General features: G+C 39.9%; 11 protein-coding genes and 2 non-coding genes across 14 annotated transcripts in view; 4 read left to right on the forward strand and 9 right to left on the reverse strand.

Annotated features, from left to right (window-relative positions):
- The first annotated feature begins 502 nt into the window (after window positions 1-502).
- On the forward strand, window positions 503-4757 carry LOC102720936 (protein trichome birefringence-like 28). The gene is made up of 4 exons (XM_040528984.1): window positions 503-1056; window positions 1142-1513; window positions 1634-1789; window positions 4206-4757. The coding sequence occupies exons 1-4, from the start codon at window positions 554-556 to the stop codon at window positions 4582-4584; spliced, it is 1410 nt and encodes a 469-aa protein (XP_040384918.1). The 5' UTR covers window positions 503-553; the 3' UTR covers window positions 4585-4757.
- Window positions 4758-7347: 2590 nt separating this feature from the next.
- Window positions 7348-17615, forward strand: LOC102707624 (clathrin heavy chain 1-like). The gene is made up of 30 exons (XM_040529015.1): window positions 7348-7555; window positions 7676-7880; window positions 8804-8892; window positions 8992-9070; window positions 9174-9301; window positions 9575-9673; window positions 9758-9866; window positions 10116-10195; window positions 10283-10510; window positions 10588-10653; window positions 10793-10909; window positions 11352-11549; window positions 11672-11788; window positions 11883-11942; window positions 12051-12137; window positions 12241-12324; window positions 12408-12542; window positions 12618-12680; window positions 12757-12861; window positions 12955-13067; window positions 13151-13403; window positions 13492-13628; window positions 13739-14017; window positions 14128-15130; window positions 15218-15703; window positions 15815-15985; window positions 16072-16257; window positions 16627-16749; window positions 16828-16938; window positions 17021-17615. The coding sequence occupies exons 1-30, from the start codon at window positions 7511-7513 to the stop codon at window positions 17189-17191; spliced, it is 5127 nt and encodes a 1708-aa protein (XP_040384949.1). The 5' UTR covers window positions 7348-7510; the 3' UTR covers window positions 17192-17615.
- A 643-nt stretch (window positions 17616-18258) lies between these two features.
- Window positions 18259-18780, reverse strand: LOC102716739 (probable calcium-binding protein CML25/26). Its single transcript, XM_006663644.3, has one exon. The coding sequence runs from the start codon at window positions 18769-18771 to the stop codon at window positions 18328-18330; it is 444 nt and encodes a 147-aa protein (XP_006663707.1). The 5' UTR covers window positions 18772-18780; the 3' UTR covers window positions 18259-18327.
- Window positions 18781-23286: 4506 nt separating this feature from the next.
- On the reverse strand, window positions 23287-25558 carry LOC102717021 (mRNA turnover protein 4 homolog). The gene is made up of 8 exons (XM_006663645.2): window positions 25490-25558; window positions 24999-25167; window positions 24773-24863; window positions 24616-24674; window positions 24465-24525; window positions 24082-24172; window positions 23923-23999; window positions 23287-23658 (listed from the first exon to the last, which is right to left on the reverse strand). The coding sequence occupies exons 1-8, from the start codon at window positions 25515-25517 to the stop codon at window positions 23530-23532; spliced, it is 705 nt and encodes a 234-aa protein (XP_006663708.1). The 5' UTR covers window positions 25518-25558; the 3' UTR covers window positions 23287-23529.
- Window positions 25559-26919: 1361 nt separating this feature from the next.
- Window positions 26920-26993, forward strand: TRNAI-AAU. The gene has a single exon. It is a non-coding gene; the product is annotated as a tRNA-Ile (tRNA).
- Window positions 26994-28942: 1949 nt separating this feature from the next.
- Window positions 28943-32417, reverse strand: LOC102717571 (protein CHUP1, chloroplastic-like). Its single transcript, XM_006663647.3, has 8 exons — window positions 32098-32417; window positions 31964-32010; window positions 30301-31890; window positions 30028-30159; window positions 29765-29946; window positions 29510-29621; window positions 29278-29421; window positions 28943-29176 (listed from the first exon to the last, which is right to left on the reverse strand). Exons 1-8 carry the CDS (start codon window positions 32174-32176, stop codon window positions 29078-29080), a joined length of 2385 nt encoding a protein of 794 aa, XP_006663710.3. The 5' UTR covers window positions 32177-32417; the 3' UTR covers window positions 28943-29077.
- A 1433-nt stretch (window positions 32418-33850) lies between these two features.
- LOC102715340 (probable phytol kinase 2, chloroplastic) lies at window positions 33851-35981 on the reverse strand. Its single transcript, XM_006662584.3, has 6 exons — window positions 35741-35981; window positions 35474-35541; window positions 35247-35381; window positions 34925-35040; window positions 34667-34781; window positions 33851-34572 (listed from the first exon to the last, which is right to left on the reverse strand). Exons 1-6 carry the CDS (start codon window positions 35915-35917, stop codon window positions 34302-34304), a joined length of 882 nt encoding a protein of 293 aa, XP_006662647.2. The 5' UTR covers window positions 35918-35981; the 3' UTR covers window positions 33851-34301.
- A 5184-nt stretch (window positions 35982-41165) lies between these two features.
- LOC102707908 (transcription activator GLK2-like) lies at window positions 41166-43329 on the reverse strand. The gene is made up of 5 exons (XM_006663082.3): window positions 42824-43329; window positions 42506-42582; window positions 42340-42376; window positions 42059-42200; window positions 41166-41812 (listed from the first exon to the last, which is right to left on the reverse strand). The coding sequence occupies exons 1-5, from the start codon at window positions 43065-43067 to the stop codon at window positions 41392-41394; spliced, it is 921 nt and encodes a 306-aa protein (XP_006663145.2). The 5' UTR covers window positions 43068-43329; the 3' UTR covers window positions 41166-41391.
- Window positions 43330-46215: 2886 nt separating this feature from the next.
- LOC102715615 (SAM50-like protein SPAC17C9.06) lies at window positions 46216-50411 on the reverse strand. Its single transcript, XM_006662585.3, has 5 exons — window positions 49773-50411; window positions 48504-48986; window positions 47551-48060; window positions 46665-47462; window positions 46216-46541 (listed from the first exon to the last, which is right to left on the reverse strand). The coding sequence occupies exons 1-4, from the start codon at window positions 50265-50267 to the stop codon at window positions 47382-47384; spliced, it is 1569 nt and encodes a 522-aa protein (XP_006662648.2). The 5' UTR covers window positions 50268-50411; the 3' UTR covers window positions 46216-46541; window positions 46665-47381.
- Window positions 50412-51574: 1163 nt separating this feature from the next.
- LOC102715889 (protein MALE DISCOVERER 2-like) lies at window positions 51575-55079 on the reverse strand. 2 transcript variants are annotated; one of them, XM_006662587.3, is made up of 9 exons: window positions 54835-55079; window positions 54471-54621; window positions 54247-54388; window positions 54054-54153; window positions 53887-53964; window positions 53172-53449; window positions 52799-52989; window positions 52592-52724; window positions 51575-52424 (listed from the first exon to the last, which is right to left on the reverse strand). In XM_006662587.3, the coding sequence occupies exons 3-9, from the start codon at window positions 54338-54340 to the stop codon at window positions 51817-51819; spliced, it is 1482 nt and encodes a 493-aa protein (XP_006662650.1). In that variant the 5' UTR covers window positions 54341-54388; window positions 54471-54621; window positions 54835-55079; the 3' UTR covers window positions 51575-51816. The 2 variants fall into 2 exon arrangements, with proteins under 2 accessions (XP_006662650.1, XP_006662649.1); XM_006662586.3 differs by having other exon boundaries at window positions 54471-54629.
- A 1947-nt stretch (window positions 55080-57026) lies between these two features.
- Window positions 57027-57098, forward strand: TRNAP-CGG. Its single transcript has one exon. It is a non-coding gene; the product is annotated as a tRNA-Pro (tRNA).
- A 630-nt stretch (window positions 57099-57728) lies between these two features.
- Window positions 57729-63542, reverse strand: LOC102716353 (ubiquitin-activating enzyme E1 2). The gene is made up of 7 exons (XM_006662588.3): window positions 63395-63542; window positions 63000-63319; window positions 62115-62332; window positions 60348-61142; window positions 59385-60253; window positions 58749-59181; window positions 57729-58528 (listed from the first exon to the last, which is right to left on the reverse strand). The coding sequence occupies exons 2-7, from the start codon at window positions 63223-63225 to the stop codon at window positions 57932-57934; spliced, it is 3138 nt and encodes a 1045-aa protein (XP_006662651.2). The 5' UTR covers window positions 63226-63319; window positions 63395-63542; the 3' UTR covers window positions 57729-57931.
- A 1322-nt stretch (window positions 63543-64864) lies between these two features.
- LOC102716631 (ferritin-1, chloroplastic-like) overlaps window positions 64865-67055 on the reverse strand; it is a 2681-nt gene continuing 490 nt past the window's right edge. The window contains exons 2-8 of the mRNA XM_006662589.2: window positions 66756-66839; window positions 66603-66663; window positions 66389-66476; window positions 65744-65805; window positions 65539-65604; window positions 65362-65425; window positions 64865-65252 (exon numbers count right to left, since the gene is read on the reverse strand). Of these exons, the coding sequence (XP_006662652.1) occupies window positions 65209-65252; window positions 65362-65425; window positions 65539-65604; window positions 65744-65805; window positions 66389-66476; window positions 66603-66663; window positions 66756-66839 (469 nt within the window). The 3' untranslated portion in view covers window positions 64865-65208. The remainder of the gene's footprint in view (window positions 65253-65361; window positions 65426-65538; window positions 65605-65743; window positions 65806-66388; window positions 66477-66602; window positions 66664-66755; window positions 66840-67055) is intronic.

The raw sequence follows: 67055 nt of genomic DNA on the forward strand, positions 1-67055 counted from the left end.
ATATATAGATGATCTGCTGGAGTACAAAAGGATATAAAAGATGAAAGTGTTTTAGATGATCATCCAAATGAAAATATGGATGACCAAATTTAAATAAACTGTTGGAGATGTTCTTAGGTTGTCTCTCGTACCCATGTCAAGGCAACCTAACGTCTGCCCTAGTTTGAATTAAAAGAGGTTTCCTGATTTTTGTTTAAGAAGTTAACGCTAGTAAAAATTGACCAAACTCATTTAAATAGATTTACATTCATCATTATGTAAAAATAACTTGTATTTTTTATTTAAACGGACTTACATTGGTCGTCGTGTAAAAATAACTCGTATTTTTTATATACTAATGGACGAAGGACTGATCATTTACTGCGGCGGACTTCAGTATAGATCTGGAAAGAAAAGGTGGGTCGCTCCGTCTTCTTGGATGGTACCAACACCAACACGAACACGAACACGGACAGCCGACGGACGAACACCTTTCCTCCCTCCTCTTCAAATACTACTCGTCTCGTGGGAGTACCTGGACAGAGGAATCCCAACCAACAAGGAAGGCGTCGCCATGTCCAACTCAGACCAATCGCCCCCTTCCTCTTCCTCTTCCTCTTCCACCACCTCGCCTCCTCCCCCACCGCCCCCCGCCTCCTCCTTAGCCAAGCCGCCCCGCCAGCTCCCGCTCGGCCTCGACTCCCTCGCCTCCTCCGCGCGCTCCCTCCTCACCGCGCCGCGCCGCTCCCCGGTCACCACCCTCGTCGCCGCCTTCTTCCTCCTCGCCCTCTTCATGTATGGCGAGGATGTCCGCACCCTCGCCGAGCTCTCCATCGACGACTACCTCTACCCCGATGCCGAATTCTACAACGTCTCCGGCTTGCCCCCGCTCCTCCTCCCCCCGCCCACCTGCGAGCTCTCCCGCGGTCACTGGGTCTTCGACAACACCTCCGTCCCAGCCTACAGGGAGAAGGAATGCACCTTCCTCACCAAGCAGGTCACCTGCCTCGCCAATGGCCGCCCCGACGACTTATGGCAGTACTGGCGATGGCAGCCCAACAACTGCTCGCTCCCCGTGTAAGCAATTCGTTCGTCACCTTCCAGATCTGCATCGCTCGCTCGTTCGTTCTTGGTTGACTCTGAGCATTGCATATGGATGCAGGTTCGACGCGCGGCGGTTCATGGAGGCGATGCGGGGGAAGCGGCTGATGTTCGTGGGGGACTCGCTGAACAGGAACCAGTGGGAGTCGCTGGTGTGCCTGGTGCAGCCCATCCTTTCCGAGGGGAGGAAGAAGATCGTCAAGCGCGGCTCCTTCAGAATCTTCTACGCCAAGGAGTACCGCGCCACGCTCGAGTTCTACTGGGCGCCCTTCCTCGTCGAGTCCAACTCCGACAACCCCAATTTCCACAGCATCGACACCCGGATCATCCGCCCCGACCGGATCGAGGCCCACGCCAAGAACTGGAAGGGCGTCGATTACCTCATCTTCAACACCTACATCTGGTGGATGAACACCGCCGACATGAAAGTCAGGTCTCTCTCCTCCATCTGCCCACCAAATTCACGCATTGCTCTCACCTACTAGTTCAGCTGATTTTTACTCAAGCTGGAGTTTTTTTTTATGTTAAAATTTCTTCCTTTATTGTTTTGCAGGAGGCCAGATTCAAGGGATTGGTCGGAGCACGATGAGGTGCCAAGGATCGAGGTATATGGCCGGGTGTTCAAGACTTGGTCGGACTGGCTGGAACAGAATGTTGATCCCGCCAAGACTTCTGTGTTCTTCATGACAATTTCTCCTCTTCACAACAGGTCCGCATATCTTGATTTCTCTCTCTTTTTCTAATCTCCATGGTTCAAAAGCAATGGCGGTTCCTTATGAACATCAATTAGTTTGGTAACCCACTGAATCTTTAATGTTGTGGACCACTGTCGGTTCTCAATAGGACACCCTACCTAGCCCTGATAAAGTGGTTTGTTTGTTGAGTCCAAATTACGTTCTAGAGAACAAGCTTCCTCTTGTTCCAGCCTGCAGGGCACGATGTCATTTTCCACCAGAAAACGAGCTCAGTTGGACTCGTTTGTTAGGTTTGCCCGTGATACACTAGGAACAAACTGGCCTAACTTTCTGGGTTTTATAGTCAAACTTGTCGAATCCTTCATTTCCCATAGTTCACTATGGAGTAGTAAGTAGATCTTGGAATGATCCAACCTGGATGTGCATCAGGATGACAGAAAGTATGATATTGTGCTCTTGCTAGTTAGTACTATTGAAAATTAGATGTTCTACAATGCTAGTAGAACCAATCTACACCGTTTATTTTTTTTCTAATTCAATGGATCAGATCTATTTATACTACCATATCAACTACTGGTAGTAGAATATTTTTTCCTATTGATAGTAGATCTCTAAACTAACGGTTGAGATTCTTCTACCGACAATAACACTAGTACTATAATACTTCCAGTAGAAAGTACTATAGCCAAGGCCATAAAACATACCAATGTCTGAATCAGAATGAGTCGTGCTGTGAACTTACTGGATTAACATACTCCGTTCGTCACCTTTTTCATATACCATATTATTTCCAAATCTTAAAGAACAAGCAAACTAATTCTGAGTACTTCCGTTTGGAACCAGTGACCCACAAATATTATTTCTGGTGCTGTGTGATTCTCAAAGTCTCTCTCTCTCTCTCTCTCTCTCTCTCCTGGATTGTTACTTGTGAACCACAAGGTGCCACATCATTCCATCACAACATGCACAGGCCCCATGTGAAACAGCTCTTCTTTTGTTGTTGTACCAGATGTTCCTTTCCTTCCTATATATATGAGCCAGGTCCACCAGGAAATTTGTTGGTCTCTTATGGTATATAGTTGCCTCACATAGATATATAGCCTGGCAGTGAACCCTTTGGTGATTCATTTAGTGAGTTTTCACTGTCTCTTTAAACAAAAATACTCCTGTTCTTGTGGGTGTGGACAAGCAGTTTAAATTTCAAATGGAACATCTGGGACAGGTATAATATAGCCTAGAGGCTGTTTTCTCGGAATTGCATATACTATTGAATCTGGCCCATTTTGACAAGACAGTAATGTTTGAAAATGTTATGCACCCCATGAAACTGTTCAGCAATCTCACACAGCAAACTGCAATGGTGTGGATAACTAACATACCCACATATACAAACATACAAATCGACAACTCGCACTATAAAAAAAAATCAGTATTGGCTTTTGCTTGAAATAGAAGTTTCTACTGTTGACCTTTTTTTGGGGAAAAAAAAGGTTTCTACTATTAAGAATAATGACCTGCAAGGCTAATAATGCATTGTAAAAATGGGCCTTTTCTGCTTCTGAAATAAGTCTTTGTTTGACACATGTATTGGGTATTTATCATGACATTTTTGGAAAGTTGAGTTTGTGTTCTTTCCAATTAGGTTGGTAGTTGGCACATGGCAAACAATTTGGGGGAGTGCATACTTCCAACAAAACCCTGATGCTTTTACTAGGAGAATTTACAAAAAAAAAGAGAGATTAATTCATGTCAATATTTCCTGGACAAGGCAGAAAAAGTTGTTGTAGTAGTAGATTCTATGTAAAACTGTAATTCAGTAAAACACATGGAACTCTCATATATGCTCTTTGATGTTAAAATATGATGTCTGTAGTAGTAGTAAGATCAGTACTGGTGGCCATTGGTTCAACATTGATGTTGTCACCACCTTCTGTGAATTTAATATGGACATGCTCTGCAGTGACCGTCATAGTCACACTCTGTTCAGATCCACTACTAAGACATTTTAAGACCACCTTGTTGTTGAAGTTAGTGTCGGTGGCAAACGATAGTAATTTTTCATCTCTATCTGATATTTTGACCCCACATCCTTTCAAGCATGAGAGAAACCAGACATCATTTGGTGCTCTAGGCTTTGATTTTATTCCACATCATTTATACAGCTATATATTTGCAAATGATTTGACCATAATTGCTTGTAAACTATGTTGCTAATGTTGGGGCATTTACATTTTGATTCATGTGCCAGTTGAAATGAAGGACATATATTTTGTCAGCAAAGAACAAAGCTTTGTTTATCTTTGCATTGAACTAATCATATATGCTCTGGGATTGTGATTTATGGGTTAACATGATTGGTAGTTTGGTACATGTATTTCTTGATGCTTTTCTGAAACATTCATTCCCCTCTTGGTGATATCTTGAAAACAGCCCAGAGATGTGGGGGAATCCAAATGGGGTCAGATGCGTCAAGGAGACACTTCCAGTTCTCAACTACACCGAGCCGTTAGATCTCAACCACGACATGCGGATGTATGACCTGGTAGCAAATGTTGCTAAAAACATGAAGAGAGTTCCAGTGACACTGATCGACATCACGAGGATGTCAGATTACAGGAAGGACGCCCACACTGGGTTGTATACCTTCCGGCAGGGTAAACTGTTGACGCCAAAGCAGAAGGCGGAACCAAAGAAGTATTCCGACTGCATCCATTGGTGCCTTCCTGGGGTACCAGACGTCTGGAACCAGATACTCTACACCAGGATCCTCTCCAAATCATCGCCACATCCCTCTCTCCCTCCTCAATGAGAAGCAGGGGTATGATTTTTTTTGCCCCGCCATATATATAGGAAATGTACCATTACTATCCAATTTTGTTGCTAGTCTGATGAAAATCAAGGTAGAGAGAAAAAGGATGGAGTGGACTGTTTACTGGTGGCATTTAAAATGTTCAATTGAATTGTAAATTACTTTTGAGGTAACCAATTGAGCAAACAGCACTGTTGTAGACAGTTGTACTCTGGACTCTAAAATTAGCTGCCAAGACATACATACATATACAGGGGGCGCAGTGATTAATCTGAAATCATATTGTTATCTACTTGTGTTGTTGCTGATATTTTTGGTCCTTGAATATTTTTGGGCCATATGAATGTATACAGCTCACTTTTTTTGTTACCCGTATTAATCATTTTGTCGTCACCCGTATTAATCATTTTGTCGTCGGTCCAACAGAAAATCCTGAGAACAGTATAGAGACATGTCCTACCTCTGTAAGGACTGAGAAACAAAATTTCTGTGATCTAGCGTTTGTTTATTTCATTTCATAGGATTTCATGTGACTTCCACGGTTCAGATCAATGACTTCTCAGAACTGTCTGTCTTATTTATCCAAATGAATTTATTTAATTATAACCAGATGATAACATTTCTTTCTTTGGGGTCAGCTAGTGGTTAATTTACTATAACACATGTACTCATTATTCCCTATATTCCAGATTAATTATGATCCAGATGCATCTTAATTTATCTAGCTATATGTGGTTCCTCATAGCATGCATGCATCTCTTTCCAGATCATACCTTGCGTCACATGGGCTTCTTTCAAACAGCTCAGCATCTTCTACACGAGATCTAAGTGCAGTGCTGCTGCTAAGTAGCAGTAGTAGTAGTACATTAGTGCTAAGTGTTAACCAAGAAGAAGAGTCCAACCGATATGTTAGGTCCACGATCAAGTCTATACAATCGAATTCTAGCCAAGTTTCGTCCGATTTAAGTATTTTTTGCAGTAGAATACCCTTGAATGTTGATTTTTTTTTCCAAATTGGGACCCTAATGGTAGATGTAGTTACACATTATGGTAGATGTAGTTACACATTAGAACGTACCATGTATAACATAGTAATTAATTAGTCACAACATTTGTATGGGAACAACATAAACCCAAGTAATCTTTTTAATATGAAAGATAAACAATTAATAAGTGGCCAATGGCCATGGTGAAAAAATACATCTCATGTATTAAATGAGTTATTCAACTTTTATTTATCTATTGCATTGATTTCACTTGCCAATTGCCATATTAATGCAAATGAAATTTGTGTGAAGTGCATACAAAACACAAATTAACATTCCCAATTTTTTTTATGTTTGTCGCTAATATATTTCTCTCCGTACAAGACTTGATAGGTGGAAATAATACCATAGTAAAATTAGGACATGTTTAATTAGTTGGCAACTAACTTTGCCCAGACCTAAGCTTAGTCACATAAGGCATAATGCCATAGTGAATAGTTTTGATTTCTCCACAACTCTAACTTGCCTAATTCTTAATCGGTTGGTCTATATGTCATTCATTTTACTTTCTTATGTAACTTTGCCCAATATTAATTTATTATTTTATTTACCACAAAGTATGGCGAAACTGAATTTAGTTAAGTTAGTCAAGAATATGTGACAATGTTAACTTTTAACCAAACAAACCCTTAGAAATGCAACAATAATGTTAATGGAACTGCATACATAACTATTTTCTTTATCAAGTGATATGTCCAAATCTACTATGCAGCTAAGAGAGTAATTACATTTTATCGAGCAACACTTATGACAACATTGTTTTTGAATTTTGACGCTCTTATATGCCTATGTTCTTGAAACTCCGTTGATCTATCATGATCATTGATTTTCATAATCATATTAAGGTGGTGACAATTTGATGTGATTAATTCGGACCCCACTCAGTGTAGTTACTATGTTAAAGAGGTCAACTTAAGAAGTCACATATATTTTAACACCCATAGATGATATTCCAATGGTTTAGATTGTTACATTACCTGTGCAGAACACACGAGTCTGTTTTTTGTTTTTAGACTGTCAGATTTATCAAGAGTAAAGTACATGGCCCAGTCCTTAAACTTGTGGTGCAGTACCACTTAGGTCCATAAACTTAAAAAATGCATGTTTAGCTCTATAAACTCGTTTTAATGTCTAAAATCATAGACCTGGATGGTACATTAAAACAAGTTCATAGATCTGGATGGTACATTAAAACAAGTTCATGGAGCTAAACATACATTTTCTAAGTTTATAGACCTAAGTGGTACCGCGCCACAAGTTTAAGAACCGACCATATACTTTACTCATTTATCAAAACTTAGTGAGACATCCTGCACATTACAATTTTGCAATTCAACTAGACATATGATGCAACAGTGATGTACATGATGCCATCTAGTTAGCTTGTCATCTTTATGTTAGCAAGAATGTGTTTGTGTTGAATGAAAACAAATATTATGTAGAGTCATGAACGATGTGATTTTAAATAATAATATTTTAAATAATTTCTTTAAATTTATAATAGTTAATTTACTCCTTTGTATCATAAAATAGTTATCACAAATCATTCCGCTATTCAGCGATTATCCACTGCTATATGAATATAGGGACACACGTGACATAAATGTGGAGCGTAGGTGCTTTGTGAATAAGAAGGAAAATAAGTGGAAGGTGGAGGGGTAATAAGGAAAAGGGCAGGCAGAGTGAGTTGAGGTTGAGGCAAAGGCAGCAGCAAGACACCCACTAAAATCGGGCAGGAGGAGGAACCAACGCCTTCTTCTTCAGATCAGATCTCTCTCTCTCTCTCTCTCGCGACCGACCCATCCACCCGGTCGCCGCCGCCGCCGTCTCCCTCCCTTCCCTTCCCTTTGGATCTCACGCCGTTGCCGTCATCGGTCGCGATGGCGGCGGCCAACGCCCCCATCGCCATGCGCGAGGCCCTCACGGTACGTACCATCATCTCTCTTCCTCTTCTTCTTACCACACGAGATCCCTAACACAAACGAAGAAGAGAGAGAGGGAGGACCTAAACTAAACTAAGCAATGATGGATCTCTTGGGTTGCAGCTGAGCAGCCTGGGGATCGCGCCCCAGTTCGTCACCTTCACCCACGTCACCATGGAGTCCGACAAGTACATCTGCGTCCGCGAGACCTCGCCGCAGAACAGCGTCGTCATCATCGACATGGCCATGCCCAACCAGCCCCTCCGCAGGCCCATCACCGCCGACTCCGCCCTCATGAACCCCAACACCCGCATCCTCGCCCTCAAAGGTATCACTCAGATCTACCACCTGCGATCTACTCTTCTCTTTTTACTACTATGCCACCACTACTTGCTTAATTCAACTTTACATTGGGATCTCACTTTCTTTTTTCCGATCCTACCATACCTGCAAACTTAGTGCTCAATTTGTCACAGATGCCTATGCTAATAGTTCTGCACACATGTATAATTTCCAGTAATCACATTCTTAAGGACGAGCAAATTAGTTTTGTGATCTGCTATCTGAAAATTAACAATTCATTTCAATCGACAGTGCATTTTTTTTTTACAACTTCAACAATACTTGCTCTGTGCTAAACCAGCATCACACTATGTAATCGTGTATAGGAGTAGCTAGTTACTGTTTGTCAGTGAGATCAGAGTTTCCATGCCCTTGCTAGTGGCTAGGATTCTACTACCATTTCTATTGTTGCTGATATTTGCTAACCATAGCCACAACGTGGTCTCTCATAAGGCTGTAAGTTAAGCTTAGTTTGAACCTTGTGTTGGGCTTAGATGGAAAATCTCTTATATGCAGGCTCATTCTATGCTGTTCTTCCCATCAAATTTATGACTTGCAGATCATCTGGTCCTGCAGTTGATGTTTGTAATATATGGCCTGTCCAGGCAGTTGTTCACTCATTATAGTGTTTAATGCCATTGTGATGATTTGGTCACAATACGTGATTTTGCATGTCGACTGTTAGGTTGCTTCAAACTGGATACATAACCAGCAAGAAACTATTATAATTCTACAATCACTAGAGTTTGTCTGACGTTCACCATTTAACTAGTTTATACATTGACAGCATGGTGTCTGGCTAGCTTAATAGTTGATTATGTAGAAGTATATTGAAGTACAGAATGATGTATTGTTACTTTTTCAACTTTACCAGTTTAACCTTTTCTTTTATGTTGCTGGACTTTGCAGCTCAAATACCTGGAACAACACAGGACCACCTGCAAATCTTCAATATTGAGGCTAAAACAAAAATTAAGTCCCACCAGATGCCTGAGCAGGTAAAAGTTTCAAAGCTTTGCCAAAGTATGTGGGAGCATTTTTGTTTAAGTGGTATCCTATAATCTTACTTGACATATTTTTTCTATTTACAATCACAGGTTGTGTTTTGGAAATGGATCACCCCAAAGTTGTTGGGTTTGGTAACACAAACATCAGTCTATCATTGGTCGATTGAGGGTACTGTTCTGAACTTTTGTCCAATTATTATTTCCTGCTTTGCACTATTTGGATCATATCCATAAAAATCAATCAATTGTTTCATGTATTTGTTGTAATACAGGAGATTCTGAACCAACCAAGATGTTCGATAGGACAGCTAATTTGGCCAACAATCAGATTATCAACTATCGATGTGACCCATCTGAGAAGTGGCTTGTGCTTATTGGAATCGCACCTGGTGCTCCAGAGGTATGCTTGTTACTAAGTGCCACTATAACAGGCTGCAATGGTGTTTTTATAATTCAACATGGTGTACATATGAAAATCCATTGTGCTTCCCTTCTAATGCTTATTCTGCGCCTTTGTGGTTCTGGGCATTGTGTAAAAGAGTACACATGCATTTCCGCAAAGTTGTAAGAAATATGCTACACCAAACTACCAGAGCAGTTCTTAAAAGTTTATTATGTGATGCTTTGTTTTGTGCCAACCTAACATTGACATGCTATCCTTTTCACCTATCAGAGGCCGCAACTGGTGAAAGGAAATATGCAACTTTTTTCCGTGGAGCAGCAGCGCAGTCAAGCGCTTGAAGCCCATGCAGCATCCTTTGCAACATTTAAGGTACTGTCCAGTTATATTTGTGCTGGATATATTTTTTTGTTGTTCTAGCATTTGCCAATTTCTCCTCTTTTTTACCCTGCACAGGTTGTGGGCAATGAGAATCCTTCAACTCTCATCTGCTTTGCCTCAAAGACAACTAATGCTGGGCAAATCACTTCTAAGTTGCATGTTATTGAATTGGGTGCCCAACCAGGTTTGTGTTTGGAAGTTTCAAGATTTGTTTTTGTTGTTTCTATATTCAAGTTTCTAGCAACGTAAACTTGAAATAAACAGAACGCCTTTTATCAAAAATACATATTCTATTTAGTGTACCCAGTGCTCTTCTGCAAATTAGCAGAATATATATTCCACCCTATTTCTCTCCTTGTATGCCATTAGCAGCGAATATATATTCGTAGATAATTCATTCCTCTGTTCACTCCTTGTCAATAATTTATTTCAGGGAAACCAGGGTTTTCCAAGAAGCAAGCTGATCTCTTCTTCCCCCCAGATTTTCAGGATGATTTTCCTGTAGCCATGCAGGTGAATGTCTTGCACTCCAAAGGAAGTATACCCTGTTAGATATCACACATTGATCTAATTTTTATTTTTATCTTTTGTCGAGTACAGATATCTCAGAAGTATGGCCTTATCTATGTAATTACAAAGCTTGGCCTTTTGTTTGTATATGACTTGGAAACAGCTGCAGCAGTCTATAGAAATAGAATTAGCCCAGATCCTATATTCTTGACAGCAGAGTCTTCTACAACTGGTGGCTTTTATGCCATCAATAGGAGAGGACAGGTTTTACATGCCACAGTTAATGATGCAACCATCGTGCCTTTTGTCAGCAGTCAAGTATGATTTCCTGCTCTTAAATTAATTGGTTTATGCGTATACTATTATGCTTTCTTAGCACATTTTGTTTCATGCAGTTAAATAACCTTGAGTTAGCTGTAAATCTAGCCAAAAGAGCTAATCTTCCTGGGGCAGAGAACCTAGTAAGTTCCATTACCTCTATGCTTCTGTGGATAGTGTTGGTACAATTGCAATTTACTTGCTTGTTACCTATGCTTGTATTATCATTGGCATATATTTTCCTGCAAGATTTGATAGTGAGTTTAATATTTTGTTTTGCAGGTTGTGCAAAGGTTTCAGGAACTGTTTGCGCAAACGAAATACAAGGAAGCAGCTGAGTTGGCTGCAGAATCTCCCCAAGGTCTTCTTCGAACTCCTGAGACTGTTGCAAAATTTCAGGTGCATTTCCGCTCTTGATTACAGAGCTATCAATACTTATTTACCTCCTTTTTACAGCTATTTTTCACATTACGTATAGTTCGAGCTATTATGTGAATTGCTGGATTATGCAGCATTTTACCATGCAGGCACTAGAGTACAGATTCTTCTGACTCTTATAATAACAGTTTCAGCAATTTGACTACTGTGCTGATTTATTGATGAAATCATTGGTTTTGTAAATAAAAAACATGTTCCTTTTATTTTACTGCATAATGGAAACACCTATTAACTACTTACTATTACTTTCCAGAGGTTTAATTGTGTAAATGCTAAAATTATAGCAAACATATTACCATTATTATTTTCATTTACTTTCTTTTTGTTGGGGCTATACAACTAATCTTATGTATAGGCTCTTATGCTTGACTTAATGTTTTTTTTCCCTATGCCTTAAATGCAGAGTGTTCCTGTTCAAGCTGGGCAAACACCTCCGCTCTTGCAGTACTTTGGCACATTGCTAACTCGGGGGAAGCTCAATGCTTACGAGTCTCTTGAGCTATCTCGACTTGTTGTCAATCAGAACAAAAAGAATCTTTTGGAAAACTGGTTGGCTGAAGACAAGCTGGAGTGTAGCGAAGAACTAGGAGATCTTGTCAAGGTGAAATTGGTGTCATACTGTTGACTGCAAATATCCATTATGCCTTTATCGTTTTTCTTGCACTTTGTCCTGTTTGATTCCAAGGATTGTGCATTAACCGGTACCTGTACTCTTTGGTGTAGACTGTGGACAATGATCTTGCTCTGAAAATATTCATAAAGGCTAGGGCAACCCCTAAAGTAGTTGCTGCTTTTGCTGAAAGAAGGGAATTTGACAAGATCCTTATATATTCAAAGCAGGTATATTTCTTCAGTGTTGATGAATTATCATTTTCAGCTGTTAAGAGTTCTGCTTTGATGTATACTGGTGTCCTAATACATTTTCTGTTTCCAGGTTGGATACACCCCTGATTACCTCTTCCTCCTCCAGACCATTTTACGTACAGATCCACAGGTAATGATATTGGTTAAGCTAAATAGCACCATGATGTATACTTGGTTGTGGTAATGTCTGATTTGCGTGTTTGCAAAATCAATTTCATACTGCATATCCTTTTACCAGGGAGCTGTCAACTTTGCGCTCATGATGTCACAAATGGAGGGGGGCTGTCCAGTTGATTACAATACTATAACTGATCTCTTCCTTCAGGTATCCTTTTTTTTCCATTTCAGTGCATAGTGAGTTTGTAATGTTCCTTTGCTTTTTACCATGAAATTCAGTTGTCTTGCCTTACATGTCCTTTTGTTAACAGAGGAACATGATACGTGAGGCAACGGCTTTCCTGCTTGATGTTTTAAAGCCAAACTTGCCGGAACATGCTTTTCTTCAAACTAAGGTTTGCAGTTTCTTCCTGATAGGTTTACCCTTTGACCTTTACATGTTGTGTTATTCAGTAGCTTCTGTTTAAATTCATCGCAGGTTTTGGAGATCAACTTGGTGACTTACCCAAATGTTGCTGATGCCATCCTTGCTAATGGTATGTTCAGTCATTATGATCGCCCACGTGTTGCTCAGCTTTGTGAAAAGGCTGGCTTGTACTTGCGAGCTCTCCAGGTCAGTACCCTTCCATTGTTTTTGTTGCCTATTTTCTTTGCCTATCGGTTTAATTAACATTATACTGTGGTGCAGCATTACACAGAATTACCAGATATAAAGCGTGTCATGGTGAATACCCATGCCATTGAGCCACAGGTTTGTTCTCTGAAGTTGTGCTTTGTTGTCTGTCTACTACTGGTTGGGTTGGTCCATTAACACCATCATTGAACAGGCACTTGTCGAGTTCTTTGGCACCCTTTCAAGAGAATGGGCATTGGAGTGCATGAAGGACCTTCTGCTGGTCAATCTAAGAGGAAATCTTCAAATTGTTGTACAGGTACTGGCTGTGTTTAGTTTTAACCTTCTTTCTTTTGGGCATTTCTTTCATTGTTGGTACTGATAATTACCGTAACATTTGTTGCATCTGCAGGCTGCCAAAGAATACTCTGAGCAGCTAGGGGTTGACGCTTGCATAAAACTGTTTGAGCAATTCAAATCTTACGAGGGCCTTTACTTTTTCTTGGGAGCTTATTTGAGTTCCAGGTAGTTACTCCTGATGTTGATTTATTTGAACTAACTTTATTCTTAAGATAGCACACCTTAATATCATTGTTTACATTCAACAGTGAGGATCCAGATATTCATTTCAAATACATAGAAGCAGCTGCTAGGACTGGACAGATCAAAGAAGTTGAACGTGTAACCAGAGAGTCCAACTTTTATGATGCGGAAAAGACAAAGAACTTTTTGATGGAAGCAAAGCTGCCTGATGCCCGCCCGCTGATTAATGTCTGCGATCGCTTTGGATTTGTTCCAGATTTGACCCACTATCTATATACAAATAATATGCTTCGGTACATTGAAGGATATGTACAGAAAGTATGTAACTCTTGAAATTCAGTGTTATGTGAGTATCACCATTCTCATGGGATATTTAAATGATTATTTCCTATATACTATTTTGTAGGTGAACCCTGGAAACGCTCCGTTAGTTGTTGGACAACTACTTGATGATGAGTGCCCAGAAGATTTCATTAAGGGTTTGATTCTGTCTGTCCGTTCTCTCCTTCCTGTTGAGCCACTTGTTGATGAATGCGAGAAGAGGTCTGATTCTTTCTCTTATCATATATTCCCCAGTCAGCTTAGGGACATGTACACACATAAACATGCTTTTCCCTCCCTTCTGCTGACCTCATCTTTTATATTTTATTCAGGAACCGCCTACGGCTGCTGACACAATTTCTGGAGCACTTGGTGAGCGAGGGTAGCCAAGATGTCCATGTGCACAATGCCCTTGGAAAAATCATCATTGACAGCAACAACAATCCTGAGCACTTCCTTACGACCAATCCATTTTACGACTCCCGTGTAGTTGGTAAATACTGTGAAAAGCGGGATCCTACCCTTGCTGTTGTTGCTTACAGACGTGGACAGTGCGATGATGAACTTATTAATGTCACCAATAAAAACTCACTGTTCAAGTTGCAAGCTCGGTATGCGAATTGTTTTTATCTTCATATCTTTTAATTTTATTTGTCCTGAATCTTTAAATTGCATTATTGGTGATTGCTTACATATGAAATAAATTGATTTGAACTACCAGGTATGTGGTTGAAAGAATGGATGGTGATCTGTGGGATAAAGTTCTACAGCCTGAAAATGAATATAGAAGGCAACTCATTGACCAAGTGGTTTCTACGGCATTGCCTGAAAGCAAGAGCCCTGAGCAAGTGTCTGCTGCCGTTAAGGCTTTCATGACAGCTGACCTCCCTCACGAACTAATTGAGCTTCTTGAAAAGATTGTCCTACAGAATTCTGCATTCAGTGGAAACTTCAATCTGCAGAACCTGCTCATCTTGACAGCCATCAAGGCTGACCCATCCAGGGTCATGGACTATGTCAACAGGCTGGACAACTTTGATGGGCCTGCTGTTGGAGAAGTAGCTGTTGAAGCACAACTGTTTGAGGAGGCATTTGCCATCTTCAAGAAGTTTAACTTAAATGTGCAGGCTGTCAATGTTCTCTTGGATAATATCCGAAGCATAGAAAGAGCTGAAGAGTTTGCATTCCGTGTTGAAGAAGATGCTGTTTGGACCCAGGTTGCCAAGGCCCAGTTGCGTGAAGGTTTGGTTAGTGAAGCAATTGAGTCCTTCATTCGTGCAGATGATGCAACACATTTCCTTGACGTCATCCGTGCTGCCGAGGAAGCTAATGTATATGATGATTTAGTTAAGTACTTGCTTATGGTAAGGCAGAAGGCAAGGGAGCCCAAAGTTGATGGAGAACTTATCTTTGCATATGCTAAGACTGATAGGCTCAGTGATATTGAAGAATTCATTCTTATGCCAAATGTTGCCAATCTTCAAAATGTTGGTGATCGGCTGTATGATGAAGAACTATATGAAGCAGCAAAGATCATCTATGCCTTCATCTCAAACTGGGCAAAGCTGGCTGTCACCCTTGTTAAGCTGAAGCAGTTCCAAGGTGCTGTGGATGCTGCACGCAAGGCTAACAGTGCTAAAACATGGAAGGAAGTCTGCTTTGCTTGTGTTGATGCTGAGGAGTTCCGTCTAGCACAAATATGTGGTCTCAATATTATTGTTCAGGTATATTTACTGGAAGATTGTTAGAGCTAAAACATATTTCATTACAACTCTTTTCTTATCTAGTTTTTTCTGATGCCCTTTTTATAGGTTGATGACTTGGAGGAAGTAAGTGAATACTACCAGAACAGAGGATGTTTCAATGAACTTATTTCTCTCATGGAAAGTGGACTAGGACTGGAACGTGCACACATGGGCATCTTCACAGAATTGGGAGTCCTCTATGCTAGATATCGCCCTGAGAAGCTCATGGAACACATCAAACTTTTCTCTACCCGTCTCAACATCCCTAAGCTTATCCGTGCTTGTGATGAACAGCAACATTGGAAAGAGCTTACCTACCTATACATTCAGTATGATGAATTTGACAATGCTGCCACCACTATTATGAACCATTCTCCAGATGCATGGGATCATATGCAATTTAAGGATGTTGCTGTTAAAGTTGCAAATGTTGAGCTATACTACAAGGCAGTACACTTCTATTTGCAAGAGCATCCTGATCTCATCAATGACCTTCTCAATGTGCTTGCGCTTCGTTTGGATCACACAAGAGTCGTGGACATTATGCGCAAGGTTTGTATCTTGATTTTAAAACTTCTAGTCCCTATGGCAGGGCTTTCTATTGATCTATAAAGCTTCCATTCCATAATAAAATATCAAACTGTTATATTGTTCTTTGTACAGGCTGGTCAGTTGCATCTTGTGAAACCATACATGGTTGCAGTTCAGAGCAACAATGTCTCTGCTGTGAATGAAGCTTTGAATGAGCTTTATGTTGAAGAGGAGGATTATGAGAGACTCCGTGAATCGGTTGATCTGCATGATAGCTTTGATCAGATAGGTCTTGCCCAGAAGGTAAAACCAGTAGATGAATGTACCGTGTATCATTAGGTTATTTCTTTTTTTTCCTGAATAACCATTGACTGGAATGCCTTGTTCAGCTTGAGAAGCATGAATTGCTTGAGATGAGGAGGATTGCTGCCTACATTTACAAGAAGGCTAGCAGATGGAAGCAGTCTATTGCCCTATCAAAGAAAGACAACATGTACAAGGATTGCATGGAAACATGCTCACAATCTGGTGACCGTGAGCTGTCAGAAGACTTGCTTGTGTATTTCATTGAGCAGGTTTGATTAAGATCCATTCTTTCTATTTTGTTTGTGAATCGAATATTTTGTATGCAGCATGCTGCATGAATCTGTGATTTCCATCTTTTCTAGATATGTGCAAGTCATGCTTTTCTATTGCTGGTTTTAGTGGCATAGTTTCCTATTCTAAGATTTCTAAGAATTAGCTGTGTTGAGTGTGTGTGGCAATATGCATCCAGAAATCCAGTTTCTATAGGCAGCATGGCATCTAAAAATAGATAAGGAATATTCCAATTGCATGGAACACCAGCAACAGCAAGCTCACCCGATTTGTATTATTTAGGCAAAAGCATTAGTGATCTGTGTTGTGTTGCATTTTGATGAATAACATTTATATGTGTATTGCAGGGAAAGAAAGAGTGTTTTGCTTCTTGCCTATTTATTTGTTATGACCTGATTCGCGCGGATGTTGCTCTTGAGCTTGCATGGATGAACAACATGGTGGACTTTGCATTCCCCTATCTATTACAGGTATCTTTCATTTCATATGTTTGGTACTGTTCACTTCTGTACAGTTTGCCTTAACAGAAAATCTTGCTTCATGTGCAGTTCATTCGTGAGTACACAAACAAGGTTGATGAGCTAGTAAAGGACAGGATTGAGTCGCAGAATGAAGTAAAGGCTAAAGAGAAGGAAGAAAAGGAACTTGTTGCTCAGCAGGTAATCAATATAATTTGTTCTTTTGGTTATCATTCTGTTATTCTTTCGTAACCAGCATGACAAGCGGTATTCTTTGGCGCAGAACATGTACGCCCAACTGCTTCCTCTTGCCCTGCCTGCTCCACCTGGTATGGGCGTTCCTCCACCTCCAATGGGTGGAATGGGCATGCCTCCGATGGGCGGAATGGGGATGCCTCCGATGGGTCCTGGACCTATGCCAGCATACGGGATGCCACCGATGGGAAGCTACTGAGTTATCCACTTGTGAAGAGAGTTCGTTTAGATGATAAGCATTTCAATTTACACAGAAGTGATACTCGAGGCATCTTTCAAGCTGTAGATTTGTTATTGGTTGTTTCAACTGATTCTTTTGGTACCAGGACAATTTTGGCGAGTGAAATATCTAGCCAGGTCGAGTTAATTATATGTTATTACCATGGGATAGGATGAGGATGATGGTTAGGTTGAGCGGGAGCTACAAGGCCGGTACCATTATTTGTATAGGTTGTGTGATAAAAGCTTGTAGACATTTTGCATGTACACTTTGCCGTAGTCACCAGTGGTTGGCGTTGGCAGCCATAAACAGGAACACCATTATCTGTCTGTATGCTACTTGTTTACGGTCTCATGTCATGTCCAGCTGTTTGAATTTTGTACCTGGAATGTTTTTGTTGGACAACACGGAGTATTTGAATATTTTGCCCTTGCCATTGACTTGTGCATTATATTTATGGTATATGTATGAGCTTTTCTTATATATGGTAAATAAATGTGCAGTGCAGCCCCTGGTTAGTGTGGAGCTGCACGGTGCACAAGCTGGGGTTTCCAGGATTGCACTGTTGCAGTCTTCACCTGGAAATGAATGAGAAAGCAGGGTGTTGCATTTGTAGCTGCGAGGAAAGAAGATGAAAGTTCCATCGAAATTTACGAGGAAAGACTTTTAATTTGTTTGTTCTAGAATCAGGAAAAACAAAGGCTGCCCCCGTCTGAAAAAGCAACAAGTTGAAGAAGCTTCCGGGCGCCCATTCGTATTTGATATGTATTGTAGATATCAAGATTTGACATATGCTATATGATACGCGACTCGACTCGTAGTTAGCTTGTGCTATGATATAAACCGACAAGTTTGACTTGTATACGAATGGAAAACCTGCTTCAGGCCGGCTGGTTTCTTTGTTCATCAAGGTCGCATGTATGTGAACAGTATACTTGTAGTAGCGTGAATCAATCGATCGACCTCTGAAAATGTATTGAACGGAGGAATCTCTCATCACATATGGTCACGCAAATGAGAAACAATACTCCCATTTGGTAATCTTTACATGCGCACACAGTCAGTAAGTAGTGTTTAATTAATTGACAAAACAATGAAAGAAATAATGGAGCCTCCTAAGCCATGAGCATCATGACCCTGAACTCGTCGAAGGAGAGGACGCCGTCGCCGTCGAGGTCGAACCTGCAGATCATGGCCCTGCAGTCCTCCACCCTCAGCTGCTGATGCTGCGACCCCAGCCGCCTCAGCGTCCGTCGCAGGCTCGCCGGCGTGATCACCGTCGTCTCCTCTGCCGCGTACACGTCGAACGCCTCCCTCAGACACCTGATCCTCATCTCTTCTTCCTCCGGCTGGCCAAAAAGCCCCAGGAACTCGTCATGGTCCAACAGCCCATCGCCGTCGGTGTCTGCCATTGCGAGGATCGCCGCGGCCTCCTCCTCGGAAACGTCCTCGCCTAGCGCCGCCGCCATGCAGTCGCCCAGCTCGGCCGCCGACACCTTACCGTCGCCGTCCTTGTCGAAGGCCGAGAAGACGGACGAGGACGACGCTGTTGATGCCATGGCTGCCCAGACAACCCTTGGTCTGATCGATCGCTATGTATTATGGAGTATATATATATACAAGGCAATGAAGGAAGGCATGGTCCATGGATGCACGAGGTAGAAGCTGATGATAGATGAGATCCAGCACGTAAGTACGTACGAGGCAGCCGCAACGAAACGCCGCTCAAATTTCCACCAGGACCGGGGACGTCTTTTTTTTTTTTAATTTCCTAGTATTTGCACCACATGCATTATTATTGCCGTGTCTCGCGTGTCTAAATTTCTACGCTATTGAATATTCATATCTCCTATTTGACAATCACCTAACTGTATATTCCTTAATTATTCACCAAGGTTATTAAGTATTCAAAATTTTCCTACTGACAGTCGTCTGATTAATTATTCATTAATAGCCACAGTGTAATCACCGCGTATAATAGTTGCTGAGTTAGCCCAATTAATCAACCCGTACTTGTACATGTGCATCTCTCACTTAATTAATTTCCTTTCAAGCAAGGAGCAATTTTCCCAATAAATTAAATCATCAAGTCAAATGATCTTGTTTAGTTCTCAATTTTTTTTCCAAAAACATCACATCGAATTTTTAGACACCTAAATAAAGCATTAAATAAGGATGAACCAAAAAACTAATTGTACAGTTATGAAAGAAATCTTGAGACGAATCTTTTGAGCCTAATTAGTCCATGATTAGCCATAAGTGCTACAGTAATCAACATGTGCTAATGACGGATTAATTATGCTCAAAAGATTCGTCTCGCGGTTTCTAGGCTAGCCGTGAAATTCGTTTTTTTCATTCGTGTCCGAAAACCCCTTCCGACATCCGGTCAAACGTTCGATGTGATGTTTTTGCCAAAAAATTTTCGCAACTAAACACCACCTTAATGCCAGAGTATATCAGAATGACAACAGCTATCTAGCTAGCAATGCACAAGTACAACTTAGGTCGCGTTCTTCGAGGGGAGATTACATCAGAATGACAACAGCTATCTAGCTAGCAACGCGCAAGTACAACTTAGGTCGTGTTCTTCGAGGGGTGGTAAGTAACTTATCCCAACACGTGCGGAAAACGTACTAATTTATGACTAATTTATTATTGATTATTAAAATAATATAAAATAGATTAATATGATTTTTTAAACAGTTTTCCTAGAAAATTTTTGCAAAATATACACCGTTTGGCAGTTCGGGAAGCATGCACGCGAAAAACGAGGAAGATAAGTTAACTTATCGGTGTAGCCGAATGCGGCCTTAGTTGTACGTGCTATTTATGTTACATATATCCATAGAAAACGTTGTTGATTCTTACTTCTCAAGAATATTTTTAAATTTTACTAAGTTTCAAAATTTCTTATTAATACTTAAATATAATTATTCCCATCAAATTAAAAAGTCAATGGTATTTCTATAAGCATGTTTTATTTAAGATGAACTATCAATGTGATCAATGGTCAATTGGTCATGATAATATATTTATATAATCAATAGCCGAAATTAAATCATTAAATGATCAAATTCTTTGTCAGAGTGTCCAATTATTAGATGTATGTATACATAGATATATATAAACCATGACAAGTAGAATTACAAACTAATTTGCAAGTCAATAGCCAACCCTAAAGTGAAGGCTATGCCAAAAAGTATGTAGTGTGACAGTTGCAAGTGACTAAGTGAGCAATCTTGTTACCCTTATTAAAAAATGTAAGATCGTAGTCATGATTAATATTTTGTGATGAATAAATTAATTTATTAATAGAAATTAGTCTGAAAATATTTATGGTGTTCGTGTGAGTGTGCGTAACTAATGTGAGTTAGGTTATCATATCTGTGTGTCTAGAAACGGTTGATTTTATCTATGTGTGTATAAGTGACTTGAGATCAAACTTAGTCAATGGTAAGAACAGGTTCAGGGAGAAACCGAGATCGATTATTGTTGGGATGTCATGTGACATGGTTAGATTAAACCCAATATCCTTAGATATCAACGACAATCTATGGTGGATGAGAACTAGGCTCAATGAGGAGCTGAGGTCCAGATGATCATGGATTTCAAGTGATGATGTTAGATATAGGATGGCACATTATGGATAGACATTGTGTGAGGATGGATTCGTAATATGCTTTACAAGTTGTGTGTGCAAGTACCGGAGAAATTGTGAAAAATATGGATGGAAAGTTGAGAAAGAAAAAAATGATTTAGGCTGTGGAATTTGGAAGGAGAGCATTTAAATGCTAAATTAAATTAGTTCTAGGAATTGAGGTTCTGTAAGATACTAACTTGATGCAATGAAGTTAATTTAATTTTTACCCGGCCTCTAAATTTAAAATTTAGTCCTATTGAGATTTGAACTTAGGAACTTAGGGCTCTACTCAGATGATTGTAACCAGCATACCACATACCCTTTTCCAGAGTTGATATACTTCTAGTGCAGTTCGGGTTTTGTTTTTGACACTAAGAAGGTGGTTAAAGTGCCCGTGACAACTTCACTGGTTATAGGTTCTTGTTATTTGTGCTAAAAAGTTTTGATTTTTTGTACTCCTGCTATTTATCCATTTGGTTTGCTTGGTTCTTGTGTTTTAATTTTCTATTTGCTAGTATAAAATATAGAACGCAAATTAATTAGAACCGCGACAAGCGAGCGGAAAAAAAACCCCCCGCTTGATGCCGGCTCCACTCACATTCTACTGTAGCAGGAGTGAGTACTTCACGAACCACACATATAAAGTTTGACAGTAGCAACTAGACATGAACTAAGTATATCATAAATATCTAAAAGGACGTAGTGCAGCAACCAAAAAAAAAAAAAGATGATTTGGGCCACAGTTGGCCAATCACCTTACATAGCACCTTGGTAATATCGATTAGTTGTGTCTGTGTACGTTTAAGATGGTTTTGTCGTGGGCCGTCACTCGTGCTTCTTGTGGGATGGACGGGTAGTACTAAGGGTTTTTTTTTAAGTTTAGGATTATTATAATCTAGATTATTAGGAGTAAGCTGAAAAAAACAGATAACTTATAGTTTATTATAATCTGAAGTCCAGCTTATTATAATCTAATAAACTCATTTAGATGAGCTTTTCCAGATTATTGGGTAAAAAATTATCCACCATACCATCTCACTCCTTATTTAGATTTGCAAACCCATTAACATAGACTCTAATAATCTAGCAAAAAAAACAGTACACAGTATAATAATCTATCTGACTCAACAATATAGATTATAATAATATTAAGTGGCCTAACCCTCCCATCATGCAACCCGGCCACTCGTCCTTTTTCACCTTCCTAGCTCTATCCTTTCTTCTTCCTCTCGCGTCAACATTAATTGCTGGTCTTCTCTCGCGGTACAACCCCATCGGCATGCATGTACGTAGTAAGAAGCGAGGGATCAAATCCCAATAGAATGGAATATATGGTCGAAAAGTTATCTATAGCATACCCACAATAACGCACATGCAATGCAATAGTACGTCTTCCTACTCGTGCGTGTGTGCAAGTGTTGGAAGAACAAGCTAGGGAAAAAAAGGCAATGTAGGTGATGTGGGTTTAATTGATGTAATATGGTACTATTGCTTTGGCTTCGTGAACCGGTCCTGTGATGAGCCAGCCATGGAAGCATGATTTTGCGCATCCACCATGTCCATGTGCAACTGGAACTCACTCCCATTCGTCACTATAATAATGTATTGTTGATGCTGCCGTTCGTATGTATGCTTATCTTGGTAAAGGAAAGGACTGGTTAGAGTCGCGATCGTACATCATTTTGATCACCAAAGGGACGATAATCTCACAGGCGTTCTCTCCTTGAATGAAGACAATGGGAGGAGGAAGCAGTAATTGGGTTCCAAAACAGGGCTTTGTTAAGTTGCTAATAGCTTAGACCAGGAACATGCGTTTGCTTCTGTCTGGCAGGCTTGTTAGAAATACTAGAAGAAGTTTGTGAGTTTTGACTAGTAATCTTGTCAAACTTTGCAACTTTTGGTTTGGACATGTGAATACGAACTACACGTCTCGATGGCCTAATTACAAATTTCATGAAAAGAAAGATTATGAATTTCTAACCTCAATGATATCATGGTTTAAAGTAATATTCTCCCTCTCGAGCACAAATCACCTTGAGTATAAAATTTAGAGCTCACTAACCTAAGTGACCAGCGACGCGACAGATCAGGTCGTGGACTGAAGACAATCAGAGGAATGTGTCAACAAAGGACAAGATCCTTGCGACCGTTTTAAGGCTTGGAGTTATCATGACATGAATAATGTTTGGCTGTTTCTTTATCATCACAGATCAGGCACCAACTGGAAAGACAACATTTTGGACATTTTTCCATTACAAAGAATTAAACGAAAGAAAGAAACAAACCTGCAGAACAAACTCTAACATAAGCCCAGCTACGCACCCAAAACAACCAAAGAATATATTTTGTTGATTTTTTTCCTTTTGGCGAAGGATCAAATTATACCAAGTTTCCAACACATTCATGGAGTTAACAATTCTTCCCAAGAGTTAAATAAATACCCATAGATCAAGTAAGCTAGCTGTTAATGCCACCGTGTTAATAATATACCAATGAACCAACACCACCACTCGCTTATAGAAAGTACCAGGGCCGCCGCTCGATCTCGAGCAGATTACCATTTTCAGATTTCCAACGTATCAACGATCAAACGGCACAGACGCCATACCACACGCACGCACAATTCCAAAAACTGCCTCAGCACGATAAGACAGCAAGTGCGTCACTCCCAACGAGCTTAAGAACAATCATCGGCTTCATCAGTTCGCAGTTGCGCCAACCCCTCCTTGTAAACTTCAAAGTCATCGGAGGACCAACGGCAGACAAGGTACAGTCGGAATGTTGCCATCTGCATCCCAAGCAACCTCTACAATGCAGAAATTCAAGAGGGCTTTAATGCAATGGAATAGACCAGACATAAGATTGGCAAATGCATTTTCAGGTTAATGGAACAGCCAATTTGTTTTACACTTTTACCTTGGGTATATCTTAATAAAGCACATAGTAGTAATAACTATGGCAGTTAAAGATGCTACCGTTAGCTTGGTCACAATATTAACATAATTACAAATGTAAATCTGATTTTGCAAATAAGTTGTGTAGGTTATTAATAGCCTGATCACATACATACCAGAATTTGTGCCGCCTCCGGTGAAATGGGCTTCCCTTCTTCACATACTACATGATCTGCAACTAATTCTACCATACCTGTATGAACCAAACCAAACTTTACAACCATTTCGCTTGGTAACTTCTAGCACACGCACAAAAATTGTTGGAAAACTGCTACCTTTGTTCAGACGAACTGGCAGTCCTTGCTTGCGTAGAAAGGGTTCCATTTCATGTGTGAACTGTTCCAAGGGACCTTCCTTAAGCTCCACCTGGCATAGCATCAGGTTTTAAATATAGTAGACCATGTTGTATGAAGAAGAAATGTGCCTAGTTATTCTAGACATCGTGAATTTTGCAGACAACACAGCTATAACCAAAGAGCTTAACACTGCCAAATGCTTTTGACTTAATTTTTCTAAAGTCACTAAGGGACTTGCCATTGTCACTGTAACTTTAGTACGAATCTGGATAAACACAGTGCCATGGTATTTGCACTATGTTTACTGAGACCACAAGCCATGAACAGGTAAAGAATAAAAAAGGAAAAGGTAACTTGAATACCGTTTCTGTCGCAGCACTTCCTGTCCTTGCGAAATCATGCTCTTCGAATTCTCGAAATAATCTGCAATGAAATATATGGAAAAGAACTGTTAATATAAAGCATAAGCAGTCATCATGTAAAAGTATAAACCATCAGAGAAGGAGACTATACCTCTCTACATCATCTCTTGGAAGATTAGTAAAGAACAGTCCAGAATCACCTTGGAGGAACTAAATACAGAAAGCATACTTCAATTAAGACACGGCATTTCATAGTAATGTTTTGTGTTGCATTATCTACCAAGGATTAACAAAGGAAAAAAGTTCACCTTGGAAAGCTTATGGACGCCTGTTTTAGCTTCATCAGCTGGTGAACGCCCCAGCGCTATCTGCATGACCTTCTTTCCAGCAAGGAATATCCTGACAAAAAAGGAAGGAGCATGTAAGAGTGGCATCCATGATTAAGTTGCACACAGCAAGAAATCCAATGTATGCAGCATATCATTTGGACAGTAATAGTCAGAGTAACAAAAATAACAAGAGGGAGGGAGGTACCTGCTAGATGACTTGAGCTGCTCTCTGAGGTCCTTGAGCTTCTGATTCCTCATGTTATCATAGGTGAAGACATAGGCAGTAGAGTAATTGTCAACAGCTTGTTTGATATCGGCGACCACTTTGCCCTTGCGCTCTAATCCCGGCTTCTTCTTGGTCTTGGACAGGGTTACTGCGCTCGAATCGAATCAGGGGCAGGGCCAGGGCGTAAATTACAGGGACAAAAACTAAATAAAAGCTTGGCGTTGCTTACTACTAATACTAATTCCTCCTACAAAAGAAGAGTGGTTTGTGCAGAACAGTGGCAATCTAGCTACTACTCTAGCAAAGAAAGAGACAAAGGTTTTGGATCTCCTCCTCGTTGGCCATGGGAAGAGAAGCCTGTAGCTTACGAGTATTTGCGAGCAATTAAGCAAGATCCTCAAAGTACACATTCTAGGAAGTGATGAGCAGCGACAAGGAAGGAAGGAAGGAAGGAAGGAGCACGAAGTTACCAGGACGGTTGCGCTTGGATTTCGGCATCTCAGCTTCTTCTCGGCGGCGGCGGCAGAGGGCGCGGCTGGTTCAATCAATGAATGGAAGAAGAAACAACATCTACTACTAGTCTTGTATTGTAGGGTTTATGTGGTGGGCTGGGCTGGGCTGGGCTTCATGTAGTTCTTGTCCGTTATGGGCTGGATTGTTGTTGCTAGGAAAAAGAATAAGTCCACTTTAGCTCCCTCCTGCTGCCGTCGAATTTCAAAATTGTCCGTAAACCCGAATTTAGGTCTTGAATTCGCATATCTAATCTAATATAGGCCCCTGAATAGTACGAATGGGTGGTTTTATTTACGTGAATCCTAGTCAGTAAAAGAAACCTTACAAAATTTATGGGGCCTAAAGGTCAATGAAATAGGATTAAAAAAAAAACTCTCCTCTCTCTTTTCTCTTCTTTTCTTTTAACTCTCTCCGCTGACGAAGTTTACATGCTCGTTGACCTATTTGGTTGTTCACCAAGGGCGGCGCCATGGCAGAGCTCCCCAACATGTGCCGTTTGCATGTTTGCACAAGCACATCATCGCTGTCGACGAGCGAGATCTGTGGCCATGTCACCTTCATCTCCTCTCTCTCTTCTTCCGTGCAGTCGGCAGCGCTGGGGCGTGGATGGCGGGTGGCCCATTCGCGAAGAAAGCTAGAGAGAGCAACAACAGCAGGAAGCTCAATCGACTCGTCGCATTTGTCGTTCGTCTGTCTCCTCCGCTCGGCGACCGTCGGCCGTCCCTTGCGCGCAACTTGACGACCGCCGGCCACCTATCCTCTATGCGCCCTAGCTTGCATGGTGACCGCCGACCGCTGCTGTCCGCCGTCCGTTATTCGTGCCCAGCTCGTCGGCCACTACCGCCCATCCCTAGCCCGTCGGGCCGCCGGTCCCCGCCCGGGCCGCCGCCCGCCATCTGCATCCATGCCACCGCCTTGCGCACCCTAGCTCGATACCCTGCCGCCCCCGCCTACGCCGCCATCTGCGCCTAGCTCGCTGGTCGTTGCCGCCTGCACCGCGAGCTAGATGCACGGAGTCACGGAGAGAAAAGAGGAAGAAGAGAGAGAGAGGAGACGAAGGAAGAAAATAAGTAAAGAGAAAAAAAAAGAAAATCTAACATATGGGGTTCACTATATACCATGTCAGCAAAATCAAAAAAAAAATTTAATACTACCGAGGAACTTTTTTAAACGTTTTACTAAATTTAGAAATACACATGTCTGATTTTATAATTAAGGGATATCAGACAAACTCAACGTTACGCGAGAGACCCCCTCTACTTGGGGCTGTTGCTACAAAAGGCCTAGCTCAGCCCAATTGGCAGCCCATGGCCTGGCCAGTAATAGAAGCAAAAAGGCAGCCCACATTTCATTATAGATACCATGGCTCAGCAGTTATAAATAAAAGGGCCTATTAGCTCAGCTGGTTAGAGCGTCGTGCTAATAACGCGAAGGTCGCAGGTTCGAGACCTGCATGGGCCATTTTTTTTTACTTTTTAAACAATTGACATATTTTTTATTATTCCTGATAAAAATACATTAAAAAGAAATAAAGGTAGAAAATATTTTTGATTTACGTTTAAAGAAGAAGAAAAAACTAGGTTTCCGTTCAGTTTCAAGTATTTAATTTCACCAATAAGATACAGAGACTCGCTTCACATTTTTAATTACACAAAAAAAATCATTGGAGAAAGGTCTGCTAAGACTTTTGGAAAAACACCAACGTTTGCTGGCTTATTTGACAAAGAAATCGGTGTTCAGATCAACATTCTCCTTTACCACTGTGGAGGTCAGGTTCACAATATCGCAATTATTCTTATAATAATCACGATAATCGATCCTACCCTACCACCAAGACACAATAAAGATAAACCGCATCTTAGTTTGGAAAATATCATGAGATTTCAATATTTTAAAAAATTTTGGAAGAAAACCCCCCAAAATTTATGGGGTTATATAGCGATAATCGTGACATATATCACGATAATCATAAAATATGACACGGTCTTCACATACAACCAATATTATTGGTATTTCGAGAACCGCTTTGATTATCATCCCAGATATCGCGATTATTGCTTCCATCAAAACCACGGTCATAAGCGCTACCTACCACACGATAATTGCTCCATGCCACGCAGATAGCCCCTAAAACCATGATGATTTTATTCAAAAATTTGAATTTAAATTTGTGGGATTTTTTGCATGAATATCATGGTGTCGCTAGCGCGTGATTTCGGCTTATGAAAAGATAGATGGAGATACATATTCTCATTGTATATTTGTTTTGTGCTATGTGGTAACCATTTTTGTTCTTGTGCCATTTGAGACATTATCCTGTGTCATTTGATATATAAAATACTATGACCTCCGATTTAGATTATAATATGCTTTAGTTTTTCATATACATAGATATTAATATAGATATAACATATTTCTTAGTTTATAGATGGATTTAGCGAAAACTAAAAAAAAATCTTATAATTCGTACGGGAAGTATATCAGTATAATATGCATTCCCGGTAGAGAAACAAGCAAATTAAGCATCGGTACGCAGGTATTGCCTTTTGCCCATTTGGTGTTTCGTTTAGCAAAATCTCTAGTACTACTATTATCTTTCCCGTTGAAATATTCGCTAAAAAATAGAGATCGACTCAAGCGTGGGACAGTGGGAGTGGCAACGGTGTGAAGGGAAGGGAGTGAGGCTGAGGCGCCGACGGCTCCAAGCGAGCGGCCTCCTCCTCCGGGGTTGAGCGAACGATGAGGTCCTTTTCTCCCAGATTTCGATTCAACTTATTTATCTCGGATTTTCGTTTTCTTTTCCTTTCAGATTCTCACTTGTTTCTTTCACCATTCAAGATTGGGATTTTCATTTTCTTTCCTTTCATATTCTCAGTCATTTCTTCATCCATTCAATGTTGTCACTATTTTTCTCCCAATAGAGTTCTCACTAAAAAGATAGTTTTTTTTTCACGATTCAATTTTACTTTTTAAAATAAAGATTGTTTTTTTCAGAGTGGAAAGTTGATTCTTTTCATGCATGAAAATTACTGAAATATTTAGGGCAGTACTTGGTTGTAGGCTGTCTGGTTTCTCCTAAGTGCCGAGAATAGCTTCTTCAGTAGTATATAAGCAGTCTTGCTGACTGGTAACTCCTTTAGTTTCTAAAAATGAGCCTGCAACCTTTAAATACAAAGAAATACACTTTGACTAATATAGTTGAACCTGTAGACTTGTCATCCTTTAGGTACTGAATATTGGAATTTACATTTGTATTTTCTAGTCTCTCCTTCTCATATAAGATTTTTTAATCTTGTCTAGATCGATCCTTTGATTAGTGTGTATAGTGTATATGATTTATATTTGTCTAGATATATTAGCATACATATAAATCTAGGCTATATGTAAAGTCTTACGCCGTGAAACGGATAGAGTACTATTTAGCTATTCAATTGATTAATCTTGCCTTTCAACAAAGAAACCATTGAAGTTCGGAAAGCGACATGGTTTTTTTTTTAGAGAAAAGGCTTAAAAGCCCAGCTTTTTATAAAGCAACATGGTTAGAGCTATGCATTGGAAATTTGTGGAGCAGATGTCTGTGTGGACATCTTGCTTCTTAACTCTTCAAATGCCTTCATGCTTTCCTCGTCGAAGCCTCCAGCAAACTGTAGTACAACACACAAGGATAAGTTGTCAACTAGAGAATTTCCATTTCACCATTCAGATTAATCAGCACCATGGCATATACGGCCGATGAATTGTATACCTGATGAACTCGGAAAGCAAATCTGATACCCTGAAGAAGCAAGAACTCTCTGTTGGGCTCTTTCTCAGTACCTAGCAACGCATCAAGCTCTGTGGCAACCCTCTTCATATACTTTTTTGCCAGCTGAACAGATTCCAATTTGATCTATTTCCAACATACAAGATGAAATTTGGATTTTAGATTTGCTGCATGATCTAAAATGTGGCAATAAACAGAGGATAGAGATGTTAACCTTGCCAACTACTCCAGAATCAGACAACCAATCCACTGGTATTCCATACTCCCTGTAGCGTGATGTGGCCATGTCTCTAGTGCGAAGTAGTGCATACACACTCTGCTCCACTCTGACATAAGTATGGCACTTATTAGTCCAACTAAACATCAAATGCTTATGCTTTTTAGAGATATTTGGACTTGACAACATTTATTAGTTCACTCTGAGGAATCATGGAATTAGGGAGAATATTAGTTTAGAGGAGATGCTTACTTTTCAAGCAAGGAATACATCTTCTTGAGAGCATCTTCACATGGAAGTTTTGGATCATCAGTAAATGAAGAAACCTTGTGTTCTAACTTTAGCAGGTCTTGATACTCAAAGGCTGCTTCTCTTAGTGCATCAGCTTTGTTCTCTGGCCAATCGAAGTGCTTTAGTACTGCCCGCTCATCAACCTAATGTCAATCAACCCTTTTTCAGTGGTACTTCATTACGTTGTCATGTGATGTATAAAAAAAATCAGTGAGGTAGCTTACCAAAAAGGATAGTTCTTCATCGAGCCAATTTACAAATGCAACAACGTCGTCGATATTTACAAACTTTGCTTCCCGGACCTCATTTGCTAGAGACTCGACAAATTCTCCTTGTGTCTCCACATCAGCTTTGACCTGAAACATTCCATTTTTTGTAAAATAAGATCATTAGTTATTAAGCTTAAACTACCAACTACAACGAACTGAAGTAATAATGGGCTGCCAGAATTTGACAGTATATATTTATGAAAGGTAGCTTCAGTTGAAAATACTTACAGCTAAGAGGAATGCTGATCTGTTCTCGATCTCTCCGACCATGTTGCTTCTCACATCAGAAACACTTGATGTCGTTGATCCCAGAGAAGTTGTGTCCTTCATGGCTTCACGCTTCATGAGACTTTGATAGAACTCTACAACCTCTGGAGCATGGTGTACCTTGTCACCACCAGCAAGGTTTCTAGGTAGCGATCCAGGGGGTGGAGGTGGGCCACCGAGTTTCCCAGGAGGTACACCTGGTGGTGGAGGTACACCACTTGTGGTGTTGACAGCTCCTGAGGCAGTGGCTGAGGGTGCAGGAGGTGGCCGAGGAACTCTTGGAGCTCTTTTCTCAATGTTTGCGAGTTTCGGTTGCGTCACCACTAGAGGGTTGTTCTGATTATCACTAGATTGGCCACTGGATTCAGCATTAGCTGTAGGAGCCTTCTCCTTTATTTGAGCAAGTTTTGGAGGGAGTGCAGCTTTTGGACCTGAGGTACTAACACCACCATATCTTTGTACTCTAGCTTTCTCGGCCTTCTCTTTTATCGCCTTCTCCCGTTCTGTGGCGAGTTTGTGCCTATCTTTATAAGCTGGATATTTCTCATCAGCAAAACCTGCTACAGTCTTTGACATCAACTGGAATGAGGATGCAACATTTGCCTCACCCATGATATCACTTGGATCTTGTTCCCTCTTTCCAAGTGTTGTAATGCCCATATCATCTCCTGCATTTATGAGCATGAGAGCTTCCTTTGGTTTCTGGCTGTTACTCTTTGGGGACTCACTAGTAAGGGACTGTGTCGATGATGCTAAACTGCTCCTGTCATCCTTCCCTCTTCCCCACTTCTTGAGCTTTTGCATCAGATTGGGCCTTTTTCCAAAGAAGCTGTATCCGCTGGAAGAACTGTCAAGTGAAACATTGTCCAAGTCTTCTCTTCTTGGTGAAGAAGGTGCAGAAGAAGCTTTTTCTAAGTCAGTGTCACCTTGACCTCGTTCTGATCCTGCATATTCCAGCATTAGCAGTTTGGCTCTCTCACGTGATTTTGGGCTCAGGGTCTTGTTGAGATCACGAGCAGAAATTTTGTCTGATGGTGTCTGGTAGTTGCGGAGCTCATATCTTACACACGCATTAACCCAACGCAGGTAAACCAACTCTTCTACTTCACTGAACCTGTTCGTTTGTAGGCCTTCCACTTGCTTTGTGAGGTCTTCGTTTGCATGCGTCAGCTTCTTCCTATCCTCTTGCAGCAACTTGATGGTGACGCTGAGCATGTCTATCTCCACCGTCTTCATCTTGAGCTGCTTGTGTAACTCAACAACGTCTGTCTCCTGTTCCTTGAGGCCATAATACTCCAACAGCTCGCCTTCAGGCTTCACCTCCCTCTCCTCCAGATCACGCACATGTCCATGAAGCCTTTCTAGCTCAGAGTTACCATTGTTGTATCGAGAGCGTTCTTTGACATCAAACCTGTCGCTTGGTTGGGGGATGTCGATCTCTCTTGACAGGAGGCTCTCGATCTCGGAGAGCATGTCATCATCATCTGAATGAGCTGAATTGATTATCCCGCTGATTGCTTTAACCTCTTCATTCTCTTCCTCTTTCTCCCCCTGAACCACAGCAATTGAAAACAAAAGTTAAAGTTATAAGTTTCAGGCTAGTAGAGAATAAACATGTACTTACATGTTCAGGGTAGCGAGTTTCATCCTTTCTTTTCCTTGATTGGCCATCTGCAGAAGTTCATCAAGAGCTTTAGTGAGAAATTTAGATGAGCAGATTAAGGAAGTGTTGGTGCTAGAGAGCTGCAAGTATAGTACCTTTGCTACCACTGTTGGCTCTCTTAAGTGTTAAAGCTGTGACGGAGGCTACAACGACAACGCCTAACCTGACAAGCATGATTCCTTGCACTCATCACTATCCCAGGCAGGAGGGCCGATGACATACAGTGCTCTCTCTTCTCATCACAAACTGGCAAGTTATGACTATGAGAATGGCAAGCCAAGTATCTTGGGCTAGAGATAATAGATATATACATTGGAGGAGGAGAGCTCCTTGCCTTCAAGGGTGAGTGAAAGCCACCAGAACATGTGGCTTGCAAATTCTTGCTTGCAATTTGTCACTCTCCATATGTTTATTCCTTGTTTGCGAAAACAGATTGACTCATATAGTAGACAAGGTTCGGTTTTATGTGTGCTAGCAGTTTAGCTCTTACTAATAGCTGACAAAATTTACATATGCTGACTGCACGAGGAAGAAAGCATGCATCTTAATTTAATTTGTCATCCACAAGTAGGCTTGTGGGCCTGTGGCTTGATAGCTAGCATGGTATGCAGGCTGTTTCCTGTGCACAAAAATGGGTGGTAGCTAGTGTCTGATAGAGATATTTGGATAGCAAAGACCTAACGGAGCTCTTTTAGGGTACTCCATCTTACCTCCATGATGGTAAGAGTTGAGGGTAGACCTGGCCCTTGATTATTATAATTGTTTTAGCATTAAATTTTTTCTCTCAATTCATAAATTAGAGTAAAGAAAGGAAAGCATTGATGCGCCCAATTATCCTCTCTAAACTTGCTGTGCATGTAACTCTTAATGTGCTTCCAAATTGGTTGTGTTTTACCATATTGGAATGCATGGACTGGTGAGAACGTACATGGAACAAATGTGCAACAACGGTTTCAAATCCAAAAATTTGAAAACGTTAAACATAAATAAAAGTTTATCATATAATGACTTAACTATATATATAATCTGAAAAATAGATACATGAAATACATCTATATTCTGAATATTTATGTTCTAATAACATGTTCGTCTCTTGAGAAAAAGTCAATTTTGAAATTTTCTGATGGGTCTTGATTACAGTGTAAAGTTCAAAGTGTATTGTAGGCATAAATACATTCATTTAATTCATGCATGATATAAATAGCAAGAGAGAATATAATTCATTTCCTCGAATAAGCCTATTACCTCCTATGAGGTAATAGCAACAGCAATCGTTGGATCCGTATGAAAATGGATGGCCTAAAAAAAGTTGGAGTACCGTAAAAAATTCCAATAAGCTAATAACACATTACTGCACTCACAAAATGTTCTGATTTTTCGTTCTGGCATTTTTGAAGAATCTGGAGGTTCTCCTCTGCTGCACCCCTAGAGAAAATAATTGTGCATGTTTTCAGGCCTGTAATCTCCATGGAATGGAAGTCTGTTTCGAGAAAAAGAAAAGGCTAATAGCTTGCACACAACCACCATACAATCAGTTTGGATTTTGGACTGAAGCCTGCTCTCTGGTATGGTTTTCCTCTCAAGTTTTGCTTAAACTAGTTTGATTTACTAATGCCATAAAAGCTTTTGTTTAGTATGCAATGTGTTTACAAGATACTGACTATGATGCTTGCAGCTTGTTTCCCTTCATCGATGTTACATGCAAAACAACCAGCTAAGACCATCTGATTCTAAACAAGTGCAGAAATGTGGCTGCTGTCACCACTCATGCGGATGCCCAAGGAGAACAGAGACGAGGAGGGCCTTTGCTAACCTTGCCATTTTCACATAGAGGATGACGTAAGGATCTTCGCTGCTGACTGGTTGTTGATGTTCCCAGGCCGAGAGCACAATTTGCTGAAACCCATCCTGCTTAGTCCAGTAGTTTTCAAAACGGAAGCGACGCAAACTGATGCTGGGCTAGCTGGCCACAAATCAGAAGCAGGGGACAGTGGTCGGAAGCTGACGAACTGAGTGCTTGGAGGTTGGCTTTAGAGAAGGCGTCCTCCCAATCTGTAGTCCGTCAAGCTTGACCAGAGTTGGGGCCCTCTGCTCATTACTCCACGTGTACATCCTCCCCCATAGATAAACCTCTTTGAGCTCAAGATTTGTTTAACTATTTTGATTTAGTAATGTCAGATAGCTATGATAATTTCAGTTTGTGTCCATCCATGTTTACATGTAAACCAATCCGCTGCACTTGACACCCATCCAAACAGTCAGTTACTGCTAAACTCTGATTGGCGTTGGCGGCTACTCACTAGTACCTGCCCAAGACCATCTGATTCTGAACAAGTGCAGAAATGTAGCTGCTGTCAGTGCTCATGCAACACAGGTTTCTGGCCCCAACATAATAGAAAATCAGGACACCAACGAAAACAGATGTAACTGGCACAGTCAAGTTGTCGTCTAGGCGTGTGCTGATAGGAAGTGACTCCACAATTGCAGCAGCAAGCGATATCACTCCAAAGGCAACCACCATTCTCCAGCTCTCCTCCACAAATCCGAAGAGATGGAAGTAGCACATGTACCTGGCACACACATACATACTCCACCGGTTTCAGGTTAACATGTCCCCAGGCTTCAGTCGAAATATATATAGCTCTTACATAGTTTGTTACTTACATGATTGACGCAAGGAAACCAGCTAAGAACATTGCAACTGATCCAGCGTAAGATTTGTCAGGGTTGTAAGGAAGCTTTGCATGCCCAAATCGCCTTCCAGCTATGTCAGCTACACCTGAAATAAGCAATGCATTTAATTCAACAGTCAACATCTGAAACTTTTTTACTTGCTGAATGAAAATAGCAGTCCGAAATTGATAAAACAGTATCAGGATAAAACCTTGAATAGCAGAAATCAAAATGAAAGTAACGCCATACCATCTCCGGCACACAAGTTGCAAATCACAGCGATTGAAATGGGGGATGTCCTCCAGAAAATTATAGTAGTGAGAGTTATAGCACAAGCATAATACAGTGGACCTTTAAGAAGCTCCCTAGATACAGAAGGAAAAGGATTACAACTGTTACTCCATTACCTAATCAGTTACAGAAACAGAATAATCATGATGCTAATTTGCAAGGAAGAGAATATATGTTACACAAAAAGAACTTTTTTTTTGCAGTGATGTGTAAGAATGACAATTCTTTCTTGTTTTTTTTTCGTCACTCGTCAAAGGGGAAAAAAAAATCAAATGAGTACCTACAGTCCCCGTTCCTGGTCATGGAGTTCACCACACCCTCATCTTTGACAATACCAAGTCCAATCAAGGTCACCTTTATGATGTTGAGTACAATTACAATGGAAGCAAGAAAAGGAGCATAAACATCATCCGCGCTGCAACCGGGAAGAGTTGTCAGGAAGGCGGAAACAGTTGGCTTTAATGGAGATGGCTACAATTTGTTGGTATGGATTGATCGATTAATTACCTGAAGAAAGGCCACATAAGGAAGTATACTAAGCCAACAGTGATGTGCACGAGTTTCCTGCAAAGCTTCTGAAGATAGAAGCAAAAGGCAGTTAGTCAACAAGCAGCAGAGACGAGATGTAGGTGCCTAGCTACCACAGTACTGTTCCCTAGCTAGCTTGTCCGTACAACTCACACGAACACACCAATTAAGAGAGTATTTGGAAGAATCATACATGAACTGAGAGCTGGCGTTATATATGAGAGTAGGAAGAAGAAGGTAGCTGACCTGGTCCAAGAGAGCGCGGTTGGCGACCAGCTCCCAGAAGCTGAGCACAGCGAAGGAGGCGGCTCCGGTGAGCACGGCGGCGCCGGCGTCTCGGAGCAGTGGGCTCTCCGTCCACATGCTAGCTCTAGCTCTTACCCGTGCAGATGTAGCCAGGACTGCGAGATTGGATCGGGACATTTCTGCCTCTAATACTACTACTACTACTACTACTACTACTACTACTATACCAATCCTCACGTTTCTCTTCTCTCCTTAATTTTCTCCTCAATTTCATACTAGTAAAGTACTGTATACAATAACAGATAGAGTGTGAAGGATTCGTGTCCACATCCGTCCTTGTCCGGATGCAAAGTATTCCTTATTATCTTGTTTAGCTTGTAAAAAGTTTTTAAAAAACATCAAATCAAACTTTTGGACACCTATTTAAAGTATTAAACATACTCAGATTCTGACTTAAAACCGCGAGACGAATCTTTTGAGTCTAATTAATCTGTCATTAGTATATGTTGGTTACGGTAGCACTTATGGCTAATCATGTTCTAGTTAGGCTTGAAAGATTCGTTTCACGATTTTTCGCATAACTATATAATTACTTTTAATGTTCATGTATATTTAATACTTCATTTAGGTGTCCAAAGATTCAATGTGATGTTTTTAGAAAAGTTTTTGGAAACTAAACAGGCCTAAGTCATCGAGACCTTCAACATCTTTTCAATATCTCTAATGCATTATCCACTCATTAGACCATATCCAATACCAAAGAGGTTCCTAAAATAGTTTTTTAAGTATTTTTTTTAAAAAAGATGTCCAACAAAAACCCAACACCATTCCTAAAATATCCTCTCTCCTAATCCTAGCCTAAAAATGAGTCATATATGGGGAACCAATCAGTGTTCGGAGTTGGTTGTTCGGTAGAAAATTAAAAATCCTCTCACGTGTAGGAGTATCCGTTGCATCATTTTTTCTATCCACGTCATTTTTATCCTTGTCCGTGCCCTATAATGTCGTTGCCGCTCCTTCACTCATAGGCTAGGACATAACAGAGATTAATAAAAAAGGGTAAGATATTCTCTAATTGATGACACGTATGGCATGGCATTGTCTTGATGTTTCATTTTTCCATAAAATAGAAAAATATCAAAAGATTTATTGGATGTGAGTAATTTAGGCTACAATGATATAAGGTGAAGCGACAACGTCGTCTAGACGGAGTGAACGGCACTCGTGCAGCTGGGAAGGGAGAAGAGACCGATTCAACAACTAATGGGTCCTACCTTGCTTACTTGGTCAACTAACAAATTATTGGATCTAAACTTTTTAGCCTTTATTGGAGGAGAAGAGTGATTTTTTGGCCCATTTAAGGAGAACTCTAATACAATATATTTGGGATGTAATTTTTAGGCTTCTATGAGATGCTCTTAGGAACCTTTTAGTGTGAAGTAACAATCGTGGTGCCTAAGCAGACTGTGCGATAATTGTTATATTTTTCTCACATAATAGCATATGCTTTGAGTTTTGTTGTGAAAAAACCATTTATGACAACAATATAGTTTTAAACACTGAACTTATGTCCGATTTTCAAATTAATATAGTAACTGACATGTGCATTCAGCAATGTGAGGGATCTTTTAGTATTCTCTTACTAATACAAAATTTAAGGTACTTTTGTCTTTCTCTTTTCTCTCCATTTTTATTATTGACATCTTCTTACTAATAAGATTCCACAAATTAAAGAGGGCATATTATACCATTTATTCGAAATTCGAAAGTAACTTTATTTTTCATTCATCTCACACAAACAAATACCAAAAATAAAAGACTATAATATCCTCTACTTATCAAATTGTAATACAACCGTCCCCTACTTTATCTATTCTCAATGTATTTATTTTTTTCACAAACTCCAATGTAATGATGTTTAGAAATGAATTTATTTTAAAATAAATAAGTGTAAAAATAATCGTATTATGGGACTAAGATAGCAGCTTATAATCTGATTCAAATAAGACGATGTCATTATTATCAACACAAGTTTTTATTACTTCTTATATTTTATTTTGTTGTAATTGCTTACAAGTTGGACTCAAGTACTGATGTCTCGTCGGTATAGGTTTAAGTATCTAATTTCATCAATTAGGATGAGTTTGACAACCCCACTTGTCAACTTCCTGTCCCTCGTTTTTCGCTCGTCTGCTTTCCAGACTGCCTAAGAGTGTGTTTTTAAAATATAGTTATAGACAAGTTGTTTCAGAAAATATATTAATTTAGTTTTGAAGTTTTTTAAGCTAATCCTTAAGTCATAAAGTGGTAATCTACCATTCCATTTTGCGTGGCATATGAGAGGAGTTCCCAAACTCCCCCGCTGAACTTACCCTTGATGTTTTATATGGATTGGAGGATCAGGTTATTTCTTATTATTGGTTAACGTGTGAAAATTTTCAATTAATATGATATTATCTAGCTATATATGAATTGTCCTCTCAAAATTATTTATTTTTAACTAGATAAGTTATTTGTCAATTGTACTCATGCATGAACTCTTTTCTCGATAATAATAGTTACTTTAAACTGAACTTATGATAGTTCTAAATTGTATTGCTATGTGAACTGTGCTCTTAAAATTATTTATGTTAAACTTAAATCTAAAAAAAATCTATACCGTACTCCTTCATAAACTCGTAAATATGCAGTTTGTCATGATCTCCTCTCTTCGTGTATGTTAGTTCTCAAAATTCTAAACGTTGAAAGTTGTATAGAATGATTTCGTAGTATTCAATTTATTGTTCTTTGTGTGTGTTCAATCCCGTTTAGAGCATCCCAATAGCTCATCTATCTCATTCTCTATCCTGAAATAGAGGATGAAGACTTCAAATTGAGCTCCAATAGATCAGCTATCCTATCATCTATTTTTAGAGGTTATCTATATTAGGAGAGAGATCCTCAAATTTAGATGATCTCTCTCCATCCTCCAAAGAGATATAGAGGATATCATATATGAATGATCTAGTGGGGTATAAAGAGATACGAAGGATGAAACTATTTTAAATGATCATTCAAATGAAGATATAGATGATCAAATTTAAATGAGCTGTTGGGGATGCTCTTAGTTCCCAAAAAGTTTTACCGAAAACATCGTATCAAATCATTGGACACCTAAATGATGCATTAAAGGTAGATGAAAAAACTAATTGCACAGTAGGAATGAAATCGTGAGACAAACCTTTTGAGCCTAATTAGTCTATGATTAGCCATAAGTGGTACAGTAACTAATCTGTGCTAATGTCGGCTTAATTAGGTTCAAAAGATCTGTCTCATGGTTTCCAGACGAGCTGTGAAATTTTGTTTTTTCATTCGTGTCCAAAAACTCTTCCGATATCCGGTCAAACGTCCGACGTGACACTTCTTCAAAAATTTTTTGTCACCTGCCTTTTGACTTTATATTAATGATAAGAGTTAAATTTAACAATAAATTAGAAAATCTAAGCCTAGCTAACAAGCATAAAGCTGCACACAGCAACAAACAACATTAACTAACGGCGTCTTCACGTAGAAGCAACATGACAAACCAGTGCAACAACGTTTTTCGATGAGTACAACTCAAGGGAGATATACACACCGGACCAAACCAGACAAGCTTGCTTGCATGCATAAATTGAACTGAATTAAAATCGTGGGTCCTAGCTAGATAGGCAAACGAAACCGTCACAGATAATTTCTGAATCGCTCGCATGCATAACTAGAGATCAAAGTCAGAGTTTACAGAGATAAGATAGGAGCAAACTTGAATGTACTGCATTGTCGAATACTCAGTCAATCCGGCCCATGCATACCGAACCAATGCGCTGTCAAATAGTATATAGTTAACTGCAGATGCATGTGCATGTACATGTACTTGGACCAAGATATTCCTTCCTATATCGACACCAAATCTCAATTAATATTTAGCATGCTCTGTTAAAAAACTGAAAAACTGGTTCATTGTCAAACATGATATGCGTGCTTTATTAATCAGGATGACATACATATGCATACTGTTGAGTAGAATTTAAAACAAAATTAATTAAATAATTAAATGATACTCCCCCATCCATAAAACTATAAGTATTTCAAGGGTTTTAGCTGACCAAAAGGTTAAGGTGAAACTACTTCGATGCCCCTAAGAGTTTACCTTTTTTTTTTAAAAAAAAATGAACACTCACTAATGCATCAATAAATACATGGAATCGTTAGTGATGATTGGATTAGGAAAGTACCACTCTAGAAATGTTCATAACTATGGATAAATTTCAAACACGATACATATATACTTATATTCATGGACAAAGAGATTAGCACATACATAGTAGGGAGAGGTATATATTTAGTTACAATTTAGACCACTTTTTTTTTTGCCAAAGTTCTGCTTTGAATGATCCTTAAACCAATCTTTTCACTTTCTATTGGGTAATTTTCTTATTTTTACAGTTTAGACCACCAAGCTCTCTTGAATATATATAGTCATGTCAAGCCACCCCTTCGACAAGCATATATACTTGAGGACATTGACGAGTGCAGAAGAAGTTGTTTGGGGTGGTCTAAACATCAGCAATGATAAAATTACTCAGAAGTGAAAACATTGTTTTAAGGGTAATTTTTTTAGTAAAACTTTGGCAATAAAAAATGTCCCAAATTGCAATTTGCTTTTAAATTTTTACAACAATCATTCATTAAATTGCATGATTTAGTAATCAAAATGTACTCTTTAGGATAAAAGGTAAAAACCACAATTATTTGATAATGAATCAACAGATAGATCAACCGAGATCGCTTGATTAATTAATCAAAATATGAAGGATAATTAACAACCGAAATATAGAATAAATATGTCATCTTCCTCTAGATCTACATGGAAAATACAAATATATATAAGATATGAACAAACTTAAATGTACTGCTTTCTGAAATAGTCAAAACCATAACCAATACGTATTCCTATATATATCAACCTTAAATCTCAATACATAGCATGATTTGTAAAAAAAACCAAAATTAAAGTGGATCATTGTCAAACATGATATCATGTTCTTAGGCATAATGTTGAGTATAATTAAACCAAAATAAAATATATATAGCAGATACTCCTTAAATATGTACATCATCATGTATTAAAATCGCATGATTCGGTAATAAAACAAACTAGCTCTTTAATTAATTAAGGGGGACAACTAAACCATAATTATTATAATGAATCAGCAGATAGATCGACTGAGATCAACTAGTATAGATTAATCAAAATATAAGAAGGTTGATGAACAACCGAAATATAGGATAAATGTTTATCTTCCTCTAGATATATATATATATATATATATATATATATATATATATATATATATATATATATATATATATATATATATATATATATATATATATATATATACATGCATAAAAGGATAAGTACCACAAGATATCACCACAGTGTAGTCATATGGTGAGATGTAGAGTACTAGTCCTTGTTGCATGGTTTTTCCCTAATTCAATTTAATTATCAAATAGCCACGATGACATGATCTAGCTAGTCGATATATCACCAGTTCACCAGGCAGGCCAGCTGGTAGGACTGACTAGTCCTCTCATCATCTTATAATTTGAAGAGGGAGATCGATCGATCAGAACAAAGAAAGAGAGAGCCCAGTAGCACAACTCTCTTCTTCTTGATCACCACCAATAATACCAGTATGATTATCATGATCTTCCTCATTATGTTTCTTCCCCAAACTGAATTCTCTCTTTCTCTTCTCCCGACGCGGACCAGCATTAGCAATATTGAGGGATAGATCGAGATTAAGATGAGGACCTTCTCCTTCATCCTCATTGCAGATTATCTCTTTCAGTACTACTGCTCTTTGATGGTTTGAAGAGCCTTGGACTACAAAATCTGGAAGGTGGCTGCTGGCAGTATGGAATGCATCATGAGCTTCAGCTGCTGCTGGTGGTGGGTAATAGGGTTTTGATCCAACAAACAGGTGGTGGCCTGCATGAGTCCAGTATGATGCATGACATCTCCATGGGGACCATGCATTGCCAAACCTACATGTGTAAAACATCGAATATATGTGGTTCATTATTAGTGATCGACGTCAATAATTAGTCAGTCAATAATCAGTGAGAACAAGTTAACTATATAGGACTTGAGGAGAGAGCTCAATTATTCATGCAACTGTTGCAGCTGTGCTACACGCCAGACAGACAAGAAACTAACTAAAGGCGTCTGAAATTTAATGGGATTTTGTTTGTGAGCTAGAGAGAGAAGAGCTGCATGGATCCAACAACTACCTGGGTCTGGTACCGGAGCCAGCAGTGATGTGGCGATGATGAAGAAGAGCAGGCAACGAAATATGGCCAACGTTGTACGCTTGTCCCCCATGACCATGATGAACATACTGGTGTTCTTCTCTCCATGAACCTCCTCCTATCACTGTTTATATGCACAAAATCAATCAACAGATATGTATCATGTATCTATTAATCATACATGCAGATGCTAGCTGGATTAATCAATCTATATATACTAAAATTTAAGATCTGATCATGAAGAATTGCTTATATTGGCGTACCCTGGCCAGACTCGTCGATCTTCTTGCTCCTATACATCTGAAAATCGATCGCAGGGAAGAAAAGGCAGCATATATACATGGATTAGTTTTAGGCAATTAAGAGATAGTATTAGTATTAACCTAGCTAAAGATACTACTTGTAGGTAGATACATCATACATATATACCTGGAGATGGCTCTTGACATGACCTATGCTAAGCCCTCTAACATTCATCAACTGAAGAACGAGCTTGGGAGTTGCACCTGTGCACACAAATCAATGCAATCAACCTGGATGAAACTGACATCATGCTAAACCATATCGAGATATATAGATTATGTCCGGGTAAATTAAATAATCAATAGATACTGCATATGGATGGATATTTAGGTAGGATCAGACCGAAGGAATTAAGGAGGAGATGAAATCGATCATCTATATTCCGTAGTAGCAATAATCTATATAGACTAGAGAAATATAGGATTAGGGTCCGGCCGGGCTTACGATCTTGGCCGCCGAGCCTGTCGACGGCGCGGACGAAGCAGAGATGAAGCTCCGGCGTCCAGCGGAGGCGGGGGTTCTTGGACCGGACGTAGGGCCGCACCGACGACGACGACGAGGTGCGCCGCTCGGCCCCTTCCTCCTCCACCGTACTACTGCTCGTCGAGCTCCCGTCGTTGCCCGCCGCTGCACCGCCACCGCCACCGCCACCTTCCGTCGACCCCACCTCCTTGCCTGCCGTTTCCATAGCTCGATCGATCGGCAAACAGAAATTAAGGAAAGCTCTGGATCTCTATAGCTTGATGATGAACGGCGATTCTTGTTGCTGCTGCATCTGCATGATGTCAAAAGAGGCTAGCTAGCTAGCTATGACTATGAGAAATAAGCCAAAATCGGGCGCTGCAAACTGAACTGAGGTCACCATTCAATTCTATCTATCTATCTACCTAGCTATGTTACGCACACACATATATATTATTTGTCCATATGCATATGATACATATGGCTTGTTGCTTTTTGGAAGGGATGGAGCTAAGCATGCATGTGCACATATATATTAGTAGTAGTAACTAACAAGCTAGTAATTAATTAAAGCTAGCTAGGTAATTAAAAGGGAGAGAAGCAGGTAAATATATAATTAAGATCCTGGACTTTTCAGTAGCTAGCTAAGCTAGTACCAGGGACAATTAATCTTCCAAGAAATAGCTAGTTTTGGAATTAGTTGGAACTTGGTCGCCACCGATCGAAAAGTCTTGGAAAGAGAGGCTTCTCATCTGAGTCTTACTAGTATAATTTTTCCTCACTCTGATCTATAACTCTTGTAAGTTGTAACTTCCTTTTCTGTCTCTAGCTAGTGTAGAATTAAGTTGCAGTGGACTGATGAAAGACAGGGCCGGGTGTGAAAAGGAGAGATGGAGAAAAGAGTCCAAGCCAAATTTCAGATCAAGTATGAAGAAGTCCGGGTGCTTGACTCCTTGCACTAGATGCCAATTTGTCTGTGACTGTCTATGTGAATGCACGAGTTTTTAGTACTTCTACATATATATATACACACATGTATGCATCAATTATTGTACCCCAACCTGATACAGCATGTGTGTACATTCTTAAATTATTTTCATTGTTTTTACATACTCAGTAGTTTCTATAAAGCCTCATGCATGCTACTACTATAGCTAACTGCTGACAATTAAAGTGCACAAAGGAATCAAGGAGAACTTAGCTAGTAGCTGCCATATATAATTTCAAACAAACAAAAGGAAAATTTAAGTCTACTGATAGTCAATTAGGTACATATTTGTAGGTACGTACGTATAGTAGGACCAGTGTTTGATATCACCAGCAAATTTTATGAGACCTAGCACAAGGCTACGTCTTTTTTTTTCCTTTACAACAATTGGTAAATATATACACTCTCGGTTCTAAAGTATAAGGATTTTTAATTATTGGCTTAGATTTATATCCCGAGATGATGTATAATGTATTTTTAGGACGGGTATATTATCCCTGCCACATGATGGCCTTTGATCTCTACTGACTAGTAATCATGGTATCTAACTCATGGTTGAGTAAACCATTATTGACAATTGGATAGTTATTCAAGCACCCACAACAAATGAAACTATTAGCATTATCTAAAAGAATGAAACTATTAAGAGGTCAGGGTGTTGGGGTTGCTGCTCTTAGTATGTGATGGTTTCAATTTTAAGATTTTTATTTATTTACGAGAAAATGTAACAAATGTCATTGACAAATACTTAATTTTAAGAAATATCATCGTATAAACGAATTTATTTAAGAAATTTTATCGTCGTTAGGGTTCTATCAGCATTTCTCCGTTAAGTGCTATAGTATATATGAACAATATATATTTAACGATAGAAATGGACAGAACCCTATGACGATGGTATTTTTAGACAAAATCATTTGTACAATAGCATTTCATATAACTCACGCTCGTCAATGGAATATTTTCGACTTAGATATTTGTGAATGGAATCTTTTAGATTTTCTTTTTATCTATTTATTTTGTAGGAAACAAATCTAAGATTATCGACACAGCAATAGAGAAGTCCAAATGAAAATTTAAGAATTAGCTGGAATTTCACAGGAAGCCTCGTTGAAAGCTTCTCAGAATGTAAACGTCAATTAATTTATGAAATGGGTCATAGTATATACGTGGACGGAGGAAAGGGAAGATTACATCATAGTGGTTGGCAAAAAGTTGAATGCCTTTTTAATCTTTTTGCTTCTATTCATGTTTGTTCCTGGTCCCACTTCTCAGCTGTTATTTGCTAGTTCCATATATACTCTAAATTCATGTATAACAACGTCATCAGTATCTCATCATGTGTAGTTACTAGTTAATTATACTCTAAATGGTTGTATATTTCTGTTGCTGATGTGTTCTACCGTTGCTTTTTTTTCTAATTATGTGCCATTCCAAGCTTGTTAATTAAAATCGTTATATTTGCTTAAACAAAGATTGTATGCCCAAAGGTCTTTAAATACCTATATATACCTGTTTCATATGCCCTTTTGTAGAATCAAAGCTACTAAAATCAATCAAAGCTAAGCTAACTCTAGTGCCAATATTGCAATTTTGCATTAGAATCTTGTATAAGAGGCACAATTGGAATTTTAAGCAGTACCAGAGTACTACGTCAATCCCTGTAAGTTTAGTGCATTTCGTATTAGCATACGGATAACCCTGAGCCTAATGGACAACAAAATTAAAGTGCATGTACTCTCAACTTCTGAAGATCGATGTAAAATATAGAGGTCCATCACTAATTAGTCATAGTCAGTGGACATCTTAACTAAGCTTTTGGTCGAATGAATGTAATTAAACCGGTAGCACTTTATCTTTTAGGTACATTTTGTACACCATTTATTCTACCTTTTGACCAGTTAGCATGTTCTTTGATATAAAAAAAATGAAACTGGCATAATTATTGAATTGTTGGCTGGTTTCTTGCTTGTTCTCTGAAAACTTCATGAAGTATATATACATACAACATATGTATGTTTGATGTGACGGTTTCAAAATTAATATATGAAGATCAGCTGGTGTGATTACAGAATAGATAGATGGAGAGGCCATGGATCAGTACTGTAGCAATGCATATTATTTGCTCTTTTCTCATTATTATTTCTAACAGGTACAATGCAAGTTCTTCCAGCTGCTGGTACGTTTGGTTTCAAAGAAAAGGAGAGCTGCTAGCTAGCTTTTTCGATCTACATTAAACACCTTCCTTTTTCATCATCATTCCATCTCAGAGATTAACTAACCACCATTTGGGAGGTAAGACTAATTAACTTTCTTGACTAGACAACATCGCTAACACTTTTCTGATCAGAGAACATGAATGCTAAGCGGCACGGAAACCAAAAGATAGGAAAACTGTAAAGTATAATTGCCATAATAAATAGCATTTCACTGTATGATACAGCAATAAGAAATCAGCAGCTGGAGTCGTACTACGAAGTAGCTAGGCCTTGTTGACTAACAGAAACAGTACTAGCATGAGCTTATATACAGTGACTGCGCCAACTAATTTCTGAATTTGTACTATGACTGCACCAACTAATTTCCACCTAGCTGATTTTGCTGAGTGCCGCAATCGATCGTCAGCTCAAGATTTAGAGCGATTACAAGCAGGAAGGGGGTGAGGAAATAAACTCTGTTCAGTTGTTCCAATGCTGCATGCACAGGAGAAATCTAGACAAGAAAAAGAAAGGAGCAGAGACATTTGTCAGATGAGTCCGGCAAGTTCACCAACCTGTTGAATAGCCGAATAACTGAATTGGGTGGTTTGTCAAACAAAGTGGCTGGTTGCCTCACCTGCACCTGCAGAAAAACGCTGCTGCTCCTCACCCTTCAGCACCTGACTAGGATTAGACATGTCACCATCCTCCTAGAATTCAGAATGTCTCCAATTGAAGCTCCCCAACTGCCTGATCGACGAGGTCACGACATTATTTACTGAATCAAATTCAGTATAGCCTATGATACTTTTTATGCCTGCACATATATTCTTGTGTCTGAGATAAGCAATTTTGTTGCCACGCTGAGGGCATAGAATTGTTCCAGAATAGATGAAAATGATCAACAAGTTCCTGTTATATATTCGCAGGGTGCACTGTATGATGTATCTTCGAGGAAATTGCAGTGTAAAATCTTGCATTGTTCGGACTCACATTAGACCAGTTGTTACTTTTACTTTATTTAACAGAATTCCAACAATGCAGAACACCATATGGTCTCTTGAGCAGTCTTTTATATTGACCATACTTGAACAGAACTATCATGTGAATGTCACTTAAAGCATTGCAAACTAATGCTCCTCATGACTTCCATTTCCAATTTGATTTGAGACTTTACAGGTGTCAACATCACGTCATAGTCCAATTCATCACCCACGGTTTATGGGAGCCTCTTTTTCTGGAGAGAGATAATTGTGGAGGAAGAAAAAAAACAGAACTAAGGATCATAACGGGAGTGTAAATACAGCTGAGCAAGAGGGAAAAGTTAAACATCACATCTTGTGGCAGATTGAAATTAGGGTGAAGAAAAGTTAAACTGTATCCCCGCCTTCCCCATGTCATGATCAAACTGTTTTAGGATGTGGCAGTAATTCACCTGAGCAAGAGGGGAAATCATTCATTCAGTAAGAAAAAAAAAATAATTTAATTTCATCAGTTACTTCAGAGGGATGTCAAATACAAACCTCTACGCGAAATAATCTGGTTGGCATAACTACACCAAATCCTGCAGAACTCCTGAATGTTTGAAGGAAATTAGCAAGAGGAAATTTCCTGAGATCAGGCTCAGCTAGTCTGGCAAGATTTCCAGCTGAGACAAATGCATGGCCATGGATTCCCAGCTCCCTGAGCGGCTTCAGAGGTATATCAAATGACAGATCAGCAAAGGCTGTGACCGCTATGTCACCCCCAAGTGTACCTAGCTCAGGAGAAATGGAAGGAAGATTTTCAGAATTCTTGGGATCACTGGTTCGCAAGTCAGTCCCCAGCCCTCTTTTCTTGAAGCCTAATAGTGATGATGGTCCACCCAAGCGGCACATAAGAGACCTAGTGCCACCCAAGTAGAACTGCTCTGGAAGTGGGGATATAGAGCCCATCGATCCCCTTTCCAATGGGTGGATCACCCCTGCAGCCACTCCAGCATTAAGGGCGCCATTCAACACACCCAATGGTAAAGCCACTCGAAGATCAAGTTCCTGATACAATATGCAGGAATGAGTAATGCCAGTGAGAAATGGCCAACATTATTTCAGCTAGTTAGTAGTTTAGGCTTGAAGCAGACCAGCTATTTCATAAAAAAAATTCTAATATCTATCATATTAGATATTACAGAACAGAGAAGGATCAAGTCATGTCATTTAAAGGCAAAGTTGCTGGTTTCTGAAATCTGAAGTAGCAGAGGCTGGAAAGAAAGGGCAATGCTGTAAAAAATTCAGAATTCTTGACCAGAGAATTTAACTAGCTCCGAAAGTTTTTGGTATCCTAACAACATGATTTATATCACGTAAGAAAAATAAACTGCTTTTAGCAGGAAAAAAACTACGGAGCACAGGATGCATCCCATGCAAATTGACCATGTGATTTCCCCTTTCCAGGAAGTGGCAATTATGGATCAGAAAGGTAAAGTTGTCCAATATACCTGTCTAATGTAACGCACATTTTTGCTATCTGGTGCAAGGCCTCCAACTTGAGAAGAAAACAAAAAAGCATATCCACGTGTCGGTCGTATGCTTGAATCTCTCTGGTCAGACTTGTATGTGTACTTAATAGAGGATAGAAGGCTATGCCCTAACTGCCTACTTATGGAATTGGATGACATCAGTGCCCGGCCAGTAATAGTACGCCATGACAGATTGTAAGAGAGGTTATGGTTCATGGTGGAGAGCAAACCAACAGAAACACCCATCATGTGTTCTTTGAGTGATGACTTCAACCAGTCCTCAGAGAGAAGTGACATTCGAGCTACCAGTGGAGTAGGTATTGCTCCGATTCTTGGTATTGCCACTCCAGTACTTAGGTCCAGTGTCTGATCTAAGCCAAGATCACCTGATGCATCCCACGTCTCACAATATCCAAATAGGTTCTTCAACTTCACTGAACCTTGAACTGAGCATGATCTAGCCTGTGATAGATTCAAAAGGAAATATATAGATGACACAAGGAGATTTGAAAAGCAATTGTAATAATGCAGAAAATATTAGCCATCAATGCATCCTATTTTCCCACCAATGTAGGTTATGAAACTGATTCATAGTTATGAACTTTCGTTGCCCAACTGCACAGAATGCACAAATGCAGAGTTAAGTAGTAAAGAATGGAGAAAAATCTTTGCTGGATTTTCGCTCATATTATTCCATGGATGTTGGATAGGTTAACAAAAACATAACTTTGGCAAAGGGGGGACAACTAGGGGAGAAAATACTTAAATATCTGTTGAAGAAATACTGATAGAAAGGAGGAAAAATAAGGAAAATAACTATACAGTAGAAAAAACAGGTAGAGTGCGGAGGGCTAGTTGTTTTCTACCCAAGAAACCGAATCAGTGCAATTGAAGCAACTACAACCACCTAAAAGCAACATTGAAACATTGAATTCTATCAGAACAAATCGCATTCAGTCATAAATTTTCCTGCTGATCTCCATCATCAAAGTCCTGGTACAAGCATAAGAAATCAGCCCCTCTTGTCTGCTGAAATCAAAATCATTTACAGCATTGCCTTGTTTTCCATGACACTCCTCTTGGTTAAAATTAGCTAGGTTAGACTCAAGTTCCTAACTGCAAGCAATATCGTGTAGTCTCATCTTTATTAGTAACTCAAGCTAAGTAAGTAATCATAACATGGATCATAAAAGGATGTTCGATTTTGTAAAAGAAAAAAAGGAGACATTTTTAGTAGGATGCGCATACCCCGCTGTTGGCGAAGATGCCGAGTTCGCCGGCAGCGCGGCCCCGGGCCTCGGCGACGTCAACAAGGACGACAACGGCTGCGCCACCCGGGAGCCCCGGCGGAGCTGCGTCGAGGATGATGGATACAGTGTCGAAGGCGCCGAGGCGACGGATCCGATCGCCGGCCGCGGCTGCAGCGCGCACGAGGTCTCTGACGGTGGCGGCACGCGCCAGGTCGGAGCCCACCGCCGCCTCCACTGCGGCGCGGCGCGTGCGGCTGCAACCCCGGATCTCCACATCGTGCACCCGGATCCGGACCTCATCCGCTGTGAGGCGCCGCAGGACAGACTGGAGGCGAGCCTCGTCGGCGCCGTCGGACGGGGACGGGGAGGTTTCTTGGTCGTCATCGAAGTCGTCGTCGTCGTCGTCATCGTGTTCGTCTTCGAATTCGTCATCGTCGTCGTGGTGGTAGTGTTGCGGGACGGAAGCAGAAGAAGAGGGTGTGGTAGTTGCCATTGGAATGGATCGGAAGGAAGGAAGGAGCAATCCAAGTGGGATGGAAGAGGAACTGCTCCATTCACTCAACCATGTCCCCAACGACGTTTGCAATTAGAGAATTTCAACTTTTTTTTTTAGAAAACAATACAAACGCTTGCCATAATATGGACAAAACTGCGGAGATACAAATGGTTTTTTTATAGGAGAGTCATTCAAATAGGACCGAGGCAATAGATAAGAAATTCAGATCATCTTACATCTAAAAACAATGGTAGAATAACACAGGAAAACATAGCGAGAAAATAACATGGCACGGTAGCAAATGTGCACTACAGAACACTCTAGTGAATCACTGCATACAAAACAATGATAAATTTACTACTTTGTAATACAATAAATCATCATAGAAAAATGATCCATAGTTATTTATCTCGAACCAAATGGTTATGATTCTCAGCATGTCACCGCACTTTTTCTTTCCTGACGTTAGCATGCAATGATAGAGGATCTGATTCCTTGCCTTGATGCATTTGAAGGAAACAAAGTGCCACATTTAATATGCATAATGTGAAATATTTATATTTACGTTACGTCATTGTTTACCTAAAAAACTTCACTGACACGACACTAATATTGGTAAGTTGTATGGACCTTTAGGTGCACATAAGACCTTTATGGTTGTTTGGTTGATACCACAACTTGCCTAAGCTTACCACACCTCAAGTTAGCTAAATTTGACAAGTCAGATGTACGTTTGTTTTGTGCTAGACTTGTGACAAAATTTTATTTTCAATATATAGGAATCACGTGTCAATGACACAATAAAGTGGGCAAACTTGTCTTATTTTAGCTAAAGTGTGGCTCTATTTTATTAGTCAAAACTTAGGCAAGTTAGCTAAAATATTATGATAACCTTAGATAAATTGAGTATGTCAACTAAACATTCCCTGAAATTTACAAAACCACCATAGTTTAGTTAGACTATTACAAAGCTACTACCTCTATCCTATAATAACTTTATTTTTCGATTTTTATGTTCAAAGTTGGACCATTCGTCTTATTTGAAAATTTAGTAAAAAACTAAAAAAAATAGTCACGCATAAATTATTATTCATGTTTTGTCATATAGTAACAATAAAAATATTAATCGTAAAAAATATTTCAAATAAGACCAAGAGTATCCAAAAACTAAAAAAATAAATATATTTCAATATAGAGGTAGTACGTATTTAACATCACTTTTTTTACGAAACTACAAATTTAAATCATTGTATCAAAGCAACTACTCTTATAACTTAAAAAAGATAATTGTGAAACTCTCAAGCTGAATATCTTTAATAGTTTCGCTATATAACCTAGTTTTATGATAATTTGGTTAATGTATACGTAGTTTTATGAATTTTATGATAATTTATTTTCTTTTTTCACCTTTACAAACCTGCACATTCATCTCTGCAGAGAGAAAAAGAAAAGACGAAAACTTGTTGCATGCTATGACTGAATGCCTACCATGATACAAGAAAGAAGACAAAAGAAAACACTGAAATTTCATAGGATTTGAGGAATTTCAAGCGGTTTCGGAGGAGGCCGAGGCGATCTCGAGCTGGGCCCACCACAGGGGATTCTCCCGCGGGGCGGCCTGCTCCGCCGACAACCCGCCCACTCCTCTCACCATCCTCGCCACCTCGCCCATGCTTATCGCTCTCTTCCCCGCCTCCGGCCTCACGCACCGCCGCACCACCTCGCACAGCGCCGCTACGTCTTCCTCCGGCGCCGCGGACGACGACCTCACCAGCGTCCTGTCAGCCATTGCGCTGAGCGGCCTCTTGCCGTCCAGGTAGCTCGACGCCCACAGCACCAGCAGCCGGTCGTCTTCCGAGATCGGCCGCCGCCCGGAGATCACCTCCAGCACCAGTATCCCGAACTTGTACACGATCACGCTTTCTTGACTAATCTCTCGCGATGCTGCTGCTGCATCCTGCTTGCTGCCATCCTTCCAGAATTCGATGTCGGCGATCTTGGCTGCGTAATCCTCGGTGAGGTAGATGGATGAGGAGCTCAGGCTTGTTGGGAGAGGAGGAGGAGGATCTAGCTGGATCATGTGCTCCAAGCAGTAGGCTACTCCCGTGATGATTCGTACCCTTGTTTTCCAGTCCAAATGTTCTGCTTCTCTGACTGCAAAACCAATTTGATACTACATTAGTTGCCAGTCACTAGCTACAATACATTATATATATTGCAGTCTGTTTGTTCTTCAGATTAATCAAGATTATTTTTTTTTTGGCAGAAGATAAGATGAATCAACAGCATTTGGAGGTTCAAGAACTATATAGGAGCCTTACTGTGAAGATGCTCAAAGAGGGAGCCACACGAAGCATACTCAAACACCATCATCCTGGTGAATGGCTCCTCGCATGCGCAGTAACCAAGCAGGTTCATGAAGTTCTTGTGGTTCACTTTGGACAACACCGAGATCTGAAAGATTTCTCCATTGAGAGGGAGTAGCATGGAGCTGTATGCTTTGCTCATTAAGTACAACATATGAGTACCTTGTTCCTGAATTGCTCTTCAGATTGAGCAGACCATAGTTGCGCAGAGTTAACTGAAGTGGAAAGAACAGCTATTTCAACCCCACTTGACAGAGTACCCTTGTACAATGTGCATTCAGGTAAAGTGCCGATCACATTGATGAAACCCTCACATGCTGCCTCCAGCTCTGTCCTCTCTAGAGAAGGCACACCTGCACACAAAAAGGTAAATTACACTGCCTGAAAATCAGTAAAATGCACCAGGCACTGTGGCTTGATGCATGGATTTGGCTTCTGTAGTTTTACAATTGCAGAAAACAAATGTCTATAGAAAATGTTAAGTGCATTTAACCATGAATTAAGGTAAGATGATGGCAGGAACAAACAGACAGACCTGTTACAAATGCCTTCTTTAGCTGTCCACTCAACCCTGTGGACCATGGCATGACAGTGTTGTCCTTCTTTCTACGGGAGAAGAGTAGATATATGGCAGTAGCTACTGCTGCAACGAAAAGGACTCCAGCAATGGGCAATGCGTAGATAAGCCAACGAGGTTGCAGTTTTGGTGCCGGTGATTGAACTGGGAGAGGCAACTGCTTTTGGGAGTGTGTTTGGGTTTTATTAGAAATCAGTTCCCTTGATTGCAGAAGTTGTCTGGCATTGTGAACAGTTCTACACAAAAATTGAATAGATTGTGTTACGAAAAAAAATGGTGCTTGGAAAATCGATTTGCAAATAATTAACACATATGCAAATTAAACTACATATTCTATATTCCCATGTTGCCTTCTCTGTTACTCCTATATTAGTAAAACATTCTATGGGTTTTATCATGAAAAATTAATGTTATATGCACGGTCAATTGATAGCCTACATCTCAGAAAAACAAACCTAGGAGATTTAATTAATGGATATAAGGTATAATGCCATCATCATTGCAGAAATTGTGACTTAAAAACGACTTGTTTAAAATAGAAACAGAAAAAGGGAAATGTTATAAGGAGACAAGTAAGCTGAAAAATAATTCGAGGTGTTAAGTGCTTGGTGAAATAGTCTAGGGAGTAACTTATAACTGTTTTAAACATTTGATAGGCACAAAGAACCCTCACTTTGCTAAGCATTTTCGGCAAGGTCCAAAACCTCCCCTATTGTCAGCTACACTGGAGAACATGTTCTCTTTGAGTAATCTGAAAATATCATCATAGCGCTTCAGATTACATAGCACATCAGAAAGACTAAAGCTCCATCAAAATGATTGGGCTAAAGCATAACTTACAAGGTGAGCACTCTGCCAATCACCTTTCTTTCTCCCCAGATTGACAATGAATCAGCCGGTTTGATTCTCTCTCTCTCTCTGTGTCTCAGAAGAGTTCTCCCTGAAGCACAAACTCAATTCAAATCCACTTGAAGCCACCATTTCTATAAGGTCCCTTTCAATTCAATCTTCAGCAATCAAAAGAACATCTCACCTTCTTCACTGTAGGGAGCAGATGACCCAAATCTCGCAGAAACAACAAAGGAGAACAATACGAAGTAGAGCACTCTAATAGCCCATGCCTCCATTTGCCACAATGTCGATTTTTTTGGCAGAGCTCGAACCTCTTGTTTCTTCTGCAGATTGTTAAGAGTAAGTAAGAACAGCACGGTGATTACAAATGAACACTGTAAGGAGGGGAAGGATTCAAAATTTTACCTGTCAAGTGTGGTGGTGGGGCTATACGCCAGAAAGCTTAAATCTTCTTTTGGATTGTAAAAGCACAAGTGATTCCATAGCACCTAAAGAAAGGTATCACTGAGTAAAGAAGCATCTTCTCTCTGTCGCTGTTCTGTTTCTCCACTCAAAGCTGTAATGCTTGATATTAAGAACAAAAAGAAATGGATAAGTGAAACAATAGAGCAAAGCAGGAGCTTGCAAAGAGTCCAGCAATTAACTGAGCAAGCAAAGAACCGGGCACTGTCATAAATCTGTTTTGTAAGGACAAAAAATGTACAGGAGAGGCACAGGTAGTTACGTTACAAAGGGAATCGACAAGAAAGAAAAGCCAAAGGATTGGTACCTGTGAAGAGAGGAATCCACACTACAATAACAGGAGTAGTAAGTTGCACTTTGGCATTGTCCTCGATTTTTCTCTTGGCCGGTATGCAGTTGGAAAGAGAGAAGAGAAGGTAGCCTAGAGGAGCACACAAAGTCTTGAGCTTCCAGAGAGGAGGAGAGCCAACAAGGAATATGTCTTTCTCTCTGTACTGCACCCCTGCATGTCAAATACCAGTATGGTGTGCAGATAGATGTGGCAGATTTTGGTTTTGTTTTGTTTTAAAGGCTGTGGTGTGCTCTGTGCTGAAAATAAACCTTTGAGTTGGATACTTAACCTTTTTTCCTAACAAAAAAAAGAGTTGGGTACTTAACCATTTGTTCTACTTTGTTAATGGTTTACTTGCATGCGTTTATGTGGGAATAGGTTTAATTATCCGGCAGTTCGTACCTTATCTACTCGCTTGGCAACTTGGCAGTGTTCTCCTATCTTGGCCATACATATGTCATAGACTCATACTAATTCCCATCTTTTTTTTCTGCTTAGACTTATAATCTAAAATTTAAATTTTAAATTTTAAATTTAATTTAGTTTTTTTCATCGAAGCTTATTTTTCAAGCCTTGACTTTTAGATTGCTAGAAATACTTATATAAATTTTTTATAAATTATTTTTTATTTGCAAATATGATGTTTGGTTGGGTGTTTCATAAAAAAAAGAAGCGCCGAACGGCATAGTTATAAACGAAAAATAATTTGTGAATTAAAAAAATTTATATACGTATTCCTAGCGATCTAAAAATTAGGACTAAAAAATAAGCTTCGGTGGAAAAAAAATCCTAAAACCAACTCCAAATTTAAGGTTGCAAATCTTGACTTTTAGATTATTAGAAATACTTATAAAATTTTTTTATAAATTATTTTTTCATTTGCACATATGTCGTTTGGCTTTTTTTTATGAAACACCCAAACAATCACCCTAGGCAAACACTTCTGATTGTGTGTTTCATAAAAAAAAAGTCAAACAATATATTTATAAATAAAAAATAATTTGTGAATAAAAAAATTTATATATGTATTCCTAGCGATCTAAAAATCAAGACTGAAAAATAAGCTCCAGTGAAAAAAATCATAAAACCAACTCTAAATTTAAGGTTACAAATTCAAATTTTAACTTATAAACATAAGTATAAGCGAAAAGATGGGGAAGTCCAACTCTTCGAGAATTCACCAATTCAAAGTATTTTTTTTCTTTTCTGAAACATATGTCATCCAACTTCCTACTTTCTTATGTGGAACAATTCTCACGTCAAAAGATTGTGGACGCTTTCACACTTGGAACATTTCTCAACATTTGCACAGGGCTTTCGAGTAGGTCAAGCCTGCCACATATGTTATATTCATTGATACAAAAGAGAGAGAGAAGTAGATAAGAGCTTCACAAATTGCAGACGCTCCACACCTTACAGAGTTTAAACCAAAGCAGAGAATTGACATGGCATCTACCTTCGATGTGACTGAGGCAGATTAACCATCTTATTGTGTTTAGTGATAAAGCTACTTGTTGTGCTTCTATTGGCATGAGTCGATCATCACTGAGAGCAAGTCAACTGACGAAAGCACAAAGAAATCTTCACAACACATCGAGACGGTGACCGCTTGAACGCATACCAAACAGATATATGCTATGCTACCTTCCTTATTGATCAAAATTATCCGTGAGACAGAACTAAAGGATAATGACATGAAAATAAAAAAAAAAAGTAACATACGTAGCAAACATGTTAATTTCTTTAGTTCTCTATTCTCTGTTGGTACTAGCAATTACCTACTCGCTCGTTCGATTACAATTTCCACTTGTGTTTGTAAAGCAAGATTTCATCTTGTACCATCCAATATTTTGGAAAAAAAACATAGAAGACCAAGCTTGGTGTCCATAGGAAAACTAGATTAAGTTGGTATGTGTACCTTTCATGATCCCATGCCCGCAGGGTAGGCTGCTGTGCTGGCTTCAATCATGCAAGGCAGGCCATGATAATCGATACAGCAGTGGAGTATATATATTTCTGCATTTGTTCCGTAATCACTATTTCGCTCAAAACAAAGCCTGAAATTATTTCTGAACTAGCATATGATGGATGGAACTGGACTCCTTTTCTCTGCCATTTAATTTGAGAAGATTGTTAAGAATGGGATGATAAAACTGTAAGTCGTAACAGGGTGTTTGGTCTAGTGGTATGATTCTCGCTTCGGGTGCGAGAGGTCGCGAGTTCGATTCTCGCAACACTCCCACAAAATTTTTTTGATATTTACATCTAGGTCCTTCTCTTGCTGCTGTTCCCTATTTATATACCCCATGGAATACTGGTCATAAATTTTTGTTATTTACATATAGATCCTTCTCTTGCTGTTGTTCCCTATTTATATACCCCCATGAATATTGGTCAGGTTGCAGTACTCTGTAGGGGTCATGAAGAGGAGATTGAGATACGTAGTGTATATTGGAGAAGCAGTTGCATCTAACGAATTTAGTGTATATTGGAGTAGTTGCATCTAACGAATTTTCTCAACAGGCAGTGCAATACAGTGCAGAGAATCAAGTTGATGTTGGACAATGTCACGTTCAGAGGACAATGAACCCATGTGGTACTTTTAGGTCATAACGTGCCTACGCCGTGCATTCTCATATTGATTGCACGTTCTAAGCATGTGCTCCAGTTTTGTGTATATTGATGATTTTTAGAGAGAATGGATGAATATCACCACCCAACTAGTCTTTCCTATGTGAGATTCCTATGATTTATCATCAAAAGGAAAAAAAAAACTCAGGTGGTCACAGCATTTAACAAGTAAATTTAGGTGGTGCCATGATGCCCATCGAGAAGTGCACAAGATGCGACTGAACAAAACAGACACTTGGTTGTTCCATCGCAAACATGACATGGTAGGCTCATGCATCAATTATCAATACGGTGTCGTATCAAGCTTCATCTCAAGGAGCTCTATGAAGAAGGTAGCAAAGAAAATCAGTAATGTGGCTTAAACCCCACTTGGTTTACAGGCACAGGTGCAACCAACTTATACATTGTTTCTCTGATACGACCAAACACAGGTCAACGGGGTTCACCGGAAGTAAATTGATACCAGTGGGATGTCAACGTCATTGTCATCGTCGTCCTCACAGGCCACCACAACGTCGAGATGGCGACGGTACAGGGGCACCTCCACCTTGGCCACCTCCCTCGCCACATCCACCACCTTCTTGTCCAGCCGCTCCTTGTGCCTTGGGAACATGGAGTTGTACAGCAGCGAGGTGCCGCAGGATATGCTGTACGCATTGAGGCCCTTCTCCTTGAGCCAGTCCAGGAGCTCCCTCAGCGTGATGTTGCCAGTTATGGTCCAGCGGTCCCAGACAGTCCAGGCCATGTCCTGGTGCTTGATGGTCTTGGGTGGGACCGGCTCAGCCATGGAGAATAGGGGGATGGCAAGGTTTGCAAATGTGTTCCTGTAGTCTTCAACCTTGTGCCCACCAGCGAGTACTTTGTACAGTTCCAAGCAGACAAGTCCGGTAGCCATCGCAGTTGAGGTGGCTATGGCAGGAATGATCCTGCCAGCTATAAACTTGGCCTTCAGCTTGTCCACTTCAGGAATGCTGTAGTTCCTTGCCCGCATGTTAGCAAAACCAGCTATCACGTCCATATGGTAATTGGTGTCATCATCCTGCACATACATAAAAAGCTGCTTATAGACCAGCTCTAGGATCTGTGGAACTCTAGGATCATAATTTTGCTCATCCTAGAGATGGATGGTTGGGCACTCTCAAGGAAAAGCTAAAAAATTCACAAATTTAGCGTAAAAGCTACAGGGCAATATAAGCACAGATGAACCTTTCCAGGGAAACAAATCAAAGTTCAGGAGCAGATTGATATGATGTACTGACCTTCTCAAACTGTATTGGTTTCATGTGGAATCCTGGGGGCAGTGTCTTGGAAATTGCTTCTAACTTTGCAACAAGTTCCTCAATGACAGCGGCATCATCAACAGATGCAGAGGATAGGCTAGTAGCCTTCTCATCTGTAACTATCTTAACCCCCTGTTTTGGTTCGAAATCAGGAACAATCACCTTGTCAACAGCTTCAGCCAACTTCGCTGGGCTTTTGGTCCAGTCAGGTATTGGTATTCCAAATGTCTCTGCCCTTAAAATTGCAGCAGCCACAATAAAGTTAAGCTGACTTGGATCAGACGTCGAGAATTCCAGCGGTCGTGGGAACCGCTTTGGAGCAGACCAGAAAGGAGCACCAGAGCTGGTCATTGCATCTTCAGGGAAGGTGAATGTCAGTTGCTTCACACGGTTGGAGAAATAATCCTCAAACCTATGATGCACCATCAATAGAAACATTAGATTACTGTTTATATATAGTTCTGCAAAATGCACACAACAATCAAATGTCATAGCTTTAGGTGCAAGTTTCAAATTGTGGAAGATTCTTGCACACTGCAATAATGAAAAGCAAGCAGGTGTACACAGCTTATGACAATTAACCTATAGGTGTGCAAGAGAGAGGTGTAAGCTTACTTAAGACGTGCCCAGGTAATGCAATCTTGAAACGTCTCACACTTCTCTCTCTCGAGGCATTCAATAACACGCTCAAGCTGATCCCTAGCTTGTGCATCACCAGCAGTTCTTGCTGCAGTTGCATATCCGCTAGGATTTGACAGGAAAGCATTTACTTCAGTGGGGGTCTTCTCAAGTAAACCCTCAAACTCAGACCTAGCCCAGGTTAGGCAATGATCAATATTATGAGGAAATGAATGTACGGTACACATTGGCGCCTGCTTTTCAGGTGGATCTCTGGATGCCCCATAGTTCTCTGTTAGGTGAGGAATGACCATCTGTGTGTTACATTTAGCACCTAGAGTCCCAGATTCCAGAAGCGCCTTCTGGAAATATACACATCGGGAATCAATGTACATTCTTGCAGTCACATTGTCCAGGGCATTGACAACAGCATCCAGGCCCTCCCAAAAGGCATCATTGAATACGTTTTCAGTCTCAGGACTTGCTCTGTTCTGAAGGACCTCAACATGAAGCTTAGGATTGATTGCCATAGCAGCAGTAGCAGCAACTGTGGACTTAGGCTGCCCAATGTTCCAGTCACGGAAGAGAAACTGGCGACTGAGGTTGCTCTTTTCAATAACATCATCATCTGTCACAGTCAGCTTTCCATTCTCACTGCAAGAAATGCCCATCAGTGCAAGGTTCTTCAAGAATTCACATCCAAGTGCCCCAGAACCAACCATAAATATTTTCGCCTGCTCAAGCTTCCTTTGAAGCTTAGATCCAAAAACACTGATTTGTGCATCGTATCTAGTATTCTCTGGCTTCAACTCGCCCGGCTCCAACGGTTCAACAGGGAGAGATTCAACAGAATCAAAATAGAAGAACTGCAAAACCAAGAAAATACATTAATTTTTTTAGATTGACTCAAGAGTTTAAAAAAAGAATCATGTTGTTATCAAGAAGGTGTCAGATTCTAACTTGGTAAAGCGGATGGAATTTCCCTGAGCATGCTTTCACAACTTCCTGACCTACAATGCCACCAAACATTGCAGCCATAGGGTTCAGAACAGCCCTGGAACCACTTGCAAAATGGTGCAGAAGCTTTTTGTCAAGCTCTTCAAGTTTGCTATCACCCAGAGTCTCATTAATGCTAACAGCAAAATCTATCAGCTTTTGTGCATCATCAGTGGACCCAGCAATAGGGAATCGTTTCAGGTCACTCTTAAACTTATCCAAAGCTTGAAAAGCCAAATGCAAAAGTGGTGGACGGTCTAACTTGGAGAAATCGCTCATGAGAAACTCCCCTGGTTCCTTAATGGCCTCTTTCAAAGGTTTGAATTTAAGAACCTTTGGTGGCTTGACCTGAGTAACGATACCACCTCTAACATATGTCCCATATGAGCTAGTGTCTTCTTCTAGAGTAAAAGAATATGGCCTAGCATTCTTAATCTTTCTTGGTTTCCCATCATTTAGTTCAGTCATTCCATGGACTTCTGAGAACACAACTAAATCACCATCCTGGAACTCCAGACGCTCATCATCAACACAGGAAACAAGCGCAGGGTTGTCATTGCTGATCGATGCTACTATTCCTGTATGTGGCTCCTCTCCATCAACATCCAATACAGTGAACTCAGGACCAAAGTCACAGAAGACACTGCCAAAAAGGCCACGAATTTCTGACTTAATGAAAGCAATTGGTGGCTGATGGTTGTGGCAGTAACTGTCAAACTCAACTGCTTTCTCTAAGCTGATTTCAGTAAAGACCACAGCCTGTATATGCACATCAAAATGATCATCGTAAGAATAAGAAAAATATGCAATAGAAAGAAGGATTGCATGAAAATATGCAAGACACGGCCATCTGCTCCAAACAGGAAGACAGCTCTGAAATATTACCCTGAACAAACAAGCTTTTTTGCATGCCATGATAGTATGAAGGATTACAGTGGTGTTTGAGATGGCTGAGATTGAAGGATTGCAGGATTATCTGATTTTTGGGATAGCTATTTGAGCATATAAAGGAATGATTTAACTACTGCAAAGTTGAAAGTTTGCTCCAACAATACCAGATGAGGAACTTCTATAGAAAACTTTTGCACAAAATGCACTTTTTAGGAGCTACATGCCACAAATCATGATTGTCTCCAAGCTTTACTGAAATGCTGCGAGACTGTTCTGCAGCTTTACCTTAATTTTTCTTATCAGTAGTTAGCACAAATTTAATGAAGCTCTATGGATTGTGTAAACGGGTATAAGGATAGCACTAACTAATAAGGCCAGATCACTAAGTTCAACTTGTATGTGTTCTTGTGAATATTAAATTCAGAGTTCAACAATGAGCATAAGACAGTAAGAGGTGTTCCTTTGCCAAAAATCAAACAATTAAAGGAAGAAGACAATAATAATACTACAGCATCCTGAGGGCTAAGGGCCTAATGGTAGCAAGCAACATTAATTGCATTGCAAATATCAGGCAGAAGATGTATGTGGGGAAACTAGTAGCGGTAGATATGTATAGTTCATCCTACACATCAAGAAATTTGAAACTAAATACTTTGATTGCAAACTTTCTATAAAGAATAGCAGAAAAATTCTAGACTAGACCAAATAACAAGATGCACAGCCTGTTGTCACAACTTGCAGCTCACATGGAGCAAAACAACTACTCAAAATGAAAGATACAGAAGCAGAGCAAACAAATGGCAAGGAAGGAGAACGCAGATCAACTGCATCCTCACATACCTGAAAATTAGAAAGTTGCTCTTTAGTCAAATCACCAGTTATAGTAGAGATAATAACAGCATTATTGAGCTCTTGTAGCTTCTGAATACAGGCTTGAGCCCGGTTTTGACCAACATCCTTTTCTGATAGGAAGAAGTTGCTTGATAAGTCCCATAGATCCACTTTATCATCATCATGCAAGGTTACGGACTTGACTCCCGCAAGGACAAGGTTCTTTGCTGCAGGAATAAATTGGCATTAAGTAAATCGACTGCATCTGAAAGTGGGAAACAGGAAAATCCAAAGAAATGAACTATTAAGTAATTAGAATCCTCAATTAGAACTCTTCTAATTCACAAGGTAGACACTACTTGCTAAGCAGCTAAACATTACATAGTGAGTCTAAAGCATTTTAGCTTGTGGCATAGGACATAGCTTAGGAGATTGGCCAGACCTAACACAGCTTTGCTTTACGAATGAATCACCTAAAGGGGATAAAGAGGTAAGAAACCCCCAGCACACGAGGGGAAAGTTCAGAGTTGGTCTAAAGAATGGACAGAACAATCCCACAGGGCCAAGAGCATCAATTTGGTTGATAATTGATCTGATATAGAACTAGCAGAAATGGGGCAGTAACCCAGCATATGAGACCTTCACACACATTAAGATACGGAGTAACATTTAGCAATAATCAGTAGCGGTACTTGTTTACGAAGTGATATTGATAGTTATCTATAGTGAATAAGATCGAGTGGTCTAGGGGGACAGAAAATATCATGCAATTCACTACATGTTGGCCACTTTGCAAATCACTACAGAAAATGTATAGCAGTAAATAAGGTGGATTTTTACGGAAAGAAAGAAAGAAAGAAATAATGAGATGTGGGGTTGTGGAGTCGGGCATACCGATCTCGGCGCCGAGTCCGTTGAGGCCAGAGACGAGGACGTTGGAAGCGAAGAGGCGCTTCATGGTCTCGCGGCCATAGACGGCGAGCTGGCGGCTGTGGAGGTCCTCATCGATCTCGGGGGTTCTCCCGGTGGTCATGTCGTGGTTGTCCTTGGCGTCGGCGCGGGTCTTCTTCTGCAAGTCGTCGACGTCGTCGGCGAGCTCCTCCCGCTTGCGGGTAAGCATATAGTGTAGGGCGCCGCCGAGGAGGCCAAGAAGGAGGAGAAGGCTGAAGGCAGCCGGCGGCGAGAGGTGGCGCGTCAGATCCAGGTCGAGACCTCTACAGCGAGCAAGCGGGTGTGCGTGAGACGGAGAAGAAGGGGGTGGGGAGAGGAGGAGGATTCGGAGACTCTACCTGCTCCTCCTCTTCGCTTCTCTTCCGAGTTCCGATAGCTAGCTAGGGTTTTCTTGGAGGGGAGGGCTAAACTGTAAATACTTCTTCTTCTTCTTCTTCTCTTTCTCTTCTCTTCTTTCTCTTTTCTCTTTTGTGAGCAAGCAAGGAAGGGAGGAAGACGATGGCAGTAAGTGGGACCCAGCCCAGCCGCATAGAGTGAGTGCTTTCCTTGACGTGCCGGTCATCATCTGGCATCTGATTCCATCCATCTACGCCCAATAAGGAAATGCTTACCGTATCTTTTTTATACATGTCATAATATGCCAGTTTCATGGTAGTTTGGTTAGTTTGGTTAAGTGTGTTCTAATGTTTACATTTATATAGCTTAAATTAAGGTGAGACTTTGAGATAAAAAGATATCATCTTTCTCATATTTCCTCACCATACAACATTAAATATTTAGCTAAAATGTTTTTTAATCTAAGTGCCCATTGCCTAAATGAGCAATGGGTGCTTAGAAAATTTAGCCCAATGTTATTTCTCCAATGTATAGCATATATCTCATATATTTTCTCTTTTCTTTCTTTATATATCTCCTTAGAACACACGTTAGAGCTTTCTCTAATGCTTTGGAGCTGCCCTAATTCATAGGCTCATATCCGCGATGCAGATAGAAAAGCCAAATCTATTTATCTATATATTATTTTATTAAAAATTAACAAAACTAGTTTTTTTTGATAAATTACAAACTAGACCCTAACAACGAGTTGGACATTATATATCATCTACTGGTTGCAGCATAAGTCCAATGTGACAAACGTCTAAGACAAGCTAAGACAAGCAAATGTTCGACTAATGATAGTCATCACATGTACCGGTAGGTGGCAATTTATCTGGAACAGGGCCCCGCATGTAAAATGGCTTATGAGAGCACGTACAATAGCAGACTATAAGCTAGCTCTAAGCATATTTTAAAGAGATAAAAGGGAAGAGAGGTGGGCTGCTAGGGCTACTAATTTGTAGCCAGCTGTACACGGACTCTGACATATGAGACCATGTACTAATGTTTTGTATATAACTATTGTATGAATTGGCTGTTAAATTGACTATAGATAAATTGAATCCAGCATTTGGCAATACTATTGAACTTGCTCTGAGTGAGAAGAGAGGAACAATTCTGCATATGCCCCCTGACAAAGGATAATTGCAATAGTATTTGGCGATACTATTGTGACTTACTTTATCATCAAATAAAAAACTTTAAGAACGACTTGTTATTTTTATATTTATACTAAATTTTTAAATAAGACAAGACAGATGATCAAACGTTACGAGTGAAAAAGTCAAACATGAAACTTTATATTTGTACTGGAATTTTAAATAAGACGAATGATCAAACTAAATTTTTATATAAGACGAATAATCAAAGGTTACAAGCGAAAAAGTCAAACATAAAACAGAGGCATCGCTCAAGCAAGACGAAACATCAAGTATCACCACAGAACAGAAGGGATTATTGTATTGTTCTGTCTTATTGGCTGCCAACAAAATCTCTCAACCAACAAACATGTAAATGTAGTAATGTGCCCCTCCAGTACAGCATCAACATGTATTTTCCTTTTTGGTAGGACGCGCGACACATACATGATTCTCAAGCTCTACTAATAACCTAACACAAGGGGAAGTGAATGACCTATTGTCGATTCATTCACTTCAATGCTACTGCGAACTTAATTTGGCGAATACACAGACGACGACTTCCAACTTATTTTCTTCCTTTTACCCGCATGACCCCATGGATGGAAGAAACCTACTAATTTCACCGTCTCCTCAATTCAAGCCTCCTCCTCAAGCAGCTTCTGATCAAAGTGCCACACCCCTGCAACACAAGTAACGTAGCCAGCAACAATTCATGAGTGAAACCACGGGTCAACACTCAACAGAATGATGCTACATCAAATCAAGTATTTTCTGATAAACACACTAACCATGCCCCTGTCCCACTCTTCTGAGCTGGGCAACGTACTCAGAGATCTTCTTGATGGCTTCAACCTTTCAGAGCAAGAGACATATTTTCACCAAACTATAATATACTAAAGCATAACAATTGAACAATTTAGCATCTGAAGAGAGGGTTCAACATTCAAGTAGGCAGAGGGTTTTACCTGCTCCTCAAGGAATTCACTCTCAACAAAGTCAGTTAGCTGGGGATCATTGCACCTTGTTGCTACCTGTTGATTTACAGCAACACATTTAGAACTTTCACCATATTTTTGTTTTGTAACATAGGGTTAAGAATTATAACATATATACTTGTCAAAAAACATATTAAATCCATGTTCAGCATCACTGCATAAAAGAACAGCTTACACTGTGCAGGTTGTGCAACTTCTCGTTGACCAGCTTCTCAAGCGCCAAAGCCAACTCCATAGCTGAAATCACAGGTGAGCCAGAGGTTAAAACATAGGATACACTAAGTTCCTACAGGTATAAGTATATAAACAGCAACAAACAACAATGGTGGTGGTGGCAGTGTGCAAATTAGCCCTTGAACTTCTTAATATTAGAAACAATCAAATTTATATGGACAGCCACATATGAAATCAGATTAAGGTGAAGATTCCCCATAGAAAAACGGCGGGTAACACATTTCACAGAAAATATATTTTTATTTATTTTAGGCAGTATTATAATACATTTTATTTTACCATATGTCCATATGAAAGCACGAGCATTCAACTAGTTTGACATAAGGATTCAACAGGAAAACTTTTTGAAAAGAGATATTTGATGGCAAATGAGATTGTCCCTGTTGAATCTTGATGTCAAATTAACTCATTCAACAGGAAAGTTCCCTTGTTCTTAAGGATCCCACCACATAATTTTGACATACATAATAATCAGGCACTACTCAAAGACAAATAAGCTTTGCATATATGGCACCCATGTAACAGAAGTACAGAACACATACCATGATATGAAAAACACATATAGCACAATCAGAAAGCAACTCACCATACAATGCATCGCCTTTCTCAGGATGGTCGAACTCTGTTAAGGGCGTGACAATGGACTGGAGCCTCACCCTTCCTCCACGCATGTTCTGACAAGAAAAGAGCACCGCAGCATTAGGCTCATGGGTATATGATAATAGTGCTAGAACAAAAATGTTTGCCGGTGTGCCGATTGAGGTGGGCGCAGAAGAGTTAATAATATATAAGTATGTTACCTGGTACTTCATGAGCTTCTCAGCGTGCTCCCTCTCCTCATCGCTGGATTCCTTGAAGAATCTGAAGGAGCAAAATTCGAGGACATCATAAGTGATAATTATCCCACACAGTGCTTAGTTGCTGATGGGTAAAGGAGGCTGGTGGTGGCTTACTTGGCGAAGCCCTTGAGAGCAACGTTGTCACGGTCGAAGTAGGCGAAGAGGGAGTGGTACGCGTACGACGCATTGTACTCCACACTGCAAAAAGATGAATCCTTTAGGATTTTATTCCAATTCGGGATATACTCTTAATTAGAACGGGTGAATGTATTCTAAATTTAGCTAGGCACAGCGTCTTATCTCTGATTTACATAATTTGTGGCGGATAAAACCTTGTAATCCGTTGGTCCTTAAATAGAAGGGAAATGTTTGGGAAAATCTGCACTATTCTATTCAGCAGAAAAAGGCGCAACC

This window comes from Oryza brachyantha, chromosome 11 (genome assembly GCF_000231095.2).
Source record: "Oryza brachyantha chromosome 11, ObraRS2, whole genome shotgun sequence".
In the NCBI taxonomy this organism is placed as follows: domain Eukaryota; kingdom Viridiplantae; phylum Streptophyta; class Magnoliopsida; order Poales; family Poaceae; genus Oryza; species Oryza brachyantha.

Excerpts from the sequence above, each read along its gene's own strand:
- LOC102720936 (XM_040528984.1), top strand. The coding sequence starts at position 554 with ATGTCCAACTCAGACCAATCGCCCCCTTCCTCTTCCTCTTCCTCTTCC. Across the intron at positions 1,057-1,141 it reads AACAACTGCTCGCTCCCCGT|GTTCGACGCGCGGCGGTTCA; the intron begins GTAAGCAATTCG and ends ATATGGATGCAG. Across the intron at positions 1,790-4,205 it reads ATTTCTCCTCTTCACAACAG|CCCAGAGATGTGGGGGAATC; the intron begins GTCCGCATATCT and ends TCTTGAAAACAG.
- LOC102707624 (XM_040529015.1), top strand. The coding sequence starts at position 7,511 with ATGGCGGCGGCCAACGCCCCCATCGCCATGCGCGAGGCCCTCACG. Across the intron at positions 10,196-10,282 it reads ATTTTCCTGTAGCCATGCAG|ATATCTCAGAAGTATGGCCT; the intron begins GTGAATGTCTTG and ends TGTCGAGTACAG. Across the intron at positions 15,704-15,814 it reads TCGTGGACATTATGCGCAAG|GCTGGTCAGTTGCATCTTGT; the intron begins GTTTGTATCTTG and ends TTCTTTGTACAG.
- LOC102715340 (XM_006662584.3), bottom strand. The coding sequence starts at position 35,917 with ATGTCCCGATCCAATCTCGCAGTCCTGGCTACATCTGCACGGGTAAGA. Across the intron at positions 35,542-35,740 it reads ACCGCGCTCTCTTGGACCAG|AAGCTTTGCAGGAAACTCGT; the intron begins GTCAGCTACCTT and ends TTCTATCTTCAG. Across the intron at positions 34,782-34,924 it reads CAACTTGTGTGCCGGAGATG|GTGTAGCTGACATAGCTGGA; the intron begins GTATGGCGTTAC and ends TGCTTATTTCAG.
- LOC102715889 (XM_006662587.3), bottom strand. The coding sequence starts at position 54,340 with ATGGAGGCATGGGCTATTAGAGTGCTCTACTTCGTATTGTTCTCCTTT. Across the intron at positions 53,450-53,886 it reads TGCCGAAAATGCTTAGCAAA|AACTGTTCACAATGCCAGAC; the intron begins GTGAGGGTTCTT and ends ATTTTTGTGTAG. Across the intron at positions 52,425-52,591 it reads CCTCTTTGAGCATCTTCACA|TCAGAGAAGCAGAACATTTG; the intron begins GTAAGGCTCCTA and ends TTGGTTTTGCAG.
- LOC102707908 (XM_006663082.3), bottom strand. The coding sequence starts at position 43,067 with ATGGAAACGGCAGGCAAGGAGGTGGGGTCGACGGAAGGTGGCGGTGGC. Across the intron at positions 42,583-42,823 it reads CAGGCTCGGCGGCCAAGATC|GTGCAACTCCCAAGCTCGTT; the intron begins GTAAGCCCGGCC and ends TTGTGTGCACAG. Across the intron at positions 42,377-42,505 it reads ATGTCAAGAGCCATCTCCAG|ATGTATAGGAGCAAGAAGAT; the intron begins GTATATATGTAT and ends ATCGATTTTCAG.
- LOC102717571 (XM_006663647.3), bottom strand. The coding sequence starts at position 32,176 with ATGCTTGTCAGGTTAGGCGTTGTCGTTGTAGCCTCCGTCACAGCTTTA. Across the intron at positions 32,011-32,097 it reads AGCCAACAGTGGTAGCAAAG|ATGGCCAATCAAGGAAAAGA; the intron begins GTACTATACTTG and ends GAACTTCTGCAG. Across the intron at positions 31,891-31,963 it reads AAACTCGCTACCCTGAACAT|GGGGAGAAAGAGGAAGAGAA; the intron begins GTAAGTACATGT and ends GCTGTGGTTCAG.
- LOC102716353 (XM_006662588.3), bottom strand. The coding sequence starts at position 63,225 with ATGCTTACCCGCAAGCGGGAGGAGCTCGCCGACGACGTCGACGACTTG. Across the intron at positions 61,143-62,114 it reads AGCAACTTTCTAATTTTCAG|GCTGTGGTCTTTACTGAAAT; the intron begins GTATGTGAGGAT and ends GTGCATATACAG. Across the intron at positions 58,529-58,748 it reads AACCAATACAGTTTGAGAAG|GATGATGACACCAATTACCA; the intron begins GTCAGTACATCA and ends ATGTATGTGCAG.
- LOC102715615 (XM_006662585.3), bottom strand. The coding sequence starts at position 50,267 with ATGGCAACTACCACACCCTCTTCTTCTGCTTCCGTCCCGCAACACTAC. Across the intron at positions 48,987-49,772 it reads GCATCTTCGCCAACAGCGGG|GCTAGATCATGCTCAGTTCA; the intron begins GTATGCGCATCC and ends AATCTATCACAG. Across the intron at positions 48,061-48,503 it reads ATGTGCGTTACATTAGACAG|GAACTTGATCTTCGAGTGGC; the intron begins GTATATTGGACA and ends ATATTGTATCAG.
- LOC102717021 (XM_006663645.2), bottom strand. The coding sequence starts at position 25,517 with ATGCCGAAATCCAAGCGCAACCGTCCTG. Across the intron at positions 24,864-24,998 it reads CAGCTCAAGTCATCTAGCAG|GATATTCCTTGCTGGAAAGA; the intron begins GTACCTCCCTCC and ends CTTTTTTGTCAG. Across the intron at positions 24,000-24,081 it reads GCCAGTTCGTCTGAACAAAG|GTATGGTAGAATTAGTTGCA; the intron begins GTAGCAGTTTTC and ends TGGTTCATACAG.
- LOC102716739 (XM_006663644.3), bottom strand. The coding sequence starts at position 18,771 with ATGGCATCAACAGCGTCGTCCTCGTCCGTCTTCTCGGCCTTCGACAAG.